Below are 72,089 nucleotides of genomic sequence, written 5' to 3'. Positions count from 1 at the left end.
TGTTGAAATGTGGCTACCATGATGACATAATCCTGTTGTTGAAATGTCACCCTCAAAATGACAGTTGATCACTTTTTTTCAAGTCCAATGTATTTTCCATGTAGATTCCATGTCACAAAGCGTTGACAAATTACCTTGAAACAACAGGGATTCAACCAGTTTGTGCCCAGTAGGAAGGCTTTTTATGGATAACTACTTGAACATTGCGGAGAAAGAAACACACACATTACCCTCAAAACTAAAGTACAGTACATTACCATTACATTTTACTCCAAAGTTAGTCAATTAAGATCATTATGAAACGATTTGATAATTAAGATACTTGGAAAGAACAGTGGAGCTTTTTGGAATTAGGGGATAAGAGTGAGTGACTTATCTTGACCAAGACATTGAATTTAAATAAAGATCATGAGCTACGCATAATTGTGTACTTTAAAAAGCTTGATGACTGACAGGGGACATTATTTTGGTCCTCTCCGGCTGCTCGGTTGCACATGCATGCCTTGCAACTCTTCTCGAGGGGTTGATAGAAAGATTGATTGTAGCCCTGGCTGTATAATAATGCATAACACATTGTCAATATCATGCTCTAACCACACGTTGCGTTGTAAACAACTGGCTGATCAAGCACCTTATATACAGGTTTGACAATGGCCTGTTGCTGTTCTTATTGGAATACTAATAGGGACTGAGCACTGTTAGGTTAGTGAATTAATTCTAGGAAATAGGTGTTTGGAAGAAAAATGACTGTCAGGTTTCAGAAATCATAGTTGTGGGAGAGAAAGCAGCAATGCGGGAAGTTAAGTAGATTCATAACTTAGTTTGAAAGATTCTGTGTGTGTGTAAAAAATGTCATTCTGTTCCATTGTAATGGGACCTAGCCTAGTGTGTGTGAGTGAGTTAGTGAGAGACAAACAAACAAAATTAAAATGGATATGGACTGTTGGCTAAAGATGAGATGTATTTAATCAACTGTTCCATGACATCGCAGGCTTAATTCAAATCTCTTTTTATTTGTATTTTTATTTAACCTTTATTTAACCTTTATTTAACCTTTATTTAACCAGGAAAAGCCGGTTGAGACCCAGAGTCTCTTTTTCAAGAGAGACCTGGCAGCAACAATCAATACATTACAGAATTAAAACATAAAACACAACAACATGATCCAGCCTAAATAAAAGCATTTTACACTCCTCTGTAACAGAGTCTCCCATCAATATTTTAAATTCATTCAGTGGCACTAACATATCTAGATGAAGCATGGATTGTAGACTTTTCCATGCCTCTGGTGCACAAGAAGAGAAGGCAGTCTTGCCTAATACTATGAATGTCCTGGGGACTTTAAGTACCAAGACCAGGTATGGTAACTGCTGGTGGGGAAGGAGACCAGACTTTTTGTAACCTTTATTTAACTAGACAAGTCAGTTAAGACCCAGAGTCTTATTTACCATGACAACCTATCCCAGACAACACTGGGCCTATTGTGCACCACCCTATGGGACTCCCAATCACAGCCAGGTGTGATACAGCCTGGATTTGAACCAGGGACTGTAGCAGCACCTCTTGCACTGAAATGCAGTGCCTTAGACTCGGGAGTCGAGTGGTATTTTACCCAAAAGAGGGAGTTTACCCAAAGGGCTTTGTAAATTAACACATACAAATGTAGCTTTCTGCACATATAAAGTGAGGTCCAACCTACCATTTGGTACAAGGTGCAATGGTGGGTAAGTGACTTGGCATTTGTAATAAAGCACAAGGATGCAAGATAAACAGAGTCCAGTCTCTGTAAGACAGAGGAGGCTGCATGCATATACAACAAGTCACCATAATCAATTACAGAGAGAAAAGTGGCCTGAACAAGCCTTTTTCTAGCCATAAGAGGGAAGCAAGCCTTATTACGAAAATAAAAGCCCAATTTCAATGTAAGTTTCCTCACAAGATTATCCATATGAACTTTAAAGGACAACTTTACCTAGGTATTTGTAGGATTACACTTTTTCAATGGATAAGCCACCAGATGTGACAATGCTAACCTTCTCTGGCAGAGTTTGAGCTCTGGTAAAGGTCATGAATTTTGTTTTTTGTACATTCAAGACCAGTTTGAGACCATTAAGGGAGGCCTGCAGTGACTGAAAAGCAGTCTGGAGCTCTTCAACAGCCTGAACCAGAGAAGGTACACATGAATATATGACTGTATCATCTGCATATACATGTCTTTGCTGGTTGCATCCCATTTCCCAAGTCATTAATAGAAATTAAGAACAACACAGGAACTAAAATGGAACCCTGGGGCACACCTCTATTAATCTCAAGAAAGCTAGACTTGTGATTGTCAGTATATACACTATGTGTTCTGTCAGAAAGATAGTTTCTAAACCAATTTACTGCCCCTTCACTGAGACCAATGTTTCTGAGTCTAGCTAGCAACAATTCATGGTCAACTGAATCAAATGCCTTTGATAAATCCACAAACAGAGCAGCACAATGCTGCTCTGTTTTTATCAAGTGCATTAATGATGTAATTTGCCACTGCCATAGCTGCAGTTGCGGTGCTGTGCCCCGATCTTAAGCCAGACTGAACCCAGCTTAGTACGTTCTTTTCAATGAAGATGTTTTTTAGCTGTGGGTTCACTAGGGATTCATAGACTTTGGCCAGGATAGGGAGTTTAGAGATAGGACGATAGTTATTAGCATCTGAGGGATCTCCACCCTTTAGCAGTGGGAGGTCCGAAAATAAATAAGCAATATCATATTACATATCTGAACTCTGACAGAATTTTTATTTTACTTATTTATTTCACCTTTATTTAACCAGGTAGGCTAGTTGAGAACAAGTTCTCATTTGCAACTGCGACCTGGCCAAGATAATGCGTAGCAATTCGACACAGAGTTACACATGGAGTAAACAAAACATACAGTCAATAATACAGTAGAACAAAAGAAAACAAAAAGTCTATATACAGTGAGTGCAAATGAGGTAAGTTAAGGAAATAAATGGGCCATGGTGGCGAAGTAATTACAATATAGCAATTAAACGCTGGAATGGTAGATCGGCAGAAGATGAATGTGCAAGTAGAGATACTGGGGTGCAAAGGAGCAAAATAAATAAATACCAGTATGGGGATGAGGTAGGTAGATTGATGGGCTGTTTACAGATGGGCTATGTACAGGTGCAGTGATCTGTGAGCTGCTCTGACAGCTGGTGCTTAAAGCTAGTGAGGGAGATGTGAGTCTCCAGCTTCAGAAACTTTTGCAATTCGTTCCAGTCATGGGCAGCAGAGAACTGGAAGGAAAGACGACCAAAGGAGGAATTGGCTTAAGGGGGTGACCAGTGAGATATATCTGCTGGAGCGCGTGCTACGAGTGGGTGCTGCTATGGTGACCAGTGAGCTGAGATAAGGCGGGGCTTTACCGAGCAGAGACTTGTAGATAACCTGTAGCCAGTGGGTTTGGCGACGAGTATGAAGCGAGGGCCAACCAACGAGAGCGTACAGGTCGCAATGATGGGTAGTGTATGGGGCTTTGGTGACAAAACGTATGGCACTGTGATAGACTGCATCCAGTTTGTTGAGTAGAGTAGAGAATGCGATTAGTATTTCTTAATTGAAAACAAGCATCAGTCCACTAAAATCTCTTTGCTATCTCTCACTTAGAAAAACACATATAGATGTCAGATCTTCATTTCATTCCTGCTAAAGCAGGAAAAGAATCCTGCAGCAACAGGAAATGTGAATTATTACGTGGATTAGAATGAATGGACATTTTTGTAGGGGTTCATACATTTTATGTTAGGGCAAAACAAATCTGACATTTTAATGTGTAAATTACCAACTTTGGAAGCCTTTTAAAACCTTGAATACACTACTGCTGTGCAGGAAAATTCTAATCAACAAAAGAGTGATCAAATTAAGATCCTACATCTGTAGCATGTAGCCTACAGCAATGAGAAGGGAAGTGCACCCACTGAAGCAGAAGAGGGCACAGTAGTAGGCATGAAACAATGTGTACCCTATAAGTTGACATGTCATGCCATTTGACAACCTCAATCAAATTCAATTCATCAACGTTTGTACAGAGACACTCCAGGAAAACACATACAAAATAAAGATAAAGATAGAAACAAGCTTTGCAAGCTGGATAATTCCAGCAGGGAGGTCCAATCTCCCAATGTTTGATGGTATCTGTAGAATAGCCCATCTGTTTCCAGAAGATTGATTGTTTGCTTTCCCCTTGTTGCATCAGGCAGGTGGTTGCTTGTGGTGTACGGTCACATAGCAACAGATGATGGCACAAGACTAGGGCACATCACTCTGAGAGACATTTGGTGGCAGATTCCCTGAAATGCGAAAACATCCTAATCAAATGTTGATTCTTACCAAATGGATGCCACCTGGCCTGGAATGAAAAATGCACTGTAGGCTACTTCTTATGACGTAATATTATTTTTTTTTTTACATTTGTTCCATTCAAATATGCTTTCAATATAACTTCCTGGAATACATGTATTGAACTTCCTTTAATCTTGTATGTGCCATCCCTTAAAGGGATATTCCACTGAAAATACAACATAATTTACCTTGGCTGTAGTCAAATGCTATAGATAGAATAATCCTACATGTGCCATTCTTCAATTCCCATGTCCTTGCTATCTATATACTGTAGTAGCGTGTCCAGTATGCTTTCACTGGTAGTGACACTATGTGGGGGAATAGGATGACCAAAATGTTGTTGTAGCCTGTTAGTTCTTCAACACATTCCCTTAATTAATAGCCTACCTCAGTTGGACGGTTGAATTCCAACGCCATGGGCACATTGGGTTGTTAGTGATGTGACACCCGCTAAGGACCAACACACTAAGATAATTCTTGGTTTTTTTTACAGGTGGAAAGGCAAGCCATTTCCATCCATCCAGTGAGTGTGTGTGTGTGTGTGTGTGTGTGTGTGTGTGTGTGCGTGCGCGCGTGTGCGCGTGTGTGTGTGTGTGTGTGCGTGCCCCGAGGGCACCGTTTTGCTGAGCACACTGCAAATTCCAAGGAGCACTATTCGAATATACGTGAGAGAAAATGCACCTCCTCCTTGCTCCTTCACACTCCTCATTCACACATATCTGCAGTTGAGCTAGCTGGAATGATGCGGTCCTAATATGAAAACAAACAAAAAAAACAATGTTACATGTTGTGGATAGATGTGGATGCAATGAACAGCATTACATTTTACATTTACATTTTAGTAATTTAGCAAAACTATTGAAAGTACTACTTAAGTCGTTTTTGGGGGGTATCTGTACCTTACTTTGCTATTCATAATTTTGACAATTTTTACTTTTACTTAACTACATTCCTTAAGACAATTATGTACTTTCTACTCAATACATTTTCCCTGACACCCAAAGTATATTTTGAATGCTTAGCAGGACAGGAAAACGGTCTAATTCACACACTTATATCAAGAGAACATTCCTGGTCATCCCTACTGCCTCTGATCTGACAGACTCACTGAACATATGCTTTGTTTGTAAATGATGTCTGAGTATTGGCGGTTGCCACTGGCTATCCATAACTTAAAAAATAAGAACATGGAGCCGTCTGGTTTGCTTAATATAAGGAATTTGTAAATGTATACACTACCAGTCAAAAGTTTTAGAACACCTACTCATTCAAGGGTTTTTCTTTATTTTTACTATTTTCTACATTGTAGAATAATAGTGAAGACATCAAAACTATGAAATATCACATATGGAATCATGTAGTAACCAAAAAAAGTGTTAAACATATAAAAATATATTTTATATTGGAGATTCTTCAAATACCCACCCTTTGCCTTGATGACAGCTTTGCACACTCTTGGCATTCTCTCAACTAGATGCATGTGGTAGTTACCTGGAATGCATTTCAATAAACAGGTGTGCCTTCTTAAAAGTTAATTTGTGGAATTTCCTTCCTTCTTAATGCATTTACGCCAATCAGTTGTGTTGTGACAAGGTAGGGGAGGTATACAGAAGATAGCTGTCACGGATCCCGCCGGAACACTCATTACGCACACCTGTCCCCCATTCCCACAGATTATTACTTGTATAAGTGTGCCCTTTGGGTTCCATTGGGCTGTCAATTATTGTTACAATGTCTGTTGGTGCATGTGAGTACCTGTGCTGTGTATTTTGGCTTTCGTGCCATTGTGGATTGCGCAGATGATTACGGGTCTCATCCCATGTATAAATCATCGTGCGCTTGTGTTATTTATTTAAGGTACCCTTCGCTCTTTTGTTTGGGTTTCTACCCTGTGTTTTGTATAGTGTTTGTTTGGTCTTCGTCCATGTGCCTTTACATGGCACGTTGTAATTTGGGTAAGAAATAAAATTAACTATTATGCATTCCTGCGCCTGTCTCCCGAATCATTCATACCAGCGTGACAATAGCTCATGATAGTTTTTTGGTGATGTGGACACCAAGGAACTTGAAGCTCTCAACCTGCTGCACTACAGCCCCGTCGATGAGAATGGGGGCGTACTCGGTCCTCCTTTTTCTGTAGTCCACAATCATCTCCTGAACACGCACCCCTGAGGGTCCACCGTGTTGAGGATCAGCGTGGCAGATGTGTTGTTACCTACGCTTACCACCTGGGGGTGGCCCGTCAGGAAGTCCAGGATCCAGTTGCAGAGGGAGGTGTTTAGTCCCAGGGTCCTTAGCTTAGTGATGAGCTTTGAGGGCACTATGGTGTTGAACGCTGAGCTGTAGTCAATGAATACCATTCTCACATTGGTGTTCCTTTTGTCCAAGAATGAAAGGGCAGTGTAGAGTGCAATAAAGATTTCATCATTTGTGAATCTGTTGGGGCGGTATGCAAATTCGAATGGGTCTAGTGTTTCTGGGATAATGGTGTTGATGTGAGCCATGACCAGCCTTTCAAAGCACTTCATGGCTACAGACGTGAGTGCTATGGGTTGGTAGTCATTTAGACAGGTTACCTTAGTGTTCTTGGGGACAGGGACTATGGTGGTCTGCTTGCAACATGTTGGTATTACAGACTCAGTCAGGGACAGGTTGAAAATGTCAGTGAAGACACTTGCCACTTGCACATGCTCGCAGAACACGTCCTGGTAATCCGTGCGGCCTTGTGAATGTTGACCTGTTTAAAGGTCTTACATCAGCTACAGAGAGTGTAATCACACAGTTGTCTGGAACAGCTGATGCTCTAATGCATGCTTCAGTGTTGCTTGTGGTCTGGTTGGCTTGTGTCACTGGGCAGCTCGTGGCTGTGCTTCACTTTACAGTCTGTAATAGTTTGCAAACCCTGCCACATCCGACGAGTGTCTGAGCCGGTGTAGTACGATTCGATCTTCGTCCTCTATTAACGTGTTGCCTGTTTGGTTTGTTGGAGGGTAGAGCGGGATTTCTTATAAGCGTCTGTGAAAGCTTCTTGAAAGCGGCAGCTCTACCCTTTAGCTCAGTGCAGATGTTGCCTGTAATCCATGGTTTCTGGTTGAGGTATGTACGTACGATCACTGTGGGGATGACGTCATCGATGCACTTATTGATGAAGCCAGTGACTGATGTGGTGTATGCCATTGGAAGAATCCCGAAACACATTCCAGTCTGTGCTAGCAAAACAGTCCTGTAGCTTAGCATCTGCGTCATGTGACCACTTCTTTATTGACCGAGTCACTGCTTTTTCCTGCTTTAGTTTTTGCTAGGAAGCGGAAATCAGGAGGATAGAATTATGGTCAGTTTGGCCAAATGGAGGGCGGGTTAGAGCTTTGTATGCATCTCTGTGTGTGGAGTAAAGGTGATCTACAGTTTTTTTTTCTTCTGGTTGCACATTTAACATGTTGGTAGAAATGAGGTAAAACAGATATATGTTTCCATGCATTAAAGACCCACTAGGAGCGCCGCTTCTGGATGAGTGTTTTCCTGTTTGCTTTTGCCTTATACAGCTCATTGAGTTCGGTCTTAGTGCCGCCCCTCATCACGACCACCCCTCATCACAGTCAAACGCTCCCTAAAACACTTCAGCGAACAAGCCTTTCTAATCGACCTGGCCCAGGTCTCCTGGAAGGATATTGACCTCATTCCGTCAGTAGAGGATGCCTGGTTATTCTTTAAAAGTGCTTACCTCACCATCTTAAATAAGCATGCCCAATTGAAAAAAATTCGAACCAGGAACAGATATAGCCCTTGGTTCACTCCAGACCTGATTGCCCTTGACCAGCACAAAAACATCCTGTGGCATACTGCATTAGCATCGAATAGTCCCCGCGATATGCAACTTTTCAGGGAAGTTAGGAGCCAATATACACAGGCAGTTAGGAAAGCAAAGACTAGCTTTTTCAAACAGAAATTTGCATCCTGTAGCACAAACTCAAAAATGTTCTGGGACACTGTAAAGTCCATGGAGAAAAAGAGCACCTCCTCCCAGCTGCTCACTGCACTGAGGCTAGGAAACACTATCACCACCGATAAATCTACGATAATCGAGAATTTCAATAAGCATTTTTCTATGGCCGGCCATGCTTTCCACCTGGCTACCCCTACCCTGGTCAACAGCTCTGCACCCCCCACAGCAACTTGCCCAAGCCTCCGCATTTCTCCTTCATCCAAATCCATAGATAGCTGATGTTCTGAAAGAGCTGCAAAATCTGGACCCCTACAAATCAGCTGGGCTAGACAATCTGGACCCTCTGTTTCTAAAATTATCTGCCGCTGTTGTTGCAACCCCTATTACTAGCCTGTTCAACCTCTCTTTCGTATCGTCTGAGATCCCCAAAGATTGGAAAGCTGCCGCGGTCATCCCCCTCTTCAAAGGGGGAGACATTCTAGACCCAAACTGATGCAAACCTATATCTATCCTACCCTTCCTTTCTAAGGTCTTTGAAAGCCAAGGTAACAAACAGATCACCGACCATTTCAAATCCCACTGTACCTTCTCCGCTATGCAATCTGGTGTCATGACGTTGGCCTCTTTGTGTATAGCAAGCCCCATTCCCCTCTCCCTGCCTCCCCCTTGCCTCCTTCAACTGCTGTGGTCAGAGAGACATCGTAAATTCCTGAGGATCTCCTCATGGACACAGTATAGGCAGAGTACATTTTCATAGAGAACAAAGCAATTCCTTCCACCTGACAGAACTTGAGGTACGAACAAATTTCATGCTCTGGATAAAGTATAAAAGATCGGTGAAGAATCCAGCTACGAACTGGTCTGTTTGTCACAACTTGGGGAAGCTCATGGGAGACGGTGAGGCTACATTACCATGACACTGTTTATATAATAGCCTCAGATATGAGGTTTACATCTAATTGTTGTATAAGATGAATGAGTGAGAATGATACTGTTTGTAAAATTGTGTAATGTGATTTTGGACTATTTAATGAAGGAAAACTCAAAAAGGGGATTGGAGTTAACTAAATCAGAGGACCGCCCCTGAGCCCAGTTAGGGTCAGGCGTCCTGGGACAACCCTTTTCTGCCTTCAGAATAAAACCCCCACCCGGGTTTTCGATCAGCAGACCGAGCTTTCCTCAATTACGAGATGGCTAAAGTTTGCAGACCATGTTTTTCTCCATTAGGGGAGACAAAGGTTGTAAACCATTGCTGAATCTTTTAACCATACCACGTGGTTAAACTCTTAGACTATCGATACCAATAGAATAAGAACAAGTCTTTGATATTAATTACTAGTCTGCAGCTAGGAATTCGGTGTCATTGAACGCGAAGAACGACAACCGCCGAAACATCCATTCTATAACGAAATGAATTAATGTCACTCTGAACTTTCCACTATAACCACGAGAGAGAGAGAGAGGGAGAGAGACGGACAATTCTACAAAAGAAACAAACTTTTCACCAGCGATCAAAACGACACACTGAGCGTAAATATATATATTGATTGCAATTGTTCCCAAATGAGTGCGTGTTCATGTGCAAAGGATTAGCATTTCAATTGTTATAATTATCACTCTGTAGTGACTTCTTAGTCGACCCCCACGTCCCCTTTTGTCTAACAAGCCGCCATGCCGGTTTAGCCCACTAGGGCACATTCTCCTATCATTTCATGTAACCACATTTACCTTGTTTGTTTGTTTGTTTATGCATTTCTATGAATTACTTAGTTAGTAATAAATACATTATTTAAGACAATTGATGTATGGATGACTCATAGTGAAGACTGGGTTCGTGCAGATAACCAACAATTTACGACGTTTGGAATGAGACTAACGTGAGGTAAAGAAAATAATTAATTAATTTGAAGACTAATTGATCAGATAAAATATCTGAAAAGTTATTTTAGGAAATGATAACTTAGTAATCTGAATATTTTTAATATACGCCTTTCCTTCCAGTTCTCTGCTGCCAATAACGGGAACGAATTGCAAAAATCACTGAAGCTGGAGGCTCATATCTCCCTCACTAACTTTAAGCATCAGCTATCAGAGCAGCTTACAGATCATTGCACCTGTACATAGCCCATCTGTAAATAGCCCATCCAACTACCTCATCCCCATATTGTTATTTATTTTATTTATATATTTGTTGCTCCTTTGCACCCCAGTATCTCTACTTGCACATTCATCTTCTGCACATCTATCACTCCAGTGTTTATTTGCTAAATTGTAATTATTTCGCCACTACGGCCTATTTATGGCCTTACCTCCCTAATCTTACTTCATTTTCACACACTGTATACAGACATTTCTATTGTGTTATTGACTGTATGTTTGTTTAATCCATGTGTAACTCTGTGTTGTTGTTTGTGTCGCACTGCTTTGCTTTATCTTGGCCAGGTCGCAGTTGTAAATGAGAACTTATTTTCAACTGGCTTACCTGGTTAAATAAAGGTTAAATAAAATAAAAATAAAAATATTTGAGTGTCAAAACCCACAAAACCTACCACGGTAGTTATTTTATTGCTGGTTATGACACATTGTCACGACTACCGCTGAAGTCGGCTCCTCTCCTTGTTCGGCCGGCATTCGGCGGCCGGCTTTCGAGCCATCGCCGCTCCATTTTTCATTTATCCATTTGTATTGTCTTGTTTTGCACACCTGGTTTACATTCCCCAATGACACTGCATGTATTTATTCCTCTGTTCCCCCTCATGTCTTTGTGTGATATTGTTTGTTTTACGTGTTTTGTAACGCGCCAGGCTGGCGTTCTTTATTTCCGTATTACTTCACGACGCTTGTTTGAATTGTTAAACATTCATGTTTTGTGACTGTTTTTGCTCGCTTTACACCTTTGCCTTGTTGGCTGGAGGTTTTTGACGCAGCTGCGTCCGTCTGTAATCTTTCTCCTGCCGAAATAAAGTGTGCACCTGTTCACAATTCTCTGCTCTCCTGCACCTGACTTCACCACAAGTACGCACACGCCTGACACACATACTTTACATTAGAGTGTCAAAACCCACAAAAGCTACCACAAAATACAAAACATTACGTTACACCATAGCCTAGGTATCAACAGTATGTCTTTGTTATATAATGTTTTGGGAAATTAACCATATAATATTATCATTGTTATTGTGCACACATTGATGTCAGACATGCTCCTACCCCAATGTTCTGTTGCTGATGACTGGGATGAATACAGGAGCAGATTTCAGGAGCAGGACAATTCTCTCTTTGACTGATGAATGATATAAGAGCAGGTACGTGATAGGCTTATCTGGCTTATATGATTATCATGGTCATAAGTGTCATAAAGTGTATTTTCCTAGTCCAAGAAAAGTGACACAGGGGGGTCATAATGCTTCTTGACAGTGTCATAAAGTGTTTTTTCTTAGTCCAAGTAAAGTGACACAGAATGGTCATAATGCTTCATGAAAGTGTATTTTCTACAAGTTATTTAATTACTCTTAAATGTAAAGTCCCCATATTTGGGTACCCTATTAGATTTGTTAAAATTCAATTCAGACTGGTATTAGACCGGTAGCCCCTATCTGCAAAAGCAGTGTCTGCGGAAAGCTTAGTATCTTGGCTATTGATCTGGGCCTTAAAGTCTTTGATGTGACATACTACCATATATGGGCATACGAATGTGTAAGGACAGGCCGAGCCGATGACCTCATTTCAAGGTGGCTGCCACCTACATTCCGGTTAGCTTTGTGAAGGATAAACAAAATGAACACGGATTACGTTGGTTCACACCGAAAGCCGGGACTCCACAGAGCATGAGGATATTTTATTTGTCTGCTTGTGACATACATCACCAGCCCCGAAAGTCAAAATTTTTATTTATACAACGTTTTCACCAAACCGCAAACATGTTACAAGGTAAGCTTCTATTTGGTCTGTGTTTGAGCTATAGCTACATGGTGGGTATCAAATTAATCCTTATGTTGGTATGAACAAATCTAGCATATTGCCAATGTTATCCGATGATGTATGACGTAATGGCAACATCGAATGTCCACCGAGTGACTATATCTTTGCGCATGAAAAATATGATGAAAACACTCGGATATCCCTTATATGTCCCCCGACACCACCACAATGTTTGAAAGAGATTGGTGTTGTAGACATGTCGTTTTTATTGTGAACAATAACGTTAGGAACTTTAGGAACATCCAGTGTGCAAAACCAGTGCAATTACCACATTTGGACACTTTGGAGGGGTTGTAAAGACGTGAATGTACCCTGGATACCCCATAACACCACCACTATGTTTGAGTGAGGTTGAAATGGTGTTTTTATACTGAACAAATAGCATTTAGGGATTGCAAATATGTAATAGCACTAGAATGATCTAATTTCCAGACATATGCCACGTTGGAGAGGTTTAAGGACACTTGGAAATGTCTTGTAACACACCTGACACCACTTACTAAAACAGCTGCCCATTTCTAGTTGTTAGGTCTATCAATTTTGTTTTCTGATATTGTCACATGTTGTGGAAGCCGTATGATGTGTTTACAGCTCTGGGCACCAATGATTCACTTATAGCTTGTCAATGAAAGATGACTTTATAAATAAAATAAAAATTGTATTTTGTGTGTGCTTGATCTTGTGTGTTCTGAACTAGTAACTCCTATCTATCTTCTGATCATTTCCTCATAATCTCTCAGATGTCTTTTTTTTCTTCAAATATACCAAGTTTTAGCATGTCAGAATCATGTAATTACACATGAACAGCAGTTACTTTTGGGTATGTCTATTTATGCGGAAGTCTACGTTGATGATGAAAAAACATGACAAAAGAATTCAGCAGGTGTCAATATATGGGTTATGACAGTGATATGACCATGTTATGACAAGTTATATCAGCTGTTATGACACATGTTATGAACATGTCATAATGTGTTATGACACTAGGTGTCAAGTAAAGTGTTACTCATTTTTTAACTTTTTTTGTAATGTTCCCCCGTGGGAATATGAACCCACAACCCTGGCATTGCAAGCGCCATGCTCTACCAACTGAGCCACATGGGACAAAGAGCGAAGAGCAAAGAGCTTGTGCTTTTTCATTTCCTTTGAATGATATCATTATTTTATTCAACCTTTATTTTGACAGGAAAGTCATACTGAGACAAGGGTCTCTTTTTTTCAGATGAGCCCTGCAGAAATACATCAAACACATACAATATACAAAATTACAAAACATATGAAGAAAAACAGACACGTTCAACATAGAGGTCTCTGATCATTTCTCTGAACTGACCAAGGGGGACCAGAACATCTCATTTCAGAGATCTCTGTGAGTTGTTCCACGTAAAGGGCGCAAAAAAAAAACTAAAAGCAGCTTAACCCAACTCTGTGGAGACCGATGGGGCCTCCAGTGTTATCCAAGCGTGTGAGCGGGTTTGGTAATTCGTACGTCTAAATTGAATTAATGATGATAGATACATTTCTGATTAGATACGTTTCTGCATGAGTGCTTTGTAAATAAACACAAGAGAATGCTGCCTTCTCCTTACAGAGAGGCCCAACCTGCTTTTTGGTAGAGAACACAATGGTGAGTTCTATAACCATCACCAGTAATAAACCTAAGGGCACAATGGAAAACAGCATCTAGTGGTTTAAGTGTAGATGCTGCTGCATGCATGTAGATAATAGCACAATAATCTAAAATAGACATTAAAGTGGCCTGGTCAATTTACCTCCTACTAACAAAAGTCAGACATTCTTTGTTTCTTGAAAGGAAACCAACCTTCAAGTTCAATTTCTTCACTAACTCAGTGACAGGTTTTATAAATGTCATCATGTTTGTCATCATGCCAGATACCAAGATATTTGTAGGAAGGAACTCACCGTTCAAACTAGTCATTACAAATTCATTTAAATTTGGGTTATGGGAGCTATTAAAAAAAGCATGACTTTTGTTTTGTTTTCATTTAGCATTACCTTTACATCCAATGGTGACCTCTGCCGTACTAGAAAATCTGATTTCAGATGTGAAAAGGCTTGGCCAACCGATGGAGCAATAGATTACGACACTGCATGCATTTGCATACAAATGAATAAAAAAAACATTTTTACAGCGTTACCACTGTTATTTATATAGATTGTAAACAGTAGTAGGCTGAGTATCAAATCTTGGGGTTTCTTTTTATGTAATTCAAGGAACTCAGATTTGACCACATCTACCTTGATGGCCCGAGTTCTGTCATTAAGATAATTATGAAACCATCGGCAAGCATTAGTACGGAACCCTATCGAGGACAGCTTATTTAACAAAATAACATGGTGTACAGTATCAGAAGCTTTTGACAAGTTTATACATAATTCTTTCTATTATCTAAGGCATTTGCAATATCATGTACAACAAGCATGGTAGCCGTAGTGGTACTATGTTTAGGTCTGAATCCGGATTGATTAACATTAAGAACACTGTGTACAGATAGAAAAGAACAGAGCTGTTTGTTGACCAATGATTCTAGGATTTCCGCAAGACAAGGGAGCCTGGAAAGGTGTCCCTAATTATCGAGATCACTACTATCTCCGCCCTTATGGAGTGGCAGCACAAAGCTGCTTTCCACACTTTTGGAATATTTTCTGACACTGAAGTTTAATTTTAAAAAATGTGTGTCACTGAGCCAGTAACGAGCGGCGCTGCATACTTAAGCAAAGATGGGTCCAAATTGTCTTCTTGGTGTCAATAGCTAATAAGGCTAATAAGAACTTCTGTTTCTGTGAGTTGCCGAAAAGGAAAACCCTGACTACCATTTCCTGAGTCACGTGAGATTGACCGATCATCCATCGAGGCAACTGGAGGCTGTATGTGGGAAGAACAGTCAACTGACTGGCCAAAACCAGTATGACCACCATTTCTTTCAAGTAGGAAACCAGCTGAGATAAAACGCTGATTAAAAGCATCATAAATATGAACTTTTTCAGTAATGTTGCAGGAGTCTAAAACAACTTGCTTCGACAGGGAAGTAGAGGGATTAACCCGCTTCAGTGAATTAACGGTTTTCCAGAATTTAGACGGATCCCTAACAGAGTCTCCAGTTCAGCCCAGTCCATGCTCTTCTCTGTCCTGACACTCCAATGGTGGAACCAGCTCCCCCCTGAAGCTATGACAGCATAGTCCCTGCCCATCTTCCCCATGTCAATCTTGGTGGGGCAAACAACCAAGTTTTTTTTAGATGCATGCCAGTGAAGCCAATGAACAATACATTAAATTCACTATAACGGTGACAAACGGTGCCCACAAACTGTTAGGGTGTCCCAACTGGCGATTTATGGCTGACTGGATAAAATAAACATGGTTTCTATTGACTCCTTGTGGATTTGTGTAATGTCGACATGAGTTTAGACTTTTGAACCATACACAAACATTATTACATGTATGTTCAGGAAATTCACATGTTTGTTGTACAACAAGTATAAGCAAGATCAAGCAAACGAGCTTGTGGTAGGCCTAGTCGTTCGGCAAATTTCGAAATGGACAGCGACAGAAATTCCGATAGACATTAGTTCAGGTAAATTCAGCAAGATGTTGAGGCCTTTACTTTACTCTTCTTTAAGTCACCACAAAGTCACCCAGACTCAGCGGTTAGCCTACCAACTGAAGTAGTAAAGGTCTAAAAAGGAAGGACAATACAATCACGAGGATCCACTTTTATGGACACTATACAGACGCGCTGACAGAGCGTAATATGAACTGGAATTACGTGGGTCTATCACTGAACTTTTTGTTTAACAAAAATACTTGAATGGGAAGAGACTGTCGCTGACCAACATGGTTACGAGGAGGGGATACTATACTATCATGTTGTTGGATGTGTAAGTTATAGGCATAGTGTCCCCATGAGTGACAGAACACTGAGCCAATCATGGCGCAACAAGAGAACATTACCAACCCTTACGCTCTGTATTTCTCGCTGGCTGGCCCACCCCCACAGAAAGCGCTGAGCTAGGCTGAAACACCTGCATTTTTGGAGCGTCATTTCCCCTTCCCCACTTTAAATTCATGTTTAAATTGATGTTGTTTTCAACTATAGTAGGTAGTCCATTAGTTGGCTGCACCGTATGAGTTATCACCCATTTATCCATTTTCGATTGTCATGATGGACTTTATAGAGGCACTCTTGTAGTCATACAAAATTAAACATTCTACACACAAACACATAGAATACTTGTCTAATGGTAGTCACACATACAAAAATAACCATTAATCAGTCATGAACAGTGCAGTTGGCCCTGCAATCATACAAGCACTTCTCATTGGCCTTCCACAGGCACGGAGTTGCGCTCTGTCAAACTGCGATTAGGACCTACAGAACGTTCCGGCTCCTTCACTGGGATGAAATGGGCGTTCCTGCTGGCTGCAGTGATCCACGGACATTCCACTCGATTCAAAGCGGTGCATTGGAGAAATAACCTGCACAACTCAACTGAGCTTTAGACACCGCACACAGTTGCTGCCTCCCCTGCTGCAAAACAATGATAAACTGCATCCCGATTTTCCAGACAGAGCTTAGGAGTATTTTCTCAGCTTCCTCTTGGGAGTTTTTAAAAGCAATGAACAATAGATTTAAAAAAACAATTGTATTAATTTGAGAAGATTTCCTCTGCATTCAATATCTAAAATATTGCTCCGGGGCAATAACCAAGCGCCTCAGAATCAATTCATGTACTATCTTATCGTCTCATTGTTGCCTATGTCTTATTTTGCTCCGGTCTTTTGAGATGAGCCGGTCCTTGAAAACAATGCTCAAAGCAATGCTGCTCCTACTCAAGGTCCTGATGGACCCCCAGGCCCCAAATTAAAGAGTGAGGCCTGCCAGGCACTCACAAAGCAATCACACCCCTATCTGTGCTTCCCCTCTGGCTCAGCAAGGCTAGATTGCTCAGAGAAAGAACATTGGATCTTTCGGGGGGGGGGGGGGGGGGGGGGGTTTAACTTCTCTATGCTATCTTGGAGTGGAGTGGCTCTTTAACAGAACACATGGGGTGAATGCAGCAGTGCACAATTTCGACCCATGAGGCCACCGTCAACGTCTGCTTGTTTTCGTTCTCTTCTGTTGATCATCAGCTACTGCTAGTTTCGACCAGGCCCAAAAAAATAGGTGTTTGATCTCCACGGGTGATCATGGAATGTTTGTCAAAAAGCAAGGAGTGAAAATCAGTGTGGAGCTTTGAAGATTGCTGTGGTGCATCCTTGGTTCTATGTGATGTAGGGTGGTGTCGTCCCCACCTCATGAGCCAGAGGATACCTGACGTAACACATCACACATCCTCTTGTCCCCTTTGATTCCAGTTCTGATATCAGCAGCCATCCATGCTTTTGTGGGTTTTATTTTTTTTTCAAAACCTCAGTGTCAATAATCAGATTCGCTTTCCCAATTCATGTTAAATTTGACGTTGTTTTCAGAGGACACTGAGGAAGAGATCGCTTCTTGAAGATGTGAATGCCTTTTCGGTGTTAGTTATCAGTCTTGGGCTGGTGTGCCCAGTCAGTGAGGAAGCAAACCATGTTACTTTCTGAAGAAGATCAATACTTCATGACATATCAATATGTCTATCCTCATGGATTGATCTTATTTGCACTGTTGGTTAGAGCCTGAAAGTAAGCATTTCACTGTAAGGTCTACTACACCTGTTGTATTCAGCGCACGTGACAAATAAACTTTGATTTGATTTGATATCCTGACTAACCATCCCCAAAAGGATTTGGCTAGGGTTGTTTTTACAAATGATATCAGTGACCACTGTCCTATTGCTTGCATTAGAGATGTCAAATTGAAAAACTCTGACCCTCGTATTATTGTGAAGAGAAATTTTAAGAAATTCTCACCACAGCTGTTCCTTCATGATCTATATTTTTCAGAGCTTTTTTCTACTAGCAGCATACCAAACCCTGTTTTGGCACTTATGCTTCTCTCATCTATTTGTACCTCTCTGGATAATAAACATGCCCCTTTCAAACAACTCAGAGTCAAAAACAGAACTAATCCATGGTACCCTCCTGCACTCTCAGACCTCCTCTTTATAAGAAATCAAGTCTGGGCCAAGGCTTGTCAGACTGTTAGCTAATTGGCAGCTATTTAGGAGATTGAGAGATAGGTGCACTGCCTCGGCTAAACAGGCCAATCAAACTACTTTCTTAGCGTTATGGCAGACTCTGTTAATGAGCCTTCTAAATTCTGGAAAACCGTTAAATGTACAATATGTTGGCCTTTGTGCGTATCTAACTTGTCCGGAAATAGTTGACTTGAGTTGAACTTTTGTCGGACAAAAACGGACAATGATGAATGTGTATCTGTGAATGTGTATCCTGTTAGGCCACAGCCTAACAAAGGCTCGATATTCTTGGCAACAGACAGCACTAAATGTAGCTAATCTCTTTCTAAAAGTTATCATACAGTGTGTAGACTGTATCATATTAAGGTGCTGTTTGTGATATCGACAGGATGTTGTCCAGGGTGACGCCAAGGTTCTTTGTACTCTGGGAGGGCAACACTGTGGAGTTGTCAACTGTGATGGAGAGGTCTTTGTTCATTGCTTTTAAAGATTCCCAAGAGGAAGCTGATAAAAAAAACTCCTGAGCTCAGTCTGGAAAAATCTCTCAATGTGATTGACCATTGTTTTGGGAGGCAGCAACCATTTTCACTGTCTAAGGCTCAGTCAGGCGGCACAGGTTATTGCTCCAATGCTCCACTTCAACTTGAGTGGAACGTCCGTCGGTCACTAAAGCCAGCGGGAAAACCTATTTCATCCCAGTGAAGGAGCCAGAACGTTCTATAGGTCCTAATCACAGTTTGACAGAGCACCACTCTGTGTCTGTGGCAGGCCAATGAGAAGTGCCTGTATGATTGCAAAGCCCGCTGCACTGTTCATGACTGAGTAATCTGCTTGTGGAGAACATGATAGTCTGTCTCACTGACATCTTCCCGAGGAGGAAAGTTTGTGTGTGTGTGTGTTCTTGCATGTGTGTTTGTGTACTGTGTGTTCACGCTTGTGTGTAAGCCACTGCCATTCAGGGATAAATTGCGCTTTGAGGTGAGGTTGATGAAAGCAAAAGAAAAGAAGAGTTAATTAAAACACAACAACAACTCAATGGGAATAGTGTTCTGTGTGACTATGTCGGTAGAGCATGGCACTTGCAACGTCATGGGTTCGATTCTCACTGGGGCCACCCACACGGAAAATGTATGCACGCATGCATGTATGTAGCTTTAGATATATTACATTGGATATATTGTTATTATAATGTAAGGCTGCCGGCAGACAGAAATTTTGTCTCCGAAAATGACGTATTAAGCCTAAATCAACAATGTAATCTCCGTACTTAAAGATAAAAAAATGGCCATTAGAGCCAATATTGATGTTGCTTTGTGATGACTTGGACAGTGCAGTTGGCAGGAACCACAGCTGCTAAGAAAAATGATTGTACAAAGGTGAATTCCACCTCAATAGTTACCATTGCAACAATGGTTGCTCACATTTAAGGAAATGTGTGGCTCCACAGGGCCAAAGTGTCCACTCTGGCATACAACAAAAAGTGGACATTTCTGAACTCTTAACCAATGGGCATTTACATCCATTAATGTACACTACTGTTCAAAAGTTTGGGGGCAGATTTTTTAGGGAATATCTACATAGTCCTACAGAGGCCCATTATCAGCAACCATCACTCCTGTGTTCCAATGGTACGTTGTGTTAGCTAATGCAAGTTTATAATTTTAAAAGGCTAATTGATCATTAGAAAACCTTTTTTAGATTAGTTGAGTATCTGGAGCATCAGCATTTGTGGGTTCGATTACAGGCTCAAAATGGCCAGAAACAAATAACTTTCTTCTGAAACTCGTCAGTCTATTCTTGTTCTGAGAAATTAAGGCTATTCCATGCGAGAAATTGCCAAGAAACTGAAGATCTTGTACAACGCTGTGTACTACTCCCTTCACAGAACAGCGCAAACTGGCTATAAACTAGAATAGAAAGAGGAGTGGGAGGCCCCGGTGCACAACTGAGCAAGAGGACAAGTACATTAGAGTGTCTCGTTTGAAAAACAGACGCCTCACAGGTCCTCAACTGGCAGCTTCAATAAATAGTACCCGCAAAACACCAGTCTCAACCTCAACAGTGAAGAAGCGACTCTGGGATGCTGGACTTCTAGGCAGAGTCGCCTCTTCACTGTATTGTATTGTATGAATCCTGTGAATTGAAATAATAAACATAATAAACATTAAAAAAAAGTGTTTTCAATGGGAGTCATCCGTTGATGGATGATCACAACGGAGATGATTGTCTGTTAAAAGTCACAATAAGTTAGCCCTCCAGCTCATTGAAAAATATTTGACTTGGGTTGAACTTTTGACGGACAAAAACTGACAATGATGAATATGTATATGTCTGGCCACAGCCTAACAAAGGCTCGATATTCTTGGCAACAGACAGCACTAAATGTAGCTTATCTTTGTCTAAAGGTTATCATACCATCTGTAGACTGTATGCTAGTAAGGTGCTGTTTGTGGTACCTCTCTGTACTGCTTAACAGAGGTACTGGAGATGATCTATCTATCCATCCATCCATCTGTGTTGAATGGATTGTGCGTTCTGTTTGATCAGGCCCCAAGCCTAGCCTCAGGTGATTCTCCAAATGGCAGCCATGATTAATGTAAGAATGCCAGCTCTCTTTAGGGGCTGGCAACGAGCACGGTTTTAAATGGCTGGTGCTGGCAACTGATTTATTTATACTGGTGGCATATCTGACTGACTGTAGACATATGATATGTGTTTGTGCATTGCATGGAATGTTTTATTTTGTATGTGTGACTAGCATTATAATCAAGGGTGGATATTTTCCATTCCACTTCCCAAGGACCTTAGAGACGCTTTCAATTTGCCACTCAGAAATCTCAAAATGGTGGTCTGAAAGGAAGGTGGAAAGTGGTGAAAATAACGGACAGCAATGCAGGAAAAGCTTCAGATTGTTCATTCAACACAGAACCACACTTAACTACCAGCTCTCACACCCTTTTAAGTCCAGGAAGGTGCCGGTTCTTGTCTTCCCTGGTGACTCATTTATAAGGTGTGAGTGTGTGTGTAAATAGTTTTCTTGATAAGCTTGACTCTCTTTTGTTTGTGTGTGTTCCTCTCCCCTATGGGAATGTACTATGTGAGGCTAGATACATTAACTGAGTGTCTATAGTCGATTGTTCAACTTGATTGTGAGGTAAAATCTGCTGCAGAAAAATGGGATTCATTTAAGCCTTTAAATGGATTTATCGTGATGTCGGGCACTTTGCCAAGTGATACCCCCGTTTTCTGGTGAAAAGTAATTAGTCAATGTAAATGAGGCATTTCGATTTCAAAAGGTAACAACAGAAGGTAACAGATTACTTGATCGTTTTGAACAATTATCTCATAATTACATGTTGAGTTAATACAATACAATACCATAACACCTTGGGAAAGTCTCTGTCGATCACTTCTTTGCCCAAATGCCAGCCAAACCCCTACACTTCACATTCTTACGCCTGACTGGTCATTTCAAAATACATCTGGCTTGTCCTACCAAAACACAAATCCCTTTTTACAATTTCATTGACCTTTCAAAAACAATATTGTTGGCCAATAGGCATTTATCCACGGATAATTAAAACAGAAAAGTTCAACAGGCATTATGCGACATGCATATTCACATCATTGCATATTCATAGTTACAGGCTCTTGTCAAGCTTACCAAAAAGTGATAGAGGGCGAGGGTGAACCCACTGGGCACACACTGGTTGAATCAACGTTGTTTCCACTTCATTTCAATGAAATTACATTGAACCAACATCTGTGCACACTGGGGAATAGAGAGATGGAATAAACCAATGTATCTGCTCCACAAAACAAGTCTCCCTTCAACTTCTACATTGTGATCGACCTCCTTGGTATCAAACTAGAAAAAATACATTTCCTGAAGAAAATGTGTGTGCTTGCTTCAACTTTTAGTTGTCTTAGATGTATAGTCTAGTTGGAAGTGTAGTTAATATAACTGGTTTAGATCGACAAGTCTAGTTGGTCTACATCGTCTCCATTAAAAGTAGTTACAAGCACTATACCAAACTGGCTGACATGGTCTGAGAGATCTTGTATATCCGTTGACACTTAACCCTGCATCTAATCCTACCAGCACCACCATACCCGTATCGCTATGCCTCTGAAACATGCTCTCCCAAGGGCTACTTTCAAGAGATCCTCCACCTACGTCAGGAAGTCCAACTGTGGGAGTAGTGGAGCACAAAGCACAGTGGGGAAGCTGCTATCTGTCCCCAAACAGCACACACACACACACACACACACACACACACACACACACACACACACACACACACACACACACACACACACACACACACACACACACACACACACACACACACACACACACACACACACACACAAGCACGCACACAAACACAAATGCAGGAAGTGCAGCTTAAGGGCATCTTCTACTAGGTACACTCCTGTAGGAGCTAGAGGCACTCGTACTCATGTAGGAACATGCTGTGAACACATGGTGAGGCTTGTGGGGGAATATGAATGTCCCCAAGCATTTCATGCAGTAGACCAACATAAAGAACATCACTCTCCCACCACTTCACGCCAAGACTATATGGATTTAGTATTTAATACTTTAGGATTTAGTCGTTGTTTTTCCTTTGTTTTATATCATGTGGTACAACAGCTGATGAAACAAAAACATAAAAATGTGAAGAAACTGGATCCGTGTTATTTCCTGATAGTTACTGATTGAAAATACAATCTACACAGGACCCTCTATCAGTAGGTTTTCATGGGTGGTAGTTTTGGCATTCTATGGTGACATCACCATGCGGTAAATTGGTTAATAGATCAAAAACAAAGAGAGTTCCAATAACAGTTTGTTTTCAGTTTTCCTCTCCCCACTCCCAGACAGTCCTAGCCAAGAAATTTTTTTATAATTTTTTTTGTTGTTAAAAAGCCATTTTTGCTCATTTTAATGGAAATCTGTTACAGTAAGGTTAGCCAGAAGTGATTTGATACTGACATAAAAACTACTGCATTAAAGTAATACTCCCACCTGTCAGCTATTCAGTGGTAAACAGACATGGGCTTCATTCTCTGTAATTTTGGGATAGGCACTGCTGTTTCAAAACAGCACCAAAGAAAAAGACACCAAATGTACTCAAATCGCAACAGCCAATCAGACTCCAAAGAGAGAGTGATACGTTTGAGCTACATTGCCAGAACTCAAATTTATGAAAATGAAGGCATAAATGCATATGTAAACGTATATAAATCTCTGGGTAACCTTTCGATCAAAAAAAGGGAGAAATGACAGCCTAAATAATATATCTTTATCAAAGCCCATCAATACATCCTGTGACACAGACACACACCAGTGTAGGTTGAAAGATATGCAAATTAGAATAGATAGTTGGATAGCAGGCGAGGAAGATGAATGCAAATGATAGAAGTGCTGTTGTTGTATTGATGATCAAGGGTACGTTCTCAACGGGAAAAATACATCTAAGAAATTTGTGTGTGTGTGTGTGTTGCGTGTGTATGTGTGGGGCGATCATTTCCATGGGCCCGTGAAAGTAAATGGTGGGAATTCTGTGTTATAGACTCCTCAATAATTCACAGGAAATATCATCATAAAGTCATTTTCACCATTTATTTTTATTTAAAAAAGAGAGTTTGTCACTTTATTGAGGTCTTGAGTCTCTGCCTTGATAAAAGTCAACAGAATGCATCTTACACAATCAAAATCCTTAGAGAAGAGGCTTGGCTCAATATCAATGTACACAAACTAGATATAGTGTCTCTAGTGTGAATCTCTGGGATTTTCCACCTCACACTCTATATTTCACGAGGGACATACTTTCAGGGGCCCAGAATGTTTAATCCACATCTTAAGGATTGTGGGTTGTGTTGAATTCTATTCCTCCCTTCAGATGTGGTCCCTCATTGCTTTCGGATGAAATTGGGGGGAAAAAAAGGAACAAAATCATTATTAAACCGTATACACTGTGTTTATTCCCTTTGTTTATTTTAAGAATGAACATAGGGGATTGGAATTAAGACAAAACAGGATCTTCTTGATCTAGATAAACATTCTGAAAAATGGACCCCTGAATATAGGATAAACAGGATAGTTGAGGGACTCAGGGAACTGTCTTTTAAAAGACAGGAAAGTGTTCATTCCATTGTCTGAGGGAAAATTCTAAAGAGTGAGGAGACTCCAGTGGTGAATGAAAGTGGATAATTCCAATACATCTCTGCCAGCCCAACCCTTTCAAAGTGAAGAATCTCGCCTGAGAAGAAGAAAAACACATTTTCTTACTTAAAGGGACTTTAATTTCCACACCAGTGCTCCCCTCTGATTCTTGTTGCATGTCTCACGAAAATGGGTCTAATTTCGAAAAGGAAATTAGTTCCCTTTTGAATTTCAAATGAAAAAAAAAAAAAATGTCCAAGAAAGGCTGTTCATTATGAGTCAAACACGTATACAGGCATTATTATCAAGCTATGCTGCCTTGCTAGCAGCCATGGGACTGAATTGACAGGTATGTGACATTTTCCACAACTGCCTATGGCAGTAAGGCCTGTCTGTATACCTTAATACTTAACCTGACAAGAGCACAGACACAGAGCAGCCACAAGCTGTCGCGCGCACATGCACATGCTGCTCTGCCATGTAGTGCGTAGGTGGTAGGATATATTGCTAGGCTGTTACAGTAACAGTACCCTCCAAAGAGCCTATGCATGCCAATTGCCTTATTTAGTGGTGTGATTCCAACCATGACTTGTGTGAGTTTGAAAGAACACTTCCATGGAATCACAGTAGCTGTTATCCAAGATGACATCAGGGCCCGTATACACAAAGCTGCTCAGTGTAGGCATGCTGATCTAGGATCAGTTCTGCCTTTTAGATCAAAATGAATTATTTTATAAAGACAGATGGGACCTGATCCTATATGGATAATCAAATCAAATCAAAGTTTATTTGTCACGTGCGCCGAATACAACCTTACAGTGAAATGTTTACTTACAGGCTCTAACCAACAGTGCAAAAAAGGTATTAGGTGAACAATAGGTAAGTAAAGAAATAAAAATAACTGTAAAAAAAAGTGAAAAATAACAGTAGCAAGGCTATATACAGTAGTGAGGCTATATACAGGCACTGGTTCGTCGGGCTGATTGAGGTAGTATGTACATGTAGATATGGTTAAAGTGACTATGCATACATGATAAACAGAAAGTAGCAGTAGCGTAAAAGAGGGGTTGGCGGGTGGTGGGACACAATGCAGATAGCCCGGTTAGCCAACGTGCGGGAGCACTGGTTGGTCGGGCCAATTGAGGTAGTATGCACATGAATGTGTAGTTAAAATGATTATGCATATATGATTAACAGAGAATAGCAGCAGCGTAAAAGAGGGTTTGGGGGGGGGGGCACATAATGCAAATAGTCCAGGCAGCCATTTGATTACCTGTTCAGGAGTCTTATGGCTTGGAGGTAAAAACTGTTGAGAAAAACTGTTGAGTGCCATCCTATACTTGGCACTCCAGTACCGCTTGCCATGCGGTAGTAGAGAGAACAGTCTATGACTGGGGTGGCTGGGGTCTTTGACAATTTTTAGGGCCTTCATCTGACACCGCCTGGTGGATGACAGGCAGCTTAGCCCCAGTGATGTACTGGGCCGTACGCACTACCCTCTGTAGTGCCATGCGGTCGGAGGCCGAGCATTTGCCGTACCAGGCAGTGATGCTCTTAATGTTGCAGCTGTAGAACCTTTTGAATATCTGAGGACCCATGCCAAATCTTTTTAGTTTCCCGAGGGGGAAGGCTTTGTCGTGCCCTCTTCACAACTGTTTTGGTGTGTTTGAACCATTCTAGTTTGTTGGTGATGTGGACACCAAGGAACTTGAAGCTCTCAACCTGCTCCACTCTGGGATACGATCCCAGATCTCTGAATTATGCATTCAATCAGTGGTGGAAAAAGTACCCAAACCTCATACTTGAGTAAAGGTACCTTAATAGAAAATGACTCAAGTAAAAGTGAGTCACCCAGTAAAATACTACTTGAGTAAAAGTCTAAAGGTATTTGGATTTAAATATTCTTAATTATCAAAATTAATGTAATTGCTAAAATATACTTAAGTATCAAAAGTAAAAGTATCAATCATTTCCAATTTCTTATATAAAGCAAACCAGATGGCATCATTTTATTGTTTTTTAAAATGTATAGATAGCCAACACTCATACATAATTTACAAACAAAGCATGTGTTTAGTGATATCTCAAAAAAATACTTATGTAGTACTTTCAAGTATTTTTACTTAAGTACACCACTGCATTCAATTTAGAAGAAAATGTGTTTCTTATTTTTTCTTTTTATCTCGCAACCAAGAAGACATCTAACCTTTGAAATACACATAATATTTTAAGTTTTTTGTCTTTTTTTTTTTAAAGAGTCTATCTAATATAATATTTTGGAGTAAGTTTAGTGGCAAAAAAATAATCAAATCCATTAGAATTAATTCCACGTTGTAAAACAAGAAAATGGGGAAAAGTCCAAGGGGGGGGACAATAATTCCTGGAGACACTGTAATGTAAAGGGCTCAAATGAAACATTCATATGACCAAAAACATATTCAAGCTAGAGCAGATGCTGGGGGGTGAAGTGTGGGAAGATGAGAGCGAATGGAAGGACATAGAAATAGCTTTATTGTGCTTCATTACTTCTGCAATAACAACAACAGCTTCAATGACAGCAAGAGATAAACATGATGGCCCTAGTACAATAAGTCTCTTCGCTACATTAGTAACCATGTCACTTTAGACTGCGGTGATGATGAACCATGTCACTTTAGACTAATGTAATGAATAACGCCATCAACCCTGCATCGTCCCGTGGCTTCCTTCTACCCTCTTCAGGGAATCACCACACAGAAAAATATTGAAATGACAATTATACTGTCAATGCTAAGCATATAGAACTGAGAGAAAGGGAGAGGCAAAAGAACACTAAAACAACCAAATCGTTTTCAAAATGTAATAATGTCGAGGGAAATTGTATGTAAGTCGGAAAAGTAAGTAGAACAACCATAGAGTATATCTTGTTCCAACCTTTTTCTGTGTAGTTATCTTTCTTTCAAAAAAGATTTCAACACCAACGCTTCCACCTCAGCTCATGGGGCGGCATGGTAGCCTAGTGGTTAGAACGTTGGACTAGTAACCGAAAGGTTGCAAGTTTGAATCCCCGAGCTGACATGGTACAAATCTGTCGTTCTGCCCCTGAACAGGCAGTTAACCCACTGTTCCTAGGCCGTCATTGAAAATAAGAATTTGTTCTTAACTGACTTGCCTAGTTAAATAAAGGTAAAATTTTAAAAAATGGTCGTGAACACCCAGTTGACACCAAGTGAGGCATGCCTAAAAATTCAGTCTGTCAATTTACCTACTACGATGTACTAAAAGGAAAGGATGTAATAGCTTTACAGGGAGGTAATACTACATGTCGATGCAAATATGTGGGCAATTAGCTTAAAGTCATGTCCGTCAGTCTGTCGGTCGAAGATCTTGTAAGTAGCTCTATAAGTATGAGCTCCTATGAGGAAGAGTCTGAAATGGCATCCTATTCCCTATATAATGCATTACTTTTGACCAGAGCTCTATGGGTCCTGGTCATGAGTAGGGCACTTAATAGGTAATAGGGTGCCATTTGAGATACAGACAGGGTTTGAAGTGAGTGGCGATTACGACTGAGTTAGTTTTGGTTTCATTTGGAGTGCAGTCAAGTGGGATTATCCGATTGTCGTGCGAGGGTTTCGAGGCAAGGCAAGTCATGGTGTTGGTTCTGCTTCTTGAATATCAATACACATTCACAAGTCTCTGAACTAAGGGGTAGACAGTAACAGCACAACAGTAGCCTAACCTCTGGCATTTCAAAACCAAAAAAACATGATATTTCAGCTTGACCATGTGGCAAAACCGACCAAAGGTTATCATTTTTTTTCTTCAAATATTGTACTTTAACTAAGACTGTTTGCGGTGCCAGGTAGGTTGCATTTGCCTTTTTGGGACTATTCCATTGGTTCCACTGTGCCTGGCAAGCTCAATCGAGCAAACTGCAGCTAAATTATTTGGAAGAAATTAAAGACACTACAGTCAGAAAATGTCTTCCACAGCTTGTCTTCTGTCCTTGCATAAAGTTGCACAAAGGATGCACATGGAAGATACAAAGATGAGTCCTCTATCCAATTCTAAGCCTCCTTGCAAATCCATAGAGGAATGCCCAGACAAGTTTCACATGGGAGTTGGAGGGTTAGTCACGTCTGACTGGGTTCCGATTGGACGAGCAATTGACTAATATTCCCTTCCATATGCACGACTGCTCCTAGTAGGTTAAGCATCTGTTTGACTTTCGTCGAGGATAATTGGTTAGACATCTGCTTTGTTTTGACAGTCCCCCACGCCGCTTTAACAATAGTTTAAGTTCAAGGGAAACCCCAATAGCTAAAATCTGCAACACCATGGTAATGTAAATACTGTGAAAATAAAATGTAAATGTAAAAATGTAAATACTGTACCACAGAATGTTGACAGAGCATCCTCAAGAGGTATTGGGGATGACAAAACTTGGTGAGGTGTTGTGGGGTGAACACTTTGCTGTTGTTTGAATCACAGACCCTTTTCTTTGTTGGAGAACTGCCCTAGCTAAATTCTGCTACACAATGGCAGTGGTGTAAATTACTCAAGTAAAAATACTTTAAAGTACTACTTAAGTCGTATTGGGAGCGTCTGTTTTTTACTTCACTATTTACATTTTTGACTACTTTCACTCCACTACATTCCTAATGAAAATAATGAACTTTTTACTCCTTACATTTTCCCTGACACCAAGAAGTACTTTTTGAACAGGAAAATGGTCCAATTCACACACTTATCAAGAGAACATTCCAGACCCTGATCTGGCGGACTCACTAAACACAAATGCTTCATTAGTGTGGAGTCTTGGAGTGTACTCCTGGTTATTCTTAAATAAATAAATAAACAAGAAAAATGTCAACTGGTTTGCTCGGGCTCCCGAGTGGCGCAGCGGTCTAAGGCACTGCACCTCAGTGCTAGAGGCGTCACTACAGACACCCTGGTTTGAATCCAGGCTGTATCACAACCGGCTGTGAATGGGAGTCCCATAGGGCGGCGCACAATTGGCCCAGCGTCGTCCGGGTTTGGCCGGTGTAGGCCGTCATTGTAAATAAGAATTTGTTCTTAACTGACTTGTATATTTTAGCAATTACATTTACATTTGATACTTAAGTATATTTAAAACCAAATACTTTTAGACTTTTACTGAAGTAGTATTTTAGTGGGTGACTTTTACTTTTGCTTAACATATTTACGATGAAGATATTTTTACTTTTACTCAAGTATGACAATTGGGTACTTTTTTCCACAACTGCATAATGATCATGTAAATACTACAGACTGTTGACACAGCATCAACAAGAATAATTAGCAGGGACACCTGATAAAGAACATACAACTATTTTATTTACAGGATCACTTTCCATTGACAATGACAAAGTCCATGTTGTGACGAAAGTCAACCAAAACTCCACCAGTCGGTCATAAACAACTAACACAAGACTGTTCACAATGTCCAGAATTGAATGTATTGATTTAGGATCACACGTCTTAAATTGGAAGGGCCTGTGCTACTGTTATCACTGAAAGTTATACACATGCTGCTTGTCACTGTTCTTATGCCGCTTGTAAATGTACATGTAACTCAGAAACACTTTTCAATCCAAGCAAACAGGATTTTCCAAGTGTATGTTTCTTCAATTTGGAATGCATTACAATAAAGTGTTGTAAATTCGATATTTTTGGTTGTGTAGATGTAAACATTCACGATAAGACCATAGACAGACCCTTGACATTAAGCTAAGACAGAATTGTGTACATTGATAGCAGAACAATACTGTTTAGTGCAGGCTGGGTTCACATAACTAAATTAAGCCTATTCAAAGCACATTTTGAGTCCATTAATAAACTTAACCTGGGTACACGAAACTGGCCCATATAAAACTATCTTTAGAAGAGGTTGTGCAGAAATACTTTGTACCACATGCATAAGCATCACATTACAACTTTATAAGCACTACATGAACATTCATAATATCTTATGCCAATGTTAAGTCACTACGCAGCATTGGTCAACTGGGAGTTTGTTGCATACTGTATGCTGCCATTAGCACTGTGAAGGTGTGATGACTGATTACCCTGTGGTATATCCTTATTCAGGGCCCTTTACATTTAAGTGTTATCAAATCAGTTAAATCTGGACAACTGCAAAGCAAAAAGACCTACCATTTGATAGAGGCACCATTAGTTATACATTAAACCTAAAACATCGTCTTCAGCAACACAAATATACAAAGGACGACTGACATCACAAAGGACGACTGACATCACAACATTTTTTCCCCCGTTGTTGCTGTATTTTGCTTCTTGTTGTATCAAACCATATCTTAATGAATACCAACACTGTATCAAAACAGTTGGAGTATCGATGAAAAGCTTGATTTGCCATTGAATGATAAAAACTGTAGCTCAAACACACCATGACAACACGTAATGAAATACACGACGCAAATACAGTATTTCTTTACATTCGTGAATCATAACGTCTCTAAAGTTTTTTTTTACATTCTTTCATAAAGGCTTAGAACATTCTATTGGCATTCCCCAGCAACACCAGACATACCTCCATTAGAAATATGTCAGAATGTTGACGTTATAGAACATTAGGACAACCTGTCCCTAATCTTAGACAATGGCGTCTTTACAATGACATTAGAACAATAAGTGACCCGCAAGTAATACATCAGATTAGGTAAGTCATGTCATTGTAAGTGATATTACAGCTAATACAAAAGCTTAAGTGGCATATAACTACAATGGTTTAACGTCACCATCTTCACATATTCTAGTAAGACCGTGTTGACTTCACGTCTAGGGAAACGTTGGGAGGAATCCTCGCAGAGAAGACGAAGGGCGATATGAAACTGAATCTAGCCTGATCTCACTGTTAATATATGCATTCACATCCCTATCAAATCGAATGGTCACATTAGCTCATATCAAAACAAGCACACGAAAGTGCGTGTCACGAAAAGAACATCGAGAAAATGTCTTTGATCAAAGTTATAATGCTCTTCATGTCGTTCGATTAACCTGCTCACTGCCGTTACAACATCGTGCCAAATTCCTGCCTCTGTATCACCATAGCATTTTCTAGAATGACTCCAATCCTCACATTTTATTGCATAAATGCACCGCTTTAAAATGAGGTATCATGCTCAAGTACTAAACTAAATAACTACATTCCGTCACTTGTGATGCAGCCTGTCACAGCGATGCAACCCCACTGATATTTGATAACGCTACTGAATGTGACTCGTTGTGCGTACAGTTTGTTACCTTCACTACCGGGTGTTTTTTTCTTCTCCATCCACACAGCTGTTATTTTCATGTTATCTTTAAGTCAAGCTGAGGGCCACAGGTGGGTAGTCTGTCATCTGGAGAAAAAAACCCCCATTACATTTCAATTCAAACTGTGACAAAATACAACACTTCACCGGCTGCAAGGGCCTTGGGGGGCCAAGGTAAGACCGGTGCATCAGGCTTTGAATCAACTTTGCCCCATGAGGGAGTTGGCAGAAGACCCCCTAGAGACCCCCTATCAGACAGCCGTGGAACCTGAGCTATGGTATGTAATGTCTTTATACTGCGCTGGGCTATTGGGTAGAACGCGGCTCGTTGGTCAGGGGAAGAAATACCCTAAACCAAACGTGGTTATTCTCTTGTTGGAGTGTCGAGCCAAACAAGACAAAGGCTGAAGAGACGCCTGGTGCTAGTGCCAGCACTTGATTTAAACCCAGAAGGATTACACACACATATATATAGTACATGCACGCAAGCACACACACACACACACACACACACACACACACACACACACACACACACACACACACACACACACACACACACACACACACAGGGGAGACATACCACCCCTCTAATTGATGGCCCAAGGGTTTACCTGAAATCTAGATTCTAAACACTGTGGTCACTATTAACCACTGTAATGTGGACGCACACACACACACATGCACTGTGATCATGAAAACTCTGCTCCGTGGGCACATGCACGCACGCACGCACGCACAAGCACACACACACACACACATACACACACACACACATCTAAACACTGTGATAGTATAAAAACCTCATTGTGGCCATTTCTTTCAAAGCTACAGTACTACTTGTACGTACAATGCAGGAGGTGATGTTATTCTCAATGGGAATATGAAGGCAAAATAAAAGTAGGTGGGCAGCTAAAAAACAAAGACGAGCAATTGTCATCTGCTACTTTCATTCCACATCAGTTTTCCCTGCACGTGTTTTCCTATTTGAAAGCGTGTATCAACCACAAAGCTACCCAAACATAGAAAAACATGGACACTGCTTTAAAACATTAGCAGTAACAAATGGGCATCTATTTACGCTGTTCGAAGCATTCGGATTCAGATCAATGACGCCGCTTTAAATTAACAATTAGCTCGTTATTTATGTGCACATTTGTGTGGTCGTTAGTTTGCTTTGTTGCCAATAGTGGCCTAATGTTGACCATTTAGGACTATGGAGGAAAAACAATGTGCATACACACTAACACCTAACACGCGCACACACAAATGTGCACTCTCACATGCACTCACACACAAGGACACGCACTTGCACACGCACGGGACTATGGGAAAAAAAAGTTGAGGGACCATTTGGTAGTCAAACCAGATTCACTGCAGCGATGGCATGCCATCAAAACTCAATTAACAAAGATATTTCTTACTGGCGCGTTTAATCAACAGTTTTTTCCATTGGAAATCACTAAGTGGCTAAAGAGGTTACAACTGGGGCATAATGGAGGGATAGACGGATACTTTGGTCATTCTATACAGGATGTAACTACATGACATAAGACTTGACAGTCTGTGCCGTGCCGTGGAATCTGTGCTGTGCTTACGAAGACCATATGTATGCCATATGAAGCCTTTATAAAAGTCACAGTTTTTTTAAACTGGAACCAGTCATTCTATACATGACGTAAGACTACAGCTAAAAGCCACTGTCACAAATGGTAACTACGGACACACTACCGTAAAGATATCGGTTGCTCCAGAAAATGTTCTCTCTCTGGTATCTAGCAAGCCTATATCTTAAACACAGGTCAATCAAATGTGCTGATGTTAGAGCGGCACATGAGGATCTGGCACACGGTAGTCTAGCCTATACAGTTTACAATAGCATGACCCAGAAACTAACACGGCAAGCCCAGTGTTTCAATCATAGCTCCGCAAGCAAAAGATCAAAGGAGGGAATGTTTAGGTGTACTCCGAGGTGTCCGTGTCTATTTTATGGGCTCCTCCATGGCATGTTAATTGTAAATCTCCCACCGTGCTGAGTGTGTGTGTGTGTGTGTGTGTGTGTGTGTGTGTGTGTGTGTATGTGTGTATGTGTGTGTGAGTGTGTGTGTGTGTATGTGTGTATGTGTGTGTGTATGTGTGTGTGTGTGTGTGTGTGTGTGTGTGTGTGTGTGTGAGTGTGAGTGTGTGTGATGAGAAAGGATCATTCAGCTCAGTGCGGAACGTGCATACAGAATAACCGTCGTCAGGGGGGCATGGATTCTGCCTGTTTCCCCCCAGCACATCATTGTAAAATGGAATACTGGCCAGCATTATTGCGTAAACAATACGTTGATGACGTAGCATGCTGTCGCTCTTCACGTGAACTCTGTACATTGTTTCAAATCTATACAGTATTTCATAATATACAATATGTTATATACAGTGAGCTCCAAAAGTATCGGGGGACACATTTTTTGCTGTTTTGGCTGTGTACGCCAGCACTTTGGATTTAAAATGATACAATGACAATGCCGTTAAAATGCAGTCTGTCAGCTTTCATTTGGAGGTATTTTCATCGATATCAGTTTAGAAATTACAGCACTTCTTGTACAGTACATACTCCTCCCATTTTAGGGGACCAAAAGCAGTGGGAAAAATGTACTTACAAGTTTAGTATTTGTAAGTGCTGAGCAATTAACCGAAATGTAGATTATTTTTCAGTTTCTAAAACCACTAATTGACCAAAGTCAGTTCAATTATTTGAATTCCATTTATTTCTGAGGTTTTCTGTGAGCTCAATGTGCACATTGCACAACTGTGCAATATAGCAGGGAGCTGTAGTTAGAGACGCAGAAATATCATACCCCCAAGACATGCTAACCTCTCACCATAACAATAACAGGGGAGGTTAGCATTTTTGAAAACAGTTCACCCAATATGGATGGAAATACCCTCAAATTAAAGCTGATCGTCTGCACTTTCGTAGGCTATATGAAGTCTTTGTAAGTTGTGGTTTGTTTAAAATGGGACCAGTCATTCTATACATCACATAAGACTACAGCTAAAACACACTGCTACAAATGGTAGCTATGGACACACTACCTAAAGATATAGGTTGCTCCAGAAAATGTTTTCTCTCTAGTATCTACTGTAGCAGAGAGAATCTAAAAGTGCTGTAACGTCTCAACGGTTCACTCGATATGGATGAAAATACCCAACAAATGAAAGTTGACAATCTGCACGTTAACCTCATATCATTTAAAATCCAATGCGCTGGTGGTGTACAGAGCCAAAACAGCAAACATATTTTCACTGGCCAAATACTTTTGGAGCTGAGTGTACAAAACATCAAGAACACCTTCCTAATCTTGAATTGCCTCAATTCATCGGGGCATGGAATCTAGGTGTCGAAAGCATTCTACAGGGATGGTGGCCCATGTTGACTCCAATGCTTCCCACGGTTGTGTCAAGTTGGCTGGATGTCCTTTGGGTAGTGGACCATTCTTGATACAACACGGGAAACGTTGAGCGTGGAAAAAAACCCCAGCAAAATCCTTCTTTGACCTTTCTCCTCCCCTTCATCTACACTGATTGAAGTGGATCAATAAGGGATCATATCTTTCACCTGGATTCACCTGGTCAGTCTGTCATGGAAAGAGCAGGTGTTCATCATGTTTTAAACACTCAGTAGCCATTGCATTCAGGATGTTACTTGGCCAGGCATAATTTGTCAATCTTTTTTTCTTATGGATGTTTTTATATACAGTACACTTCAGTGATTTTCATAGTATTACAGACCGAACAACAATATGCTATCTGATGGTTATATTTGACAATTAATTCCTGCTTCTCATCTAAAATGTGTTTTTAGCGATATTCTCTGAACTCTTTGAAAAGTGTGTGTTTGCATGTGTGTGTATTGACAGGGACAGCGTGTATGTATGTTTGTAATGTCCACCCGTCTCTGCATGTACTGTACACACATGCCTGTGTGAACACATGCCTGTGTGTTCGCTCATGCCTGACAGTGTGTGTCTGCATCCAGTATGCCCTCCTTTAGGAGAAGTCCTCAGCCTCAGCATTGGGGGCGCAGCCTGCCTTAGCCTTGGCCCCGTTCCCATTGCAACCAAGCCCATTTTCCATTCTCTGGTTGGCGTAGCTCTTCTTCCTGGCCTGGTTCTGGTTGTTTGCTCCGTCTACAGGGTCATACACCACTACCACGGAGGTATCCATGCGGGACAGGGTGTACATGCTGCTCTGGCGGGCCGGGTGGAGACGGGTGGCCCTCAGCTCCAGCTCATCATAGCTGGACACCTGGACGAAGGGGCACCAGCGGAACGCCCGCTTGAAGCCAGCCCGGAACCTGAGGGGGGGGGATAGAGAGGGGGGGGGGGGTGAATGAGATTTGATTTTACGAACGGGGTCGTGTTCCAAGGCCACGCTGTTTGTAAAATGTTTTCCAACAGAAAAGGAGATTCTGTGTTTTTATTGGACGAGTTCAAGCAGCACAGCACCTGTGTCACTACGTTTCAGAACGTTTTCTACCTACTGAACACAATCCAGGTTTCATATAATGATCTGATTTTCAGAAGGCAGCAGTAAACAAATGACATACTAATGTGTACAGTGCAGTGAGGTTGAAGAGAGAGTTGTATAATGACATTAAACATCAACCGAAAGCACACAGCAACAAATAAACAATTAGGAAACAGGAAACTAAACCTAATCGACTGCAACATACACAGCCCTGTGTTCTCCATCAATTTAAAGTCAACTAATGACCCAGATAATAAACAACAAAATACAGTACTTGAATAAATACATAAAATAAAACATTTGTAATATAGAGTTCTGTACAGGGATATACTTCAAACTCTACCAAAACTGGAGATTTTGGCTCGGACCAGATTTACTTAGAATAGCCAAGAAATATTTACTTATGTTGTTTTTATATATTCACATCATGAAGGGGGCAAAGCAACCACACAGCACATCCTTCCTGAATAGCCTGATTGTGTCGATGGTAAGAGCGCTATGTGCTTTAGATAATTGCCTGTGTGAACTTAAGTGCACTGGGGAGCATCATTCACAAGCTAGCGTTCATCAACGCGCAGAGTCTGGATTCAGAGCACTGAAGCTTCTTCAAGGTCTTGCTCTGTGTTTAATATGGTTATGAGATTTCCGAGGCCAGGCAAAGGACAGACTAAGGCATAGAGCTTGTCAAGATGGATACACCATTTCTATGCTCTTTTCATGCCATTCGGACTAATGGACCATGGAAATACAGATACAGTATGTGTAGGTTTGTGGGAGTGTTTGTGTACACGAGGGTCTTATATGACTACACCCGACGTCATACCTCCAGGTTCTGTACCTGCATTGTTCCTGTTTGCAGACAGAATGAGTCACACAGGTACCGAACGACCCACCTTAAGCACTGAGTGGCTTAAAAGAACATGTTCTGAAAGCATGCAATGGTAACCAATTGAAATGATGCTTTGATTTCCAGGTCTCTTTCAGCATTTCTCAGTGATGTCCTTGGAGTAGCTTTACTTTCAAGCCTCAGTCCTAAAATACCTAATGTGGTATTTTATTTTTTTGCATTTTCAAGAGGGCATGAACATCACAAAAGGAACTGTTATCAGGGTTGCCATTGCCTGGACCTTTGTTGAAGCACATCTCTCGTGTGCTCTGTTCAGAGGATTACAGGGTATTGAAATGGGAGATTCGAATGCACCTCAGTTGTTTTTCAAGGATTGTTATGAACCTATACAGAGGTAGGCCAACAGCATAAATATACTTTCCACGCCCTTTTCAACCATCGACCATGAAAATATAGCTATGTGGGTATGTATGTGTGTGTATGTGCCTCCGCCCGTGAATGCTCCCATTTCTGCTTGCCTAGCGGTCTCCCTGTGTGCACATGTGTGTATTCTCCTTACCTGCTGTTGAGGCAGCAGTAGATGATGGGGTTGTACATGGTGGAGCTCATGGCCAGCCACATCACTGACAGGTAGACCTGCTGGATGGACTTCCACCTCATCAGAGCCTTGTTGAGGCCCGTCACGATGAAGTAGACGTGGTACGGCAGCCAGCAGAGGGCGAAGGTCACCACCACGATGATCATCATCTTGACCACCTGGGGGTGAGGGAGGGAGGGGGGGGGGGGGTGTAACATTAGTTCAATTCTCGTTCAACCCTGTGAGGCGAGCTGTCTGGACACTGTGTGGCGTCTGCTGATAAAGAGGCAAATTCTCCTGCCACTCGATCAGCCAGACAACTGGAGCTAATTAGGTTGTGAAGTGCGCTCTGCAGTTATTATTCAAGGGAGAGCAAAGAGAGCTGTCTCTCCTTCCTTTGGAGAAGATAAATGAAGCTTCAGCCTGTTTCCTTCTTCCACATCACCTAGCTGCATTGGCTTTAATGAGTGTGTGTGTGCTTTAGTGAGCCTGGTAAGAGCTGTATGTTACTGTAGATATACAGTGGCAAGAAAAAGTACGAACCCTTTGTAAATACCTGCATTTCTGCATAAATTCACCCTAAACTTTGATCTGATCTTCATCTAGGTCACAACAATAGACAAACAGTCTGCTTAAACTAATAACACACAAACAATAAGTTTTCATGTCTTTATTGAACCCACTGTGTAAACATTCACAGTGCAGGGTGGAAAAAGTATGTGAACCCTTGGATTTATTAACTGGTTGACCCTCCTTTGGCAGCAATAACCTCAACCAAACATGTTCTGTAGTTGCGGATCAGATCTGTACAACGGTCAGGTGGAATATTGGACCATTCTTCTTTACAGAACTGTTTCAGTTCAGCAATATTCTTGGGTTGTCTGTTGTGAACTGCTCTCGAGTTCATGCCATCTCAAATCGGGTTGAGGTCAGGACTGGGCCACTTCAGAAGGCGTATTTTATTCTGTTGAAGCCATTCTGTTGTTGATTTACTTCAGTGTTTTGGGTCGTGGTTCTGTTGCGTCACCCAACTTCTGTTCAGATTCAATTGGCGGACAGATAGCCTAACATTCTCCTGCAAAATGTCTTGATAAACTTAGGAATTCATTTTTCAGTCGATGATAGCAAATCATGATGCTCCCTCCACCAGACTTTACAGTTGGGATGAGGTTTTGATGTTTGTGTGCTGTGCCTTTTTCTCCACACATAGTGTTGTGTGTTCCTTACAAACAACCCAACTGTAGTTTCATCTGTCCACAGAATATTTTGCCAGTAGTGCTGTAGAACATCCAGATGCACTTTTGCAAACTTCAATGTTTTTTTTGGATAGCAGTGGCTTCTTCCGTGGTGTCCTCCCATGAACACCATTTGTTTGATGTTTTACGTATCGTAGACTTGTCAACAGAAATGTTAGCATGTTCCAGAGATTTCTGTATGTCTTAAGCTGACACTAGGATTCTTCTTAACCTTATTGAGCATTCTGCACTGTGCTCTTGCAGTCATCTTTGCAGGACAGCCACTCCTAGGGAGAGTAGCAACAGTGCTGAACTTTCTCCATTTATAGACAATTTGTCTTACCGTGGACTGATGGACATCAAGGCTTTTAGAGATATTTTTGTAACCCTTTCTAGCTTTATGCAAGTCAACAATTCTTAATCTTAGGTCTTCTGCGATCTCTTTTGTTCGAGGCATGATTCACATCAGGCAATGCTTCTTGTGAATAACAAACTCAAATGTGTGTTTTTATAGGGCAAGTCAGCTTTAACCAACATCTCCAATCCTGTCTCATTGATTGGACTCCAGGTTAGCTGACTCCTGACTCCAATTAGCTTTTGGAGAAGTCATTAGCTTTGGGGTTCACATATACTTTTTCTAACCTACACTGTGAATGTTGAAATGATGTATTCAATATAGACAAGAAAAATACAACAATTTGTGTGTTATTAGTTTAAGCAGACTGTGTTTGTCTATAGTTGTGATTCAGATGAAGATCAAATCAAATGTGATGACCAATTTACACAGAAATCCAGGTACTTCCAAAGTGTTCACATACTTTTTCTTGACAATGTATGTCAAAGTGTTGGTTAGATATCAAAACGCCTTTCTTGCTTAATAAAAAACCCACTCCAGATCCAGGCCCTTTGCTCAAAGATGAAGCAAAATACAAAAAAACAAACACAAAAATCGACCAATTTTAACGCCACACACATCAGCCATTTAAACCTTAATTTTCCATCAGGGAGAAACTGGTGACGAAAACACAGTTTCTGAAAGACACATCAACAGCAGGTTTGAAATGGGAAGAAGTGAACTCCAGCTTTCAGTCTCTTATCACCAGTTGGTGTTATTCTGTAGTCTGCACCACAGTCCCCGAATTATTTCAGAAACCAAAGACGCTTTTCAGGGTCGATCCTCTTCACAGGAAGGGGTGATCTTTGCTCCAGGTGGGCGGCAGATCCGATAGTCAGGAGAGAATAACAGAGCTTGTGTGTGTCTGTGTGTCCATTGCGGAAAGACTGCTATTTTGATTGCACATATCTCTCTTCCCCTCAAAAGGACCTGTGGCCCCGAAGATTAAAGAAACGGAAGCTGACCATTTGGCCTACCGAGAGACTGGCAGGAAATTTTAGTTACTCTTTGAATCCCCAGGACATGGCTTCGCTTCTGAAGAGAGAGCTTGGATTTGTCCCAAATGTCACCATCTTCCCTATACAGTAGTGCACTACTATATAAGGGTTGGGTTAGGCTAACCCTATGGGTTAGGTTAAATTGGGAGCAATTTGGGATTAAGCCCTTAGCTCTATGTAGGTAGGCTGCACAATGGCGTGGATGCTAGATGGTGGTAGGAGTTATCGCAAAAGCAAATATGGTCATGTTCAAGGTTGAACGGACTTATTCAAAAACGGAATAACAGCAAGGAAAATATACACCTAAAGACTTACTAGATCAGTGTTAATGCCAAATAGAAGGATGAGCATATGTATGGTACAAAAGCAGCAATGTCACTGTCAAATTAAAAATAATACTGAGAAGCATCTAGGTTAGGGTGACCAGACGTCCCCGTTTACCGGGGACAGTCCCCGTTTTTGGTGGCCTGTCCCCGACTGGAGCTGTCCCCGGAAATGTCCCCGTTTTTAACTGTGCGTTAAAAACAGCCTGCAAAGTGAAATAATATTTTACGTGGCAAGAAAGACCGGGCAGCAAAGCCTACCGGTTGACGTCTCAATCACGTTGTGCTTGTTTTGTCGAGCAGAGGGGGCTGCTAGCTATAGCAGCTTCATTATCTCTTCTACTGACTACTTGCTCGCGCTAGTTTTCGAGAAAACTGCTGTGGAGAACTCAGCCAGAAGCTAGAAAGTGTCAAGTTTAGCCACATCACCACAAACGTCTGTTCAATCCAGGTACAATTGTTTGAGATACTAGCGAATGATGTTATAATGTCACAATTTATTATACAGATAGGTGATCTGCTTTATAAGGTTTTAAATAGGTTTTGCTAGCTAACATTAGCTATGTCAACTAAGTTAACGTTATCTAGCTACTTTCATGGTAGCTAGGTTAAAAAAACGTTCACATGTAAACATGCAGTGGACGGGCTATTTTGAAAATATGATTATATTAAATGAATGCATAATTCTGAGAATATTTATTTGTAGATTACAAATGTGAATGGTTTGGCATTATAAGTAGTGTGAAAATATATTTCGAAATCTTCATGGATAACATTAGCATAATGTTTTCTGTTAGAGTGGAGAGGAGGAAGACTGGATAGCAAGAAGAGTGAAAGAGAGAGGAGGAAAGGTAAAGATATGATTGCAGATCCTGCCAATTTATTATTCCAAACAATGTTTTTGAGATAAAACACAAAAATGAGGCAAGCAATGGGAATCTGTTAACCAAAGTCTTTGATCTAATAGTGTACTATTTATTATTAAAGGTTGGAGAGGAAGGAGAAGGAAAAAAAATGGAGTAAAAAGAGTGAAGCGAGGAGAGTGTGGAAGAGTGAGGTGTAAAGGTAAAGAGAAGGAAAGGCAAAAAGAGCAGGAAGACAAGTGAAGAAAAGAGGAGAAAGATTGGAGGAAAATAAAAAGTTAAGAGAGTAAGAAGAGTGACACAGAGAGAGTGAAGAAGAGCAGATAGATGGCTCTTTCCAAGAAACGGAAATGCAATTTTAATGACAACATGAGAGGATTTCCATTTATACGCTCAGGTCAAGACGATAGAATGGTTCACTGCACCCGTTGTAATTGCTCTTTTTCAATTGGCAACGGGGGAAGAACGACAGTGGTACAACATCAGCAAACGAAAAAGCATAAAGCTTCTCTGATTGGCCGTGTTGGTATGCCCTCTGTCACCACATTCTTCAAGAAGGTAGAGCCTTCCCAAGAAGAATTTGTTTAGCTGTGCAGGAGGGTGTCTTTGCATACCCACACTATGCGACACAATCATAGTTACAGATCTATGGACTGCACGGCACAACTTACACGGAAGCTTTACGAGCCAAAGTTTACATGTGCTAGGACACAATGTGAAGCCATAGTGAGTAACGTGTTAGCACCATGGGCAACTACTTTGGTAACACAGGACCTAGACCACGTTGAATTTGTGTCCCTGTCCATTGATGCGTCCAATCATGGACATGTAAAGCTGCTGCCAGTAGTAGTCAGATATGTAAGATATATGATGGCAGCACATCTGTGGAAACAAAACTGCTTGATTTTGTTGAATTGAAAGGAGAAACAGCAGAGTAAATTGCAGCTGAGGTCCTGGTGGTCATCCAAAAATGTAACCTGGAAAACAAAGTCGTGGCATTCTCTGCCGACAATACAAATACCAAAATGCTCTACAGCGGGAGGTGATTGGCTTAGGCTGTCCTGCCCACACGGCCAGGACAGCTTTGGATATGATTCCCCTTGATGTTGAGTACCTGCTCACAAAGATATTTGGATATTTCCATATTTTCACCGTCAGAGTAGAAAGACTGAAGAGCTTTTGCGATTTTGTTGGCCAGGAGTACCATAACATTTTAGGACACAGCAATGTTCGCTGGCTGTCCATGCACCCTGCTCTAGAAAGAGTGCTGAAAATGTATGTGCCATTGAAATCCTTTCTTATTTCTGAAGACAAATGCCCTGTTGTCCTGCGAACAAGGTTCGAAGATCCACTGACTGAAATTTGGCTGGCCTTTGTCCATGGAAACTTGACCGTATTCAGTGACACGATCAAGATGCTTGAAGGCCAGGACTGCTGTGCTGTGGAGTCCGCTGCGATTCTGAGAAACATTGAGGCAAAATTGACTGCAAGACGTGATGACAACTTCATTCCAGTTTTGGTCAGAGGACTTCTGAGAGAGCTAGAAGAAAATGGAGCCATGTCTAAAGAGAGCTTTCTCAAAACATCCCAATCATTCTTCACTACGGCTGTGAACTACTTGCAGGCATTGGGGAAAGCACACAGATAACCTAAAATATTTACATTGTCTCCTTTTAAAAAGGCAACCTCAGCGTGAAGAGATCTAGAAGGCAGCAGGCACACTGCAGGAAAAATGCCCCAATGTGACCATCAATGAGGATGCAATGTGTGACGAGGATACTGGCCTGCAAGAGTTCCTAAAGGGGGGAATCGCTTGAAGAATGGAAAACATCTGAGACACCGCTTAGTCAGAGATGGAGCACGGTGGTTACCCACTTCAAAGAGAACGACATCCCACACACCAACCTGGCTAGATTAGCGTCCGTTGTCATGTGCTTACCTGGAAGTATTGCACCAGTCGAGAGAGTGTTCTCCCAAATGAATGATCTATGGACAGCAGCAAGAAATAGGTTCCCTGTTCCTACCATCAAGGCCATGCTTATTGTGAAGACAAACTTCAACCTCCCCTGCCAGGAGTTCATGGAGAAGCTGGCCAAAGACAGAGCAATCCTGAAGAAATGACATTCTTCTGAGAAAAATACAGATTAGGTTGGTATCAGTATACAATGTAGGTACCAACCTGATCATCATCTTATTTCTTTATTATGTTGTTAAGTATTTCACACATACTATTGTCTGTTTTTTTCAATTTTGCTCATGTTCTATTCTGCTCTTATTCTACCCAGACTACAGGACCACTGAATGGCTGGCTGTTCAGATCAGTTCTACCCAAACTACCAGGACCACTGAATGGCTGTTCAGATCAGTTCTACCCAGACTACAGGACCACTGAATGGTTGTTCAGATCAGTTCTACCCAGACTACAGGACCACTGAATGGCTGTTCAGATCAGTTCTACCCAGACTACAGGACCACTGAATGGCTGTTCAGATCAGTTCTACCCAGACTACCAGGACCACTGAATGGCTGTTCAGATCAGTTGTACCCAGACTACCAGGACCACTGAATGGCTGTTCAGATCGGACAGTTCTGTCTTGTCTGTAGTGTTTCTGTAGTATAGTTGTTTTCTCTGCCTATCAGAATGTGCTTGTTAGGCTAAATACATGAAACCGGAATTGTCCCCATTTTTTAGTTCATAGATAATAACATTGGATATTTTAATGATATATTGACCGCCGAGCTGGAAATGTCTCCAGTTTTAATTTCAGAAATCTGGTCACCTTAATCTAGGTAGAAAGATGTATTTATTCTGGAAATATACCCATCTTCCCTGTCCTGTTGCATTGTGGATACAGGTAGCGTACATTCTCTCTCTCTCTCTCTCTCTCAGCAACAAGTGGACCTGTGGACGAGCATGGGAAAAGAGTCGGCTGTCTTCTCACAGTGGGTGATTCAACAGAAGGGATTTTCATAAAAGCTCAGAGGCTCAGAAGAGCAAAGTTCAGAGCACACCACACGACTGAGCCCAGACAGGCAGAGAGCAAAAGAGCAAAAAGAAGTGAAGGAAAACAACCCGGAGAGAAAACGAAAATAAAATGTTCCTCATCTCTATTTCTGGCAGCCAATATGGAGTGACAGAAAAGTTCACGGATGCCTGCGCAATAATTGAAACAAGGCAAGACGATCTTATATTTCACATGTCCATGACGTGGATAGTACTTGTTTTCTTTCTGTCCTTGATTGAGCTTGTGTGGCTTGATGTAGCCATTGGAACCAATGGCATAATTCCAAAAGTGCAAACCCTAACCTACTTGGCACTCCTGGCAATGCCCAATCAAACTCTCAAAGTACTTCAGTGAAAACAAATGCTACTTAAACCCAGGTCTGGCTGGCAAATCCACGGTATTGTACAAAAGGACAGTACATGGAATGTGTTGTTTTCAGTGTTTCTTGGGAGGATAAGGAAGCCATACTAGCATACCTAGTAAAATGCCAGTCATTGCCTGTGGCTACATGAGGTCATGTCCTATAATAACCAATAGAAACAATGGTTAGGTAGTCATCATGTCACAGACAAACTTGGTGTACCAAATGGCACCCTATTCCCTTTAAAGTCGACTACTTCTGTCCAGTTGAGGACAGCTGTAACGAGTGCAGCGTTTTAATAAATAAAAAAAGTAACAATCCAAAACAAGAAACCACAAACAACACACAGCAATGACACAAAAACAATAACATCTGGGGAAGGAACCAAAGGGAGTGACATATATAGGGAAGGTAATCAGGGAAGTGATGGGTCCAGGTGAGTCTGATGACGCGCAGGTGCGCGTAACGATGGTGACAGGTGTGCGCCATAACGAGCAGCCTGGTGACCTAGAGGCCGGAGAGGGAGCACACGTGACAACAGCAGATGATAAGTCAGGGTTTTAAAGTTTTAGTAAGATAAGCGGACAACTGCTATTTTCAATCACTTATCTCAGATTTTTCCAGGACAATCTGTATTTGTAATCTGAAAGAAATGTATTAACATTAAGAAATGTTACTCCTAGCAAATAACAGCAACACATGCCTTAAAGAAGCATTTACACTTTAAATATCAGAAAATATAGATAAAAACAGACTCAATTATTTTCTCCTTTTCCATGTCAGTAAGTGAAGATAAAAATGGAGGGTGGTTGTTCTCTGACAAGGAGAAAAGACATGTCCTTGCTAGAGGACACTTGTTGCTAAAATGAATGGACAGCTCAACAAAACAAAAGCCTGTGGGTGGGAGAAAACTAGAGAGGTCGCAGAATGTGTTAGTAACACTACTGCTGGCCTGGTCAGCTAAGGCCATATGGATTCTGTTTTAGCATTAATTGGGAGGGGGGGGAGGGGACTAGAGCGGTCACACAATGTGTTAGTAACACTACTGCTGGCCTGGTCAGCTAAGGCCATATGGATTCTGTCGGTCTGCGTTAAGTGGGTTGGTTCCCTGTTATTGATCTGTACGCCATGAAAATAAAGAGCTAGGGGATCTATTGACCACTGGGTAAAAGAGACACAGACACAGTCACAGCAACAAACACATGCGAGCGCACACACACACATACACACACATGAGAATGCATACAAATGTGCACGCACGCAGACACACACACACACACAGCAGCTCAAAACTAAATGGAAAGGACAGTATAACCCCGAACCAGCTGAATGAACCACGAATTAACCATCATTCATCCCAATGACTATCCTAGTAAAAAGCTAATTAACTGGCATCTCGCTCAACACTCGAGCACACACATTGAAGAGCAGGGGAGGTAGAGACTCAAAAACAAGCAAGAATAAATACAACCTAAAAGCCTGCGGAGCTATCAAGAATGGATAAGGTATGCATTCATTCATAGGGAGAGCAGTGGGATGTATTTACTCATAAGTGTCACTCGCCGTAGGGCGGCAGGGAAGGAGCCATGTGTTCCGCAGAAAGAGTAACTATCTGATTAGGTAGGTGATGAGGTGGGTTGATTACGCCCAATTTGCCAATTTTTTTGCCCTCCCCATTTACGCAATCTGAAGCAACCGCCTGCTGTCAGCAATCATTAGTGTTGGTGGTGACTCAGTTATCTGGACCGTATGACCCCTTGCAGGCAGGCAGGCACACACACCCCATACAGGGTTTTCACGACCTGGCGGTTCTGTTTCTTCTCCCTGCTAGACCTGGGTTCAAATAGTATGTGTTAACTTTCAAATAGAGCACTTCAGGTGCACTTGTTTGAGCTTGAGCCTTGTACAATGGAACAGTCACAAACACCGCCCATCTCATGGCACTCCAACTATGATTCAACCAGTGTTTGCCCAGTGGGTTTCTTCTAATGGCTTCTATCGATGCCTCCGGAACTCTGATGGAAATGTTCAGAAATAGTGTTTTCCACGCAATCCTCTCTGAAAGGAAGAGACTTTGTGGTTATAGGGTTCACTGATTGCGAGGTAAAACACAACACCAACCTCATCACTCTAAGCTGGGTAAGTTAAAGGGTGTTTTCAAACCTCAAAATGAGTCTTCTGTTGAGATAAGCACTTTCCAGGCCATCTGTTTTGTAGAGTTTAGAAAACTCTTAAGAGAGGAATGTTCAATGCAGTCCATTTTCATGTTTTTCTTTCCTTCTCACATAAGAGAACTAAGAGAATGGTTATTAAATTAAATTACGAAAATAAATGGTCAACTCTCATTCCCTGAGGCCTTCAATAGTAAGTGACCAATTTTGTATTTTTGGTTTCAAAGGCTCATTTGTTCAAAGAAAAAAAAAATGTACTGAGAAATGCTCTTTCAAAAACATCAATGCAACTAATGTGACTGTACAGTACTTTCTGCTCGTTGAGTGACATTCTGACAGACATTTATGAACGTGACATGCTGATTACAGGTTCAAGAAAATAGACAAAAATAGTTTAAAAAATACTGTATGTCAACCAAATGTACTGTTTAATGTGGGATCAATTCATTACCAAGACAAGTCCTGGTAAGGACATGAAATCCCTCAAAAGCCCAAAACAAATACAGCATATTTAATTCACCCTGGCTCAACCCAAAGAAGCTACAAATCCTTTGAGTCATTCAGTCATACAGAACACCTACTGATTTGAATATACAGTCTACTCAAATAACCAGAGAATATATATTTACACACCCAGAAGCTACAATAAATAAACTGTCTATCCTTTCTTTCTTTCATATTATTGTCAATATTACCATATTATGCCCTCAAGACCTCACAATAACCACTTGGAAGCAAATAGAAAATGAACATCAGTTGATTTAAACTAACACCGGGGGGAGAAACCTTGTGTTATAAATACTGAATGTTAATGATCATTTAAATTTGGATAATGGATCTTGAATTATTCAGTAAGAGAGCTGAACGGTCTTGGGGCATGTCGTCCCCGACATAAGATTGATATTGCATGGTAATGTTGGTAAGTGACTAACAATAAGTTACACTAGAGGAAAACCAGAGGATGCTACTAACAATGAGAGAGAGAAATAGTGAGAGAAAAAGAGAGAGATACAGAAAGTGCATTGTAAAGTTTTGTAGTGGAAGTATCATGTTATGGGTATGCTTGTCACCGGCAAAGCGAGTTTCAGGATCAAAAGAAAAATGAAAGGAGCAAAGCCCAGGTAAAAAGGTAGAGGAAACCCTGCCTCAGTTTTCTGAATACCTAACCCTGGGATAGTTTGATTTTTCAGCGGAACAATTACATACATTTAATGCCAAAGGCTTTCCAAGAGGTGTTGAGTGTTCCTAAATGATCCAGCCTCAGTCCTGACTTAAATCTGCCTAAAAATCTGAGACGAGGCTAGAATATTGCTGTCCAACAATGATTCCCAACCAAATATACTGAGCAATGTTGACAAAAACAATGGATAGATGTTGTCCTAAGAGTTGTGCCAAGCTGATAGAAAGGCAGCAACATGTGAAGACTATGCCATGGATTGTAGACTTTCGCTGGGCACATTATATAGGGAATAGGGTGCCATTTGGAATGCATGAACAGTCAGACTGGGAGGATTACTCCTGCCCTCCTATCTGCCCAGCTCTGAAGGAGCCCGTGTATCACATGTGTGTGTACCATGGGGATTACCAAACAGTCTTATTGGATTTTTTAAAAGGCAAAAATTCAGGTCTCCCCAGGTAATCCATCTATCCACCACCCACACGTCAACAGCAAAATGCATCCAACTGCTTTCAAATCCTGCTTCGCTGCCAGACACTCTGAATCGATGATTCTTCGAGCGACTTCACTCTTTACCCAGATGGGTTAATGGATTCTCAGGTGTCATTACAAGGCATTGATCAAAAGCCTTATGTCATTTTTTGCCCAGAGATAGAGCTTTTGTGTACGCCAACAGACTGGGACCAAATATGACCTGGACTACCAGGCCTGGTCTGCATGGTGGAGGGTTCAAGCAACAAAAGGAGATGCAAGCCTCCTCCGACGTCATTTCAGTTGAATGGAGATGACGGGATGTAATAATGATGGGAATGATGGCTTTTATAGCTAGTCAATGCTTCCTGACACACTTCCAACCTGACCTGTGCTCATGTTAATAATAACATGTCCATCTCACCTGGCTGAGAAAGCGAGAAAGATCAATTAGGCTGCTGGTGACCCGAGATTAGTATTTAATTCACTGTATATACTGTTCACCTTTCTCATGGCCTCGCGATGGAATGCCCCTAAAAATACATCAGAAGAAATGATCTAGCTTCAAAGCCTTTCAAACAAAGGCCCACAACAAAATGGTAGCCCAGCCACTTGGTTTGCTATGTAACTGAGGGATGATAAACGAAAATATGACAGAGTGGGCAAGTCAAAAGATTCAGAGACCCTATTGGAAGATCTTAAACTCTTGCGCCCATTATCTGTACCAATGCCTATTATATGTACCACTCCACTTCAATGGTAGAACGCAAACAGCCTCTGGTGTCTGCTGAGGTAAAAGTAGACTTCCACTTTTAACAAAACATAATGGAGGATATTGCTTTTTCTCTGTTCTAATTATTGACAGCTGCTGCTAACTATTTAAAAATGAGAGGACAGACTATGGAGAGAAAAAGTAATGGCGTGTTTTTGTAAGCACTAACTCCGCTATGGACAAAGCAAATGTGGAAATGGATGGCGATTTTGGGCATTATTTGGAAATCATTTAAGAATGTATGTACATGGAACAAAAATATAAATGCAACATGCAACAATTTTAAAGCTTTTAATGAGTTACAGATCATTTAAGGAAATCACTCAATTGAAACATTCATTAGGCCCTAATCTATGGATTTCACATGACTGGTAATACAGATATGCATCTGTGTCACGTTCTGACCTTAGTTCTTTTGTTATGTCTTTGTTTTAGTATGGTCAGGGCGTGAGTTGGGTGGGTTGTCTATGTTAGTTTTTCTATGATTTGCTATTTCTGTGTTTGGCCTGGTATGGTTCTCAATCAGAGGCAGCTGTCAATCGTTGTCCCTGATTGAGAACCATATTTAGGGAGCCTGTTTTCTATTGTGTTTCGTGGGTGATTGTTTTCTGTTTTGTGTCTACACCAGACAGGACTGTTTCGTTTTGTTCATGCTTAGTTGTTATTTTGTTTAGTGTTCTTATGATAATAAATTATCAATATGGACACTTACCACGCTGCATTTTGGTCCTCCTCTTCTCCTTCATACGACGACCGTTACAATCTGTTGGTAACAGATACCTTATTTTTTTAAATGTAGGGGAGTGGATCATTCAGTATCTGCTGTGATCACCATTTTCCTCACGCAACGCATCTACTTTGCATAGAGGTGTTGACCCACTACTCTCCAATGGCTGTGCGAAGTTAATGGACATTGGCGGGAATTGGAACACGCTGTCGTACACATTGATCCAGAGCATCCCAAACGTGCTCAATGGGTGACATGTCTGGTGAGTATGCAGGCCATGGAAGAACTGGGACATTTTCAACTTCCAGGAATTGTGTACAGATCCTTGCAACATGGGGCTGTGTATTATCATGCGGTCATGGCGGTGGATGAATGGCACAACAATGGGCCTCTGGATCTCGTCACAGTATCTCCGTGCATTGAAATTGACATCGATAAAATGCAATTGTGTTTATTGTCCGTGGCTTATACCTGCCCCATACCATAACCCCACCACCACCATGAGGAACTCTGTTCACAACGTTGACATCAGCAAACTGCTCATCCACATGATGCCATACACATCGTCTGCCATCTGCCCCGGTACAGTTGAAACCAGGATTCATCTGTGAAGAGCACACATCTCCAGCATGCCAGTCGCCATCGAAGGTGAGCATTTTCCCACTGAAGTCAGTTATGGCGACAAACTGCAGACCGGTCAAGACCCTGGTGAATACGATGAGCACACAGATGAGCTTCCCAGTGATGGTTTCTGACAGTTTGTGCAGAAATTCTTCGGTTATGCAAACCCACAGTTAAATCAACTGTCCAGACGATCCCACAGGCAAAGAAGCCAGATGTGGAGGACCTGAGCTGGCTTGGTTACACGTGTTCTGTGGTTGTGAAGCCGGTTGGACGTATTGCCAAATTCTCTAAAACGACATTGGAGGCGGTTCACGGTAGAGAAATTAACATTTTATTGTCCCCAGCACAAGGTGCACCTGTGTAATGAGCATGCTGTTTTATCAGCTTCTTCATATGCCAGACCTGTCAGGTGGTTGGATTATCTGGGCAAAAGAGAAATGTTCACTAACAGGGAAATAATCTAACATTTGAGAAAAAAAATAGCTTTTTGTGCATATGAACAATTTCTGGGATATTTTATTTCAGCTCATGAAACATGGGACCATCACTTTACATGTTGTGTTTATATTTTTGTTCATTATAATAAAAAAGCACATGAAGCCTTCATAATTCATAAAGGTGATGTTAACTGACTGATATTACCTCAAAGAAGAAAATGTATAAGATCTCCTAAGCTTGTGTTAACCTCAGACCTTATTTTTGGTGTTTATCCCAAATCCCTATTTTTTTCCCCCTTAATTCTCACTATAGGATTGGCTGAACGACCCAGAGGTAAGTCCTTTCCGAGTTTTAAGACTACAAGCTGGCGAACTCTATAGAGAAAGTGGTATTTGTTCAGCTAAAGGTTTATGATTGGGCTCTTTCTAGCCTGTATAAAACAATGCAATGACATGATATTGGTGTAGCCTACTCTTACTTTTTTTTTCGATTGCAATTGAGGTAATCCATTAAATACAACTGTCTAACTGAAAAATTCTGGTATGGTAATTTCCTATCAAGATTGGGGGTAAAATATCCCTTGACTGTCCATATTTGAAATGTGTAACTAAATCATGTCAACCGTGATTGAGTTATACAGCCTTTACTTTATTAAATGAAAATGTAAGCTAACAAAGTTATTTCAAATGGCATATATTATTTTTACCATTTAAGATGAAACGTTTGAATGAAATATAGGCCTATTATAATCCAATAAGTGTTGTTACATTTAGCATCCTTACAGTTTCTGATGCTCCTAATAGGTCGACATTTCTTCGGGGGCGGGAGTAGAGAACCTAGATGCAGCTGTCTGGTATCATAATCAATTGACACGGTAACAACGAGAGATCAACTTTTTCTCCTGGCTTATTCTTGTGGGTTTTTGGTTGCAAGCAAATTTGCTTTAACACGCAGGTGCATGTAATCTCCCGTTAGTAGCATTTTAAGAAACGCAGGGCCAGTGGTATTGCTTAGTCCTGCATACTGCCTGTTGGCTGCAATGCACCCCCCTGGTTTAGATGTTCTAGTTGAATAAAAAGTAGTGTTGGAGCTTGATTGATAGCTTCAGCACTGCTGAAGTAAATGTGCATAATATTAAGCTGCAATACTTTACATGTATATCAACATGGGGAATGTGGATTGGGGTGTGGGGGGGGGGGGGGGGTACTGTGGGTTTAAGATACTCTTGAAAGAGGTAGGGTTTCAGGTGCTTTCGGAAGTTGGGCAGGGACTCTGCTGTCCTAGCTTCAGGGGGAAGCTGGTTCCACCATTGGGTTCCCAGGACAGAGAAGAGCTTGGACTGGGCGGTACGGGAACTGCCCTCCCGTAGGGGTGGTGGGGGGGGGGGGGGGTCAAGAGACCAGAGGTGGCAGAATGGAGTGCTCGGGTTGAGGTGTTGGGTTTGAGCATAGACTGACGGTAGGAAGGTGCTTCATAGGCAAGTACAATGGTCTTGTAGTGGATGCGAGTTTTGACTGGAAGCCAGTGGAGAGTGCTGGGGAGTAGGGCGAAATGGGAGAACTTCGGAAAGGTTGAACACCAGGCGGGCTGCAGTGTTCTGGATACGTTGCAGGTGTTTGATGGCACAAGCGGGGAGCCCAGACAACAGCAAGTCGCAGTAGTCCAGACGGGAGATGAGAAGCACCTGGATTAGGACTGTGGAGTTGTCAAAACCGTGATGGAGAAGTGTTGGAGTGGACAGGCCTTCCCCGGGAGGAAGAGCAGCTTCACCTGGTCGAGGTTGAACTTGAGGTGGTGGGCCAACATCCAAGCTGATATACAGTGCATTTGGAACGTTTTTAGGCCCCTTGACTTTTTCCGCATTTTGTTACATTACAGCCTTGTTGTAAAATGTGTGTAGATTGATGTCATTTTTTTATTTAACCCAACACCAAATTATGACAAAGAGAAAAAAGGTTGAAGCATTGTTGTTTAAATAACAGAAATACCTTAGTTACATAACAATTCAGACCCTTTGCTATGAGACTAGAAATTGAGCTCAGGTTTATCCTGTTTCCATTGATATTCCTTGATGTTTCTACAACTTGATTTTTTAACCTGTCTACGATACTGGTTCCCAATTGGGAATCAACCCTCCCACGTGCAGCTGGAACGGTGGCGCATGGAACGCAAAAATATTCTTAAAAATATTTAACCTCCACACATTAACAAGTCCAATAGCTCAAATGAAAGATAAACACCTTGTTCATTTAGCCAGCAAGTCAGATTTCTAAAATGTTTTACGGCGAAAACATAGCACATATATATGTAAAACCACCACCAGACACAGCTCATTTCAATAGCCAAAACATGCAATCAACAAACGCAGGATTAAAAAATAAATCGCTCACTAACCTTTTGAAAATCTTCATCAGATGACAGTAATATGACATATTACACAGTACATATTTTTTTTTTTCAATAATATGCCATTTATATCCATAAATGTCCATTTACAGTGAGTTCACCTTCAGAAATTACTCAAAAACGCCCGCAGGAAATCTATGTAGCGCGGCAAGATAACGTAAAATAGACATCATAAACTTTGACTAAATATACATGTTCTACATATAGTTAGAAAGATACACTGCTTCTTTATGCAACCGCTGTGTTAGATTTATTTTTAACGTTACAGAAATCGCACACTATTCCATATTGTGAGACAGCGCTCAGTTCCAAGCTACATTTCCACGTAATGTTGGAGTCAACAGAAACACAGATTTAAGCATAAATATTCCCTTACCTTCGATGGTCTTCGTTCAGAATGTTCTGGAAGGCTTCATACTTACCCAATACATCGTTTGGTTTCAAGTCTTGCGTCTTTGTATTAGCTACTGCTAATAACATCAGCTGAAATGCACCCAAAACGTCCTCTGGTCCGGATAAGTTGCGCATCAAAACTTCAAAATTACACATTATATGTCGACTAAACAGGTCAAACTAAGTGCAGAAGCAAGCTTTATGATGTTTTAGACGTGCAAAACAAACTTCAATTCAATCGCCCATCGTCTGCCCTTCTCTTCAGTGCTGGAAACAAAGGAATGACTGTGACCAATTCGCGCCCATACGCACAGCCTATTCTCTCGTGGCACGCACTAATTTCACTCCCATAGGGTCAATTCTCGCGCGATTTGAACGGTTTGAAGCTCTAATGAAAGAGGACATCTAGCGGAAGAGATAGAAAGTGTCCGCAGAATCATAGCTGGTTGGGAAGGGTGGGGGCCATGACGTCAAAGTTGCTCCAACTTTCATGGCCACAAAAACTAGTTTGGAAGAATGCCTGCCCTGTGAGTTCTGCTATACTTACAGACATAATTCCAACGGTTTTAGAATCTTTAGAGTGTTTTCTATCCAATAATAATTTTTATTTGCATATATTAACAATTTTTGACAGATTTTTTTTCCAGTTTACTAGGGGTACCCAATCTCTCCAAAGGGGGCGTATGTCTGCCATATCCTCAACAGGTTTTAAGAACACATTTTTATTTTCAATGACTGCCTAGGAACAGTGGGTTAACTGCCTGTTCAGGGGCAGAACGACAGATTTGTACCTTTTCAGCTCTGGGGTTTGAACTTGTAACCTTCCGGTTACTAGTTCAACGCTGTAACCACTATGCTACCCTGCCACCCCTGGTAAATTCAATTGATTGGACATTATTTGGAAAGGCACACACCTGTATACGTAAGGTCCCACAGCTGACAGTGCATGTCAGAGCAAAAAAACTAACCGTGAGGTCGAAGGAATTGTCCGTAGAGCTCCGAGACAGGGTTGTGTTGAGGCACAGATCTGTGAAAGGGTACCAAAAAATGTCAGCAGCATTGAAAGTCCCCAAGAATACAGTGGCCTCCATCATTCTTAAAATGCAAGAAGTTTGGAACCACCAAGACTCTTCCTAGAGCTGAGTAATCGGGTGAGAAGGGCCTTGATCAGGGAGGTGACCAAGTAGATAGTAAATAGTTTCCTAGTGTTAGAGGCAGAAGCTTGACATTTGGAGTGATATAATGTGGCTTTAGCAGTGGATACAGAGGAAGAGGTAGAGAGGAGGGAGTGAAAGGTTGATAGGTCCTCTGGAAGTTTTGTTTTTCCTCCATTTTCGCTCAGCTGCCCGCAGCCTTGTTCTGTAAGCTCACAATTAGTCACTCAGCCACAAAGCAGGAAGGGAGGGCCGAACAGCCTCTAGTAAAGATGAGGTCAAGCGTATTACCTGCCTTGTGATTGGGAGGGAACTAGGAAAGGGTGAGGTCAGAATAGGCAAGGAGGGTAAAGAAAGAGTAATAAATAAATTAATTGAAGGCAGATGTCGGGAGGTTGAAGTCGCCAAGTACAAAGAGCTGTGAGCCATTGTCAGGAAATTAGTTGATCAAGGTGTCAAGCTCATTGATGATATAAGATGACAAAATTGTCAATCTTGAGTGCACAAGTTAGTGACAGCATGGCATTCAAATGAGTAGATGGACAGATGAGGGAGAAAAGAAAAAACCTCCACTTACGAGAAATGAGTAGCCCTGTGCCACCATCAGAAGCTCTGACTATGAGAGAAAATGTAGTCAGATGAAGAGAGCAGCTGGAGTAGCACTATTCTCTGTGGGGATCCATGTCTCCGTCAGGGCCAAAAAGTCAAGGGACTGAAGGGCACAATAGGCTGAGATGAACTCCGCGTTTATGACAGCAGATCGGCAGAGACCAGGAATCCCACATGGGTTGTGCACACAGGGTACATTAAATTAGAAGGGTTGCAGCCAAGGGGTGGGGAGGATCTGGACAGCTTTCAGTGAGATGGGTGAACAGGTATAAAAACACACACATCTGAAAATATCTAGGTAAGATACAAGTGAGAGTGGTGTGGAGCCTTCCTCTCTTTCCTACCTCAAACAACTCTGCAGAACCGTCTTTGTTTCAGTGGCGGTCTTAGTTTTGCAACGAGATCATCGGTTTCAGCTGCCGCTGAGAAAACAGGGGCGTCTGAAGAACTACTACTAATTGCTAATTGCCTTGAAAAGGTGAAGGGCATACCTCCTGGTCGGTACAAATTGCCTAGGAGAGGAGAAACCACTCCCCCTCTAATACATCCACTGATTACCAAAACAACAACAGTCACAAATTGCCCCGCCCCCCTTAATCCTGGTTGATGTGTCAACAATAATCTGCACGTTAACCACCAAGTACGCTGCTGGGAACACAGGCAGCACTTAAAGCAGAAAGACAGTTAAATAAAGACAGTACCAGACAACAAAATATAAAGACAATAATTATATCAGGAGTCCTCTAGCTAGAGAATAACCCAGAATAGAGGAATAGAGGAAACCTTTAGACAGCGCCAGTTCAATTCAAGATATGTTTAATGCCAAAGAACATCCACAGCACCACTTGATCAGCACCATGGGTACACAATTTTCCATTATTCAGGCATTCGTCTAACAGTACCTTTGGCAGGTAAAGATAATCCAGTATGTACGCATCAAATGGATCCAGATCATGACAATACAGTGCTCTCTACTCCTCAAGCAAATTTTGATTTCATTTTTGGAAAACAGGATAATAAGAAACTTAAGAGGAAAACAGCTGGGCTCAGTGTGGCCTGACAGAGCAGAACAGTACCTGAGGCCACTAACGCCCTACTCAGACTGTCTCTGTGCACCTAACCTTATCTGAACCCCATTCACCTGGGCCCATATTTATAAAGCGCTTCAGAGTAGGAGTGCTGATCTTATACTTTTTAAATAAACAAAATATATTTGATACTTTTTAACCTTTTCACACGTCCCAAGAAACAGGTGTGATCATTCTACAGTGGTCCCTGCAGCGTACGCTCAAACCAGTGTGATTAGAATGCTTATTTAGAAGTGGTCTGTAGATTTGGTCAGTAGTTGTGTGGTTATGGTCAGTAGTTGTGTGGTTCAATAGTTGTGTGGTCTGTAGTTTTGGTCAGTAGTTGTGGTGTTCTGTAGTTGTGTGGTTGTGGTCATCAGTTGATGTTGTGGTCCATAGTTGTGGTCAGAGGTGGGGTGTTGTGTTCAGTAGTTATGGTCAGTGGTGGTGGTCAGTCGTTTTGTGGTTGTGGTCATTAGTTGTTTAGTGTTTTTCAGTCAGCATTTGAGCTGGCCACTGTTTTTTCAGAAACATTTTGCACAAACACAGTCCTTACAAAGTTATGTCCTGAATGTGAACAGTTTATTTTTGGATGTAATGTTCAGACATTCAGAGAAGTACAATTCTCCAAACCGCAAAATGTAGGCTACATTTGTCCTAGCGCTAACTGAGAAAAGATTAACATAACACAAGCAGTCATATTTAGATAACTCTCGGCTGACAGAAACTACAATATGAATTAGGCAATAGCTATTACTATTTATAATTCATCACATCACAGGTGAGCTCACCATTGATCGAAATAATTGAGTAAAACACTTTCTAGTAATCTAAAGTTATCCGACGATGGGTAGTTTGTGCACGCCGCCATGTTTGTTTTTTACTTGAAAGATGAGAGAACCAATTCCTTTAACTCAATTGAACATCTTTGGTCTGACAGACGTTTACGTGACACCCACTTTCCCAACAAGTTCGACAAAAAGTTAGAGCATATGAAATCGTACACTACTTCTCTACTATTCAAATCGGAACAAAAATATCTGCTAACAATCAAAAGTTACAGCAGTTTGTCAGAGTTTAAAGTGATGTAAAGTAGCTAGCTAACGTCAGCTAACAGCTCTCTCATGTCTCTTCACTGAGGTCCCAAACAGAACCGTTGCTATTAATAATCACACACACAGAAGAGCCCATGGGACAGCGAAGGCAAAAACCATGAGGAGGGTGATTGAATTTAGAACAATAGTGTAATGATGATGAAGAATTGTGAACACCAAGAAAGAAGCTACAAGGAGGCAGCCAAGCCAAGAGCGCGTCGTCTTCCTTCTCAGTATCGTACACCATGCTCTGAATAACTCAACTGGCTAGTTTTCCTGTCTGTAAATAGAAGAGTGCTACCCTGATTGGATAGATGGAAGCCGTCTCCGTTCACTCGCTTCATATTTCACCTAATCACTTCTGAGCGCATGTTTCGGTCTAATCATATAAATTACTGCGGCCTCCTGTCAGCCTGCTACTATGATAAATCAATAGGCGAGGACGTTTGCTAGCAGCTATCAATGTGAATTATATCTAACAAGCGAAGTGAGAGTAGGGAAAGAAGAAGAAACGCTGATCTGCATCCTGACTGAGTGACAGCAAACTTGTCTGCCAGCTTGCCCTCCAAGTATGGAGGACAAGACACACAGACACAGTCACACACATCCGCAGTCACACACATCCGCATGATGTTCCTAATCTGCAGCTGTTTTGTTCTATAAACCTGCAGATAGATATTTTTCCAACATATATTTAGGCATAACGAATATATTCGTTCACGAATATCAACTGTCAATTTATGGATACGAATACGAGTATAGCCAGGTTGCCACACCCCTAATAACAACACACTAGAATCTGATACGTAGGCTTGTTGTTTTTAATTGTGTGTGAACTTCTTTCAATTTTTACACGGGTCAACATAGACATTTAAATATGAAGGAGAGTTGTGTAGTCTATTCGGTTCAGTCAGTCAGCATCAGTAATTTGTATTTTCCTGCAGCTTTCTGAAACAGCACAGGAACGTGTGTGTGTGTGTGTGTGTGTGTGTGTGTGTGTGTGTGTGTGTGTCTACACTTTGTGTAGCCAATAGTGATGATGCTAATGATAAACTACTTCTGGTGGAAATGAAAAACCTTCTCAATTAAATGTTAACTACGAAGTGGCCTATGCATACTGTACCTGGTAGAATGATATCAATCTAAAGGCCATTTGTTTTGCAAACTCTTGCAAAACACACCAAAAATCTAAATGTATATTTTTTCCAGACCTCAAAAGCAACCCTTGATGAGGTTTACGCATTGTTATGGACTTAGAACATCCAATGGTGCTGTTTTTCTCTTTACAAAGTGTGGTTTTGAGAGCAAAAACTTTTTAAAAAATGGGGAGGGAAATGAAACATGAAAATTGGAGGAAACGGAATATGGGAAGAAACAAGACGAATCAGGCAACAAAAAATCAAATAGATTTTATAGGGCCCTATGTATACTATGCTCAGTTAACATGTGTGTGTCCCTTGGGTTTAAAGGTGCTCAGACGGAAGGGGTTCCCCTTTTCCCGCCAGTGGGTCCCTCTTCAAAATGATCTCCCTCCAGTCCAGAGAGGACTCTCATCCAAATACATATTGATTTTTTTTTGGGGGGGGGGGGGGGGTTATTTGTATAAAACTTAAGCAATGCCTCATTGTCTTCTGTGTTCTATTATTACAGTTTGCATATAGTGTCGTGTTCTAGTAGCAGAGTGTATACAAGTGTAGTAGTCCTAGTATAGTTATTTCTGATTAAATGTGTGATCTAACTGCCGCAACAGTCCAAAGTAATACGATTGATATATAGTAGTATATCAAAGTAATCAGACCAATTATTTTTCTACATTTAACTTTGACCATATGTACAGTAACTGCTTTGCTTTAAATAGTCAAGTAAAACTTCTTCCACTACCACAAAAATACTTTTAAAGAGCTAAATCAAGCCCAACTACTTTACTTCATGTAAAGTTACCATCTAGTTCATTGTGATCTTACAGGCAAAACTTATACTAGATCAGCACTCCAACTCCGAGATGCTTTATGAATATGGGCCTGGGGGTGGAGGTGACCTTCTCACGGTTGAAACTCTATGGTTTATCCAGAGGTATTGTTCTCATACATAGAAAGGTCTCTTCACATACAATAGCCTCGCCTGGTCCGTTCGTGTTTTAGCCAACTTTACACTCCATCTCTCTTGTCTCTGTGGTCTGTAGAGTGTGGACACTCTAGTGCCTCCAGTCCAATCCTTATCACTCATATTAATTCCCAGTGGAGGTGCATCTCCCATATTTCCTGTCGGCCTGTCGGCCTAAGGCCATTTGCCCAGCAGGGCTCCCAGTTTAAAGGGACAATCTGGAATTAGTACAAACATGTTTTAACTCAAATGGATGGCCAGTTCTTGCATCCATATCTTCATCTATGAATTTGAGAGTGGTTACATTTATCTAGCCCCATACCTTAGCTGTTTAGCAAAAAAGTGGTAGGGTGCCAGCTTTGTTGTTGTTTGAATCCCAGATTGCCCCTTTAAGGAGCCTCTTAGTCTTATTGCCAGGATGGACAGGGCCTGACCCACCCACTGTGGTCGATACTGAATCCCATTGACACAAATTTCTAAGAGACAAAATGGGTCAAAATCCCAAACAAAATGTAATCTGTTAATTGGAGTGTGTACCAAAAATCTGGGACAGTTTCCAATGAATTTTTCCGGTTTCTGTTTAACACAACCACTTTCTTAGGAAGCACATTTTATTCTCAAAAGCAGAAAACAACACTGACAAGTCAACTGTTCTCACTGTTTGAGTTTGCCTGTGACTCACAGAGTAGACAGTCCGGAGAGTATATCCAAGTGTTGACTTTTGACATCAGTACGAGATGGAGGGCCAAGCTCACAGTGCCTCAGGAGTCCATTAGCATTCAAAGCTAGCGCTGCATGTCAAAAAGCAACTACGTCAAAAAAAACAAGGTCGATGGAGGAACGGCGACCACGAGTCAGAAAAAACTAACGTCTCAAATTCGTTTTTCATAGACTTAAAGGTCTGTGCTGTGTTGCAGCGATCAGGTTGTGTTGCTAGGTTTTCGTCTGCGGAGATTGACCAATGTGATGGATTAGGTGACCCAGACTGTAACGTAATAGTTATTGTGAATGAAGAAACACATAAAGATACAGTAAAACCTCCATTATCTTGTTATAAACACACTGAGTTTGTCCCCTTAGTACAGTATGTGTGTAGTATGTGTGTTTTGATGTATTGTATGTCGCCTTAGTACACTAACCCTTTGCCAACTCACTAGAGTGATTTTTTTGGGCACTTTGAAGATACAGTCAAAAACTCATTACACAACAATTAATCTCTCTGTCTGTGAAAATCCTTGTGGATGGCGTATATAGCATTGCTACTGCCTTAAAGTTCCTGAGACCTGAAGCGCTGTCACCCCAGAACCAGAGATGCCTTGTCTGAGTCAGTGGTACTGACAGAGCATCGTTAAATACATTGTGCTTGTTGTGTCGTGGGTTATTATCCTGGGTCTGCTATGGATTTACCTTCCTCTTGGCCCGGAGCTGTCCGTGGTAGTTGTCAGATGAATCCCCCGGGATCTCTCCCCCCCACAGTGTCACCCCGACGATGGTGTAGGTGATGCCCATTACCATTAGGGGCAGTAGGTAGACCAGTAGCATCACAAGGATATGAAACCTGGGCACGACAGGGAGGAGAAGAAAACCAGAATGTAAACAAAGATGATTGATTAGAAACAACAACGAGCAAAATGGCTCTGGCCCATTTTTAAAGAGGATATGTGGGCAGAGCAGTAAGGGATGAGAGGAGGGAGGAAAATATGGGTAAGGTAAACTAGACCTGATAAAAAGAGCAGTTCAAATCTGAGAGAGAGAGAGAGAGAGAGAGAGAGGACCAGTGTGTACTTCCAGAGAGGAGAAAAGCAGAAGGTGAGAGAGAGAAGCCAACTGTAGGTGCTAATAGGATAATGTGTTTATACTGTAACACAGCAAAAGGGATGAGGTGAGATAACACATTGACATGTAGAGAGAAGATTGAAAAGAAGGGCTATGCTAAGCTAGCCTAGAGAGGGCAAGCTAATCATCTCTATCTCAACTGGTACAGTCACGTCTTTCCATTGTCAAAGCCAATGTGTGATGAGCGCTCCGGCACAATATGGCTGTCATAATGCACCATAATGCTGCCATAATGCAACCCTGAAGAAGGCCACAAGGTGAAATAACAATAAATACGCTTTTCTATCAACTTCCACTGTCCTGCAAGAGTTGCTGAATATCCTCCTCACTTCAGTTTGAACCTTGGTTGGAGAGCGAGGTAGCAGCAGTGTTCCCATAATGCATAAGCTACCATAATGTGTAACCATGTAAAACTGAGTGAAATGAAGACACTTCTGATGATGAAAGAGGGTGTTAAACGCGTCTCATATGAAGTAGTCGTATAGACGTCTAGAATGAGGTGGCCTGGTACGATGTACCGCGGCCAGCATGAGTTCTTATATGACCTACTGTGTTTTCAGCACTCTCTCTCCTACCTTTCACCTCTATCTCTCTCAATCCAATAAACAAAGAAATTTTAAAGATATAGTTGAAGTCGGAGGTTTACATACACTTAGGTTGGAGTCATTAAAACTCAATTACACCAGCTCTGTCAGGAGGAATGGGACAAAATGCACCCAACTTATTGTGGGAAGCTTGTGGAAAGCTCCCCGAAACGTTTGACCCAAGTTAAACAATTTAGAGGCAATGCTACTAAATACTAATTGACTGTATGTAAACTTCTGACCCACTGGGAATGTGATGAAAGAAATAAAAGCTGAAATAAATCATTCTCTCCACTATTATTCTGACATTTCACATTCTTAAAATAAAGTGGTGATCCTAACTGACCTAAAACAGGGTATTCTTACTAGGATTAAATGCCAGGAATTGTGAAAAACTGAGTTTAAATGTATTTGGCTAAGGTGTATGTAACCTTCTGACCTCAACTGTATATACTGTGTATATTTTTTATACAGCTTGAAGGAGGCTAGTCTACAAAGGAGGCTACTGGGCTAAAGGTGCCGTTACTCACATGAAGGGGTCGTCCTCCTTGCGGGGCCAGGCCACATAGCAGATGGTCCGGCGGGGCAGGATGCGGATGGTGGAGTAGAAGCAGAGGGGGAAGGCCAGCACCACAGCCAGCGCCCAGATACACATGATCACCACCTTGGTGGCTGTGGCCGACAACCGTGGCTTCAGAGGGTGGATGATGGCCATGTACCTGCAGGGGTCAAGATGTCGAAATGGGGTTGAAGGGCAAACATAAGGAAAGGGAAAGGGGGATACCTAGTCAGTTGTACAACTGAGTGCATTCAACTGAAATGGGTCTTCGCATTTTACCCAACCCCTCTGAATCAGAGGAAGTCCGCTCATTAATTTAATTTAATTTAATCTATTGAAGATAGTGGGATATTGGTCATGTTGCACTTCCTAAGGCTTCCACTAGATGTCAACCGTCTTTAGAAACTTATTTGAGGCTTCTACTGTAAAGGAGGGGCTCATAAGGGCTGTTTGAGTCAGTGGTCTGGCAGAGTGCCACAGGCTCGTGACGCGCGGTCATGAGAGAGTTAGCTCTCGTTCCATTGCTTTTCTACAGACAAAGGAATTCTCCGGTTGGAACAATATTGAAGATTTATGTTAACATCCTAAAGATTGATTCTATACATCGTTTGACATGTTTCTACGGACTGTAACGGAACTTTTTGACATTTTGTCTGGTCCTAGTGAACGCGGTTCGTGAGTTTCAATTTGTTTAGCAAACGCGCTAACAAAAGTATCTATTTGGACAGAAATGATGGACATTATCGAACAAATCAAACATTTATTGTGGAATTGGGATTCCTGGGAGTGCATTCTGATGAAGATCATCAAAGGTAAGTGAATATTTATAATGCTATTTCTGACTAATGTTGACTACCCAACATGATGGATATTTCTCTGACTGGTTTGGGCTCTGAGCGCCGTACTCAGATTATTGCATGGTATGCTTTTTCCGTAAAGTAAAAAAAAAATCTGACACAGTGGTTACATTAAGGAGAAGTTTATCTAAGGTTCCATGAACAAAACATACATCTATTGTGTAACATGAAGTCCTATGAGTGTCATCTGATGAAGATCATCAAAGGTTAGTGATTAATTTGATCTATATTTCTGCTTATTGTGACACCACTCTTTGGCTGGAAAAATGACTGTGTTTTTCTGTGACTTGGTGGTGACCTAACATAATCATTTGTGGTGCTTTCGCTGTAAAGCCTTTTTGAAATCGGACACTGTGGCTGGATTAATGACAATTTTATCTTTAAAATGGTGTAAAATACTTGTATGCTTGAGGAATTTTAATTATGAGATTTTTGTTGTTTTGAATTTGGCGCCCTGCACTTTTACTGGCTGTTGGCAGGGTGGGACACTACCGTCCCGAGTATCCCAGAGAGGTTAATTTAGTTTTAGAAGTGGCAAATTACTTAAATGAATGGGTGAAGATTATATAACATGTTTGACATGCAATTTGAATGATTTAATTCAATTCCTGTACTGAATTAAGAAGGAATTGCTCCTGTCTTGGTCTCCTGTGTTTCCAAAACAAAAAGATGTTCCACTTGAGGTCTGGCGGTCTCTATTGTAACAAGGATTCATTCATATCAAACCAGAGGCTTCAGAACAAAGCCACGGACAAAGCTGAAACAATGGATCGCCAAATTAGTGGGAGATTACTCTAAACACGCTGTAAGCCTGGGGACACACTTTATTATGCTGCTGTGTCCTCTGATTTGCCTCAATTTATGACTGTCCATTACTGAGAGCCATGGCTCGCTGATGCTAATGCTAATTATCATCTCCTTTCCTTGAATGAAGCGCCTCGCTAACAGACAAGTTCCCTTCCGGACTCTGTTTCTGATAACTTTCAGAGCCCTGGCTGCCACCTCAATGACAGTCGGAAATCCCTCAAAGGGAAGACACTAGAGAGCAGTCCGTGCAGTCCCTTAACTCGTCTGTAATCACTTGGCATTTAGTCTGAGTGGCACTTGGGCCCTGGTATTGAGATGAGAGGAATTCAGAATTAGTCAATTTAACTTCAGTAGCAGTCCAGGTGAATGAAGTCTGTGTGCGTGCGTTGCGTGCGTTGCGTGCGTATGTACAGTACTACTGGTTGATTAAAAGAGCCGAACCACGCAAGGGGCTGCTCTTTCAGGGCTTCATTGTATTTCATCACAGAAATCTCATTATGGTGTTTTCCTGACGTCCTTTTCTTAGGCGAAAGCAATACCCAAGGGCAGCCTCGACCAAAATTGATACTTGCAATGAAGCATTTTGTCATTTCTTTAGGCATAAAAGGGATCAAGGGTGGAAGTAATGCATGAAAAGGGTAGAGGGTGAAAATCCTGCAGTAGCCTACACATCAGTCTTCTAAAATGTCTTACTCTCCCTTTGCATCACAAAATTAGCAATGAAAGAATTTGAGCATTTCATTCATTAAAGGTCCAGTGCAGTCAAAAACTGGATTTATCTGTGTTCTATATATATTTCCACACTATGAGGTTGGAATAATACTGTAAAATTCGGAAAATTATGATAATGACCTTTAAGTGTAAGAGCTGTTTGAAAGACCACCTAAATTCAGCCTATTTTGTTGGGATGGAGTTTTATCCTGCCTGGTGACACCACCTCTGCCAATAACAGCTAACTTACTTGAGAAATTGCTTTCTGCTAAGACGCTATTCTTGTTTCTTTTTGACTATTTTAATTGAAAACAATCACAGTAAGGTACTTCATTTTTATGCAGAAATTATTTGATATTGAGATAAAAAACATCTGCATTGGATCTTTAATGATTCTGTAACCTGCATAGTCTCAGCCGGTAACATCAGTTATGGGCTGCTGTGCCTAACATGACCGTCTAAGAACAACAAAGAATAATGAAGTGAGGAACTTGCGTGAAGAGTGTCAACTACCAACAATGGTAAATCTAATCAGTCCCATCTCAAAGAATAAACTTGCTGACAGACTGGTACCTCGTCACACTCTTCCCGCTAAACGTGAATGTGTGTGGGAGGATGTCTTGCCATTTTTCTTATAATAGGTGTGTGTAGGAGTCTTATCTGAAGTGCTGTTCACACAGGAAATGAGTTTTACTTCCACATCAAATAGGGATGGAGGGGTGGAATGGGGGCACATTCTGCCCTTAATAGAAGGGGGGGCACATTTGCGGTTGGCCACCACATTACAACCCTGTGCCATTTCCAATGCGACAGACTGTCTGGATTGCGCTGCACATCAGTTCAGCCATGCAACAAGTACGACTGGAGTTTATGTGTTTCAATCTGGGTCAAATCTATGTTCTCTTGTCCTCTTGTTCTCCTCATCTCTGGCATGGGGTGATCAAATTGAAGGGACACTTAAAAAGATGGAATTTGTCTGCCTCGGCTGCAGGAAGGTCATGGAGAGCAAAGCCTAAAGGGTGCTCCTTTTGTGTTGTCGCAGCGTTGCAGGAGAAACCAGTGGCTCACACTCACTACCTCTCCTCCATTATCACACCATAGCTCTACAGTACAGTGGGGCAAAAAATAATTTAGTCAGCCACCAATTGTGCAAGTTCTCCCACTTAAAAAGATGAGAGAGACCTGTAATTTTCATCATGGGTACACTTCAACTATGACAGACAAAATGAGAAAAAAAATCCAGAAAATCACATTGTAGGATTATTAATGAATGAATTTGCAAATGATGGTGGAAAATAAGTATTTGGTCAATAACAAAAGTTTATCTCAATACTTTGTTATATACCCTTTGTTGGCAATGACAGAGGTCAAACGTTTTCTGTAAGTCTTCACAAGGTTTTCACACACTGTTGCTGGTATTTTGGCCCATTCCTCCGTGCAGATCTCCTCTAGAGCAGTGATGTTTTGGGGCTGTTGCTGGGCAACATGGACTTTCAACTCCCTCCAAAGATTTTCTATGGGGTTGAGATCTGGAGACTGGCTAGGCCACTCCAGGACCTTGAAATGCTTCTTAGGAAGGCACTCCTTCTTTGCCCGGGCGGTGTGTTTGGGATCCTTGTCATGCTGAAAGACCCAGCCACGTTTCATCTTCAATGCCCTTGCTGATGGAAGGAGGTTTTCACTCAAAATCTCACGATACATGGCCCCATTCATTCTTTCCTTTACATGGATCAGTCGTTCCTGGTCCCTTTGCAGAAAAACAGCCCCAAAGCATGATGTTTCCACCCCCATGCTTCACAGTCGGTATGGTGGTCTTTGGATGCAACTCAGCATTCTTTGTCCTCCAAACACGGCGAATTGAGTTTTTACCAAAAAGTTTTATTTTGGTTTCATCTGACCATATGACATTCTCCCAATCTTCTTCTGGATCATCCAAATGCTCTCTAGCAAACTTCAGACGGGCCTGGACATGTACTGGCTTAAGCAGGGGGACACGTCTGGCACTGCAGAATTTGAGTCCCTGGCGGCGTAGTGTGTTACTGATGGTAGGCTTTGTTACTTTGGTCCCAGCTCTCTGCAGGTCATTCACTAGGTCCCCCTGTGTGGTTCTGGGATTTTTGCTCACCGTTCTTGTGATCATTTTGACCCCACGGGTGAGATCTTGCGTGGAGCCCCAGATTGAGGGAGATTATCAGTGGTCTTGTATGTCTTCCATTTCCTAATAATTGCTCCCACAGTTGATTTCTTCAAACCAAGCTGCTTACCTATTGCAGATTCAGTCTTCCCAGCCTGGTGCAGGTCTACAATTTTGTTTCTGGTGTCCTTTGACAGCGCTTTGGTCTTGGCCATAGTGGAGTTTGCAGTGTGACTGTTTGAGGTTGTGGACAGGTGTCTTTTATACTGATAACAAGTTCAAACAGGTGCCATTAATTCAGGTAACGAGTGGAGGACAGAGGAGCCTCTTAAAGAATAAGTTTCAGGTCTGTGAGAGACAGAAATCTTGCTTGTTTGTAGGTGACCAAATACTTATTTTCCACCATAATTTGAAAATAAATTCATTAAAAATCCTACAATGTGATTTTCAGGCTTTTTTTAGTTGAAGTGTACCTATGATGAAAATTACAGGCCTCTCTCATCTTTTTAAGTGGGAGAACTTGCACAATTGGTGGCTAAATACTTTTTTGCTCCACTGTATATGATGTAACATGGGGATATTGATCAATATCAAATCAGCCAGAGTCCCATTTGAAATGATAATCTCATTAAGTGACGAGAGTCATTGGGGATGTGTGTGTGTGTGTGTGTGTGTGTGTGTGTGTGTGTGTTTTATGTGTGCCAAGCCACTTGTGTTTGATGCAAGGGTGTGTGTGTGTACATGCATGCCTTTTATGGAAGTGTGTGTGTGTGTGTGTGCGTGCGTGCGTTATTTTTACAAACCAAGTCTGGCATCTGGCTTCGGCTAGGGTATAAACAACCCTTCAGGCCTGTTGTGTCGGGAAACAATTCACTTTGAGGTCAAAACAACAAGTCCTGTCTTGTCTGTCTCATCTCTTTAGCAGACTATCGGAGAAAGGTGTCAACAGTAGGACAGCAACTCATAGTGTTTGACTGACACCCCGTTGAGTGAATACTACTCAGCTAAAACGCCAATTCCAATCAATCTGCTGTCAAATGAGTGAATCATTTAAATTCACTGCAACCAATCAACCAATCAATTTCTTATAGAAATAAGAGGAGAGCCGAGATGACTCTCTGTGTATACAGTGCATACACTGTATATCAATGCACTTCATAGTTAACACCAGATCCGTTTGTGCTATAGCCAGCTCCTATGATCACAATCAAGCCATGACAAGGCCTAATAATGACCATAGGAGTTGGTAAGGCAGCGCAGATCCAAGCATACTATCAATATTTAACTACACATTTATCTAAGGGGTAGCGTTTCTCTGAATGGTCAACTGATGTGAAGTGGACGCACACTAACACAACCCTCAGAGGCACCTCCATCACCGGAATGGATGTGTGTAGGCTTCCCCAGCGACAACCCCTGAAGATGCCATGAATAAGATATTAGCGTCTGACAATGTCCAATAACAGTGCGGGCTTGTGCCAATTTGTCAAACGACTGTAATTAGGGGCGTTGTCCAAACGTAGGTTTTGGTTTCCTCGAGTGTCAGTAAAGGCTAGTGAAGGGTGGTTACTGGCGTTTCTGTATTTATTTTTGGTCATATGAGTGTATACCTACACACACAAACAGGTGCACGCACTCACACGCTACACTGCCACCCCCTACGCAGATGCAAGCATATGATCGCCCGTGCACGCACACACACACACACACACAATACTCTGCCACCCCACATGCAAGCAGGCCATCAGTCAATGTGACATCGTGTCAATGTGACATTCTACCTGCTACACAGAGCGTGTTGTTTTGAGAGCAGAGGAGCAGAGGGGAAGAGCGTCCTTATTCTATTTTTCCCTACCGTACCATATTCATTGATTATGCATAAGTGCAATAGCTGTTAGTCCAGTTTCTCACAAGTACTCATTAAATTGTTGCTAGTGGTTGTACTAAATGATCCTCTGATTACACATGTTGCTTTTGTATACAATGTGAAAATAATCAATGTAGCTAGCTAGAGTTTCTTCTCGACAGTATCTTCTTGGCTTAAAATAACCAATGGTGTCTAGTGGAGGCCATATGCAACCAAAATCAACTTTATTTCTGATTATTTAAATTCACAAGATGGAATTAACACGTGTGTCAGCCACCGAGAACTGAACCTCAGAGATTCTTGAGCTCGCAACGCTGCCATTGGACGTGACGCAACGCGAGCACAACATGGACAGTATAGCAGCTTTCAGTGATTTCAAAGGAAGCATTCCCCCAATGGGCTGATGACTGACAGCAATACCAGATGCCCGACGGCTATAGCGTAGCAGGGCCATAATGATGACAAACCTGCAGTTACTGATATGCCAGAAAACACTACAGAAACCTGACACCAGCTCCGTCTAGATTTACAGTTTGAATCACAAGGACATTTCCAACATAGAGCCTGTAATACAGCTGTGCTCTGATGGTCTGGACAGATGGCAGTAGTCTGGATAATCCATGTCTCTTGATATGACTGCCAAGGTAAGTTGAGAAATATTGTTCACCTGCCCTGACCTCCATCAAGAAGATGGAAAGCTTGCTAATTTCACAGTTACTAATCTTAAAAAAAAAAAAAAATCATTATCCTCTGTGGTTGGTGCTGCTTTGAACCTCTCCACTGACTCCGAAGGCATAAATGTACACACATGCTTGTACGCAGGCATCCACATGCACAGACACACAGGCACGCATCATGCACACTCGCAAACTCATGATTATACATGCAATAGACTGCCCTCCCCAGCATAGACACACGTAGGCACGCACACACACACAAATTAACATTCATTCATGCATGCATGCACAGACACACGCTCACACACAATATATACCCTACACACATACACAGGCATGCACACACACACACAGGCATGCACACACACACACACACACACACACACACACAGCCTACTGCCTAGATAGAATAAACAATGAAACGTACATTTCCTTAAACAGAAAAAAAATGCAGCCATGGTGTGTGATCTCCATTCAATAACAACTTGAGGGAGCTGGGGGAGGGGGGGGGGGTGATCAGCATCAGTTGCCTACCTATCAACGGCAATTGCAGTCATCGAATAGATGCTTGCGAACACGGAGGTGACGGGGAAAAAGTTGTGAAACCTGCAATAAGCCTCTCCGAAGTACCAGTCTCCGTGGGCAGCATATATGAAATTAATTAATGTGTTGAAGGCGGCCATGGATGCGTCCGAAAATGCCAAGTTCAAAAGGAAATAGTTGGTGACTGTCCGCATTCGTTTGTGGGCGAGAATTATCCATATGACAATGAGGTTTCCGAACACAGCCACCGCCAAAACGGAGCTGTAGGCGACCGACCACAGGGCAACTTGCCAAGGCGGCTGAACAAACTGATTCGTAAAGTTCCCCGTTGTTATGTTCGATCCATTGAGTGCCACAGCTGCCATTGTGACTTCAATTGTCACTTCCTACTGTGGAATAAGTATTTTTTTCAGGCAGTGTCCTTGAAATCTTTAGAGAAACAGAGTAGTTAGCTGCACCACCGCGCGCAACGCACCTATCCGCAATACGCCAGTAAAAATTATCTTAACTTTGAATAAAAAGACCTGTCAGCTTCGACTCCACCGCAGTCGCCTGAACGCATCCCATTTAGAATTTTAGCTTTGAGTGCATGCCTCTACTTTGGTGAAGATGGCAAATACGAAGTATAAGTTTCCATCCGCATCCACCACTTGCCTCCTGTTGAATGTGAGCGCGATGGCACCGCGGGGCCCCCAAGCATATGCAGTATAAACTGTGCGCGCAGATAATGACGTACCACCAGTAGAAGCTGGCACAGGCACAAATAGGCTAGAAAACTCGATTGATTCTGGCACTCCTAATTGTAAACTCTGTGCGGGACAAATCGGTCGGATCAGGCGTCTGCCAACACTCAGTAAACCTAAAAAACACAATCCCTAGTGACAACATGATGTTTGAATATTTGGAAATCCCCAGCATGCATTCAAATATCAAACAATTAGGGCTTTGATTTGTTACTGATATCTATGCAAATATTTACTTTTGGGAGATATGTTTCATGTTTAAGTGTAAACAGTAGCCTGTTGGTCATATACCTTAAATGTTTCCACCATGGCATGATGGCATGCATCTCATGTTAGGTTGATGCAGCCCAAGCCTTACAAAAATAAAGTCAACAAAATCACCTGTGGTTTTCAGATACAAGTATGAAGACATATGTTTGAATGAATCACGTGAAAAATGTCACCAATCAGACACAGGGTTTTTGGACACCTGTGAAGTTTCACATGACTCAGAGGTTGTTTCCCAACACTTCACATGTGATATTCTACATTTGACATAC

The 72,089-nt window shown here is 41.5% G+C and overlaps 1 protein-coding gene across 1 annotated transcript; it reads right to left on the bottom strand.

Annotated features, from left to right (window-relative positions):
* Positions 1 to 33,324: 33,324 nt before the first annotated feature.
* Positions 33,325 to 71,605, bottom strand: LOC110533148 (neuromedin-K receptor). Its single transcript, XM_036933395.2, has 5 exons — positions 70,799 to 71,605; positions 63,183 to 63,371; positions 61,640 to 61,790; positions 37,830 to 38,026; positions 33,325 to 36,250 (listed from the first exon to the last, which is right to left on the bottom strand). The coding sequence occupies exons 1-5, from the start codon at positions 71,170 to 71,172 to the stop codon at positions 35,944 to 35,946; spliced, it is 1,218 nt and encodes a 405-aa protein (XP_036789290.2). The 5' UTR covers positions 71,173 to 71,605; the 3' UTR covers positions 33,325 to 35,943.
* Positions 71,606 to 72,089: the final 484 nt, after the last annotated feature.

Source organism: Oncorhynchus mykiss, chromosome 10 (assembly GCF_057628025.1).
Source record: "Oncorhynchus mykiss isolate SJ-2025 chromosome 10, ASM5762802v1, whole genome shotgun sequence".
NCBI classification, from domain to species: Eukaryota; Metazoa; Chordata; class Actinopteri; order Salmoniformes; family Salmonidae; genus Oncorhynchus; species Oncorhynchus mykiss.
The sequence above is the reverse complement of the archived record's forward strand: the minus strand, read 5'-3'. Positions and strand labels throughout refer to the sequence as shown.

Bases quoted from the DNA above. Each gene is read 5' to 3' on its own strand.
- LOC110533148 (XM_036933395.2), bottom strand. From the start codon at position 71,172: ATGGCAGCTGTGGCACTCAATGGATCGAACATAACAACGGGGAACTTT. The intron at 61,791-63,182 runs GTGAGTAACGGC...TGTCGTGCCCAG, and splicing joins AAGGAGGACGACCCCTTCAT to GTTTCATATCCTTGTGATGC. The intron at 36,251-37,829 runs GTAAGGAGAATA...CCCCCCCCTCAG, and splicing joins TACTGCTGCCTCAACAGCAG to GTTCCGGGCTGGCTTCAAGC.